Source organism: Stegodyphus dumicola, chromosome 4 (genome assembly GCF_044657685.1).
Source record: "Stegodyphus dumicola isolate Sdum_Otavi_A_Nest chromosome 4, ASM4465768v1".
NCBI classification, from domain to species: domain Eukaryota; kingdom Metazoa; phylum Arthropoda; class Arachnida; order Araneae; family Eresidae; genus Stegodyphus; species Stegodyphus dumicola.
The window spans coordinates 26,532,905-26,604,993 of NC_140771.1; positions in this window are offsets into that span (position 1 = coordinate 26,532,905).

A 72,089-nucleotide genomic window follows, 5' to 3' on the forward strand; every position below is an offset into this window, starting at 1 on the left:
AGTTAATCTAAATCCTCGTCCTTAAAATACCAGTTAAATTATTTAAATCATCGTCGTTTAAATCATGATTTTTTAGTGTTTCGTTAGTGTGCCGTCAAAAAGAGCCAGTTTCATTCAGGTACAGGCAGAAGGATATCACCGGAAGTTCACTATCGTTGGTACAGGTGTAGTAACCAACCGCTCTCAGTAGATGCCAGAGGCTTGGATACGTAGCCGAAACCTATGCCATCTTAGATAACGTGACACTCGGAAGTGACGTAAGAGTTTGAATAACGTAATGTTTCAAAAAGTTTGGTTTTTGAGACAACGAAAATATTTTTTAAAGTTTCATTTCTTCCGGAAACGACGAATTGTTTTCTTTTTTTTAGGCAACGGCCTCTAAAACCTCTTGAAATCTTGTTTGTAATGACATTAAAAATTTCCCTATCATTAAATCTGTATTTGTTTTTAATTGAGCATCTCATTATTTACTGTTTGTTCATTTTGCATAATTTTAATATAATAATAATAAGCCAAATGCAAAATGTTAATCGTTAAAGAAAAATGCGACCAGAGATATAAAATTAAAAATTAAAAGGCAAAGAATTAAATTTAGATATCAAGTTTTATCAGAATAGAAAAAAAGAGAAAGGACTTTAAAGAATAGAATAGTTGAAGGGGTGTTTAAAGCGAAAACATTTCATAAAATGAGGATTTCTGATATTTGCATTTTCAAATTCTCTACAATTTTAGATTTCTTAAAACACCATTCTTTAATCTATGAAAATTAGGACTGTACAAAATCTAGCTTTAATTTGTTATTGAATGCTTTGATAATTGAGAATTTTTACATAAAATCGCGTTTTTCCCCGAACGTGATTTTTTGTACTCGATGTAGTACCTGTTCTCAAGAACTACTGCTCACAGGTATCTGAAATTTTTATACCTTATTTACTACGTTTCCAAATATTTGCCGAAATGAGCTTTTGATTATAATCAGTGCTAAATTTTACTACGCGTAACAAAATATTCCGTAAAATACTCTAAAATTTAAAATGATAAAAAAGGTCGCTTCAGGATATTCAGCTAGGTATTGTGATGTTCCTTCCCTTAGCGAAAGACGTTTCCAGAACATTTTATCCGCGAGGGGCGAAAGACGGTTAAAGGAAGGGACGTAGTTACGCCGGACAACAGAGTGGAGGCAAGCTGGTGGGAAGAATACGAGACTTGTGACTTTTGCGGTTGGACCGGCAGTCATGCCGTGTGAGATAACTTAAGCTAAATGTATAGTAGTGGTATTTGTTTTATTGTGTATTGTGTAATAATTTAGTGAATAAAATTTCAAAGCTGATGGAGATTATTTTCATATTATGGCGAGTGCATGAGAAATAGACGAACCCGCCTCGCAGTGGAAACGGCGCGATGTGCAAATCGGCGCAGTCGATAGAATAAGATTGTGAAAAAGGAAATCACTAAATAGTGAAAATAATAAATATATATGGCCGTAAAAAGTTACTGAAATTTATAAAATGAAATTCGGTGATAGTTCTTCACGAATGGATCTACGATGTGATTCACGAATGTGAGAAGATTTTTATGACGAAAGGAAATGGCGCGTTTAAGGCCATGTGTGCGAATAAGTTCATCAGATTTGTGAAAGCGTGATTTGCTAAAAAGTTAACAGCCAGTGAGTGGTAAAATGTGATCATCAGTGTTCATCATCCTAGTGAAATCGTGGAAAGTTAAATCAGGGGTAACATGAATTACCGTGTTGTAATCATGTCAAGTTACGTGCCAATGCAGTGTGCTCATGATTAAAGTTTACAGCGTCAAGTTGTGCTCTTCGTTCGACATTTTCACTATCGGGATCAAAGGTAAGTCCTTCTTAATTTATATATTAACCATATTAATTTAGAAAATTAAAATTGTTTTTATGTCTGTTAATAACATGATTCGAATGTCAGGCGTTAAAGCCAGTAGACACCGAGAAAGTATATTTTATATGCAAATGAGAAATTAAGGTTCTTATTTTTATTAAGATATAGGAGATTCTTAGAGATTCTTAGAGCAAGGGAAACGATTATTGAAACATTTGAAAATAATGAAAGGAGTTATGATTGACCCACCATCGAAAGCTGAAAAATGGCCGTTCTTTTTACATCATGCTGAAGTGATTCTTAATCTCTATAAAATTTCTGAAGAAGGGAAAATTATTTTGCAGAGTTTAAAAACAAAAGTTAAAAGTTTGATCGCGACTTTCGATGAAATGGATTGAAATAACAATATTATGATTAAAGACACCGTATTAAAAGAATTCGAGATTCCTCGGAAAAACCGATCGAAGCAGGCTGGTGGGGTGAATACGAGACTTGGTACTATAGCGCTTGGACCGGCAGCCATGCCGTGTGGAAAGAGATTACTTAAAACATGTTTTGCGCGCCTTATATTATGCATATAGTTGAGATTACTTAAAACATGTTTTGCACGCCTTATATTATGTATATAATTAAATGTATACTATACTAGTGATATTTGTTTTATTGTGTATTGTGTACCGTTATGTGGAATAAATTAGAGGATAAAATTTCAAAGATAGAGATTATTTTCCTACTATGGCGAGTGCATAGACGAACCTGACTATTGGTTGAAAGGGCGCGAGGTGATAGATGTACTTTAATTACGGAAAAACATTCAAGCCTGTAAGAACAGTAGATTTTCAGAAAAGGAAATCCAAAAATGGCCAAATTAACATTGTTGCTATAGGGTTTCCAACACCCCTTACTAAAAAGGAGTAAAATATTTTTAAAAAATGGCATTTATAGAAATACGAAAAAGAAATATGTTTAGCTTATAAGAGTATATATTATTTCTGTAAAATAAATAAAGCGAGCACTTAAAAGCAATTTTTTAAAATAAAGAACCAAAAGGAAATATTTATAGTTTTTAAAATCAGTATTACTTTTGTAAAATGAAAGAACTTAAAATCTTTTTAAAGTAAAAATAGCGAAAAGAAAAATTTAAATTAAAGTTTCACGTTATTAAAGTTAAATATTGAAGAGAAAAACATTTTTGACACGAGAAAGGGAAAATAAAAGAATTTTAAAGTCAAAATTACATTTGCACAAGTTTAACTTTGATAGAGATTCGCGTTCCTTTAAGCCTCGGGCATCTCCCTATGACGGTCGGTTACTATTAAGCTTGTTATTGTAAACTGGCTATTCAAATTACAGTCGGTATGCGCAAAGGGGGCCTGAATCTTCATCCTGAAAAATAAACAAAATTATTGTTACACATCACATAAAAATATCAGTTAAAATAATAATTCAATTCTGAGTCACAAGCATGAGAATATTTGAGAAGGTTATATGGCATACGCAAATAACCAAAATGAAAGGTACTCGAAACGCATGTCTGTGCACTGTCTGCAAAAGTTCAGACCGGATCTTGGTCGTTTGTGGTAGGCATTGACTTGCAAGTACAAATGTGTTTTGAAAAACGTAAATGTTTGCGCTTTGGTACTTTTAAATTTAAAGTCATTTGTTTTGTAAAAATTACGAAGCCTAGCTCTTCATATGTTTCTCCGACACTCATAATTTTATGAGGAAAGAGTTTGCACTCGTTATGAAATAATTTTGAACATATGTATCTCCGTCTGATTTCGATTGACATCAGTCAATTGTTTTGTGATTTCTTTCTTATAATCCGAAATGAAGTCTAGGTATTGGAGGAAAGAATAATTAGTAAAATGTAGAAAACTGATACTTTTATTTTCAGCTTTTTTGAAATGAACTCATTATGCAGCGTGCCAAAAAAATTAAAGAGACTTCTCTCAAAATTTAATTTTCAACGTTCTATTTTGGAAATGAAAATACCAATTAACAATAGACAGAACTCGTCCTTGACGTTGTAAATTATTCTAGAAATCCTTGACTTCCTATAGCTGGTAATAACCTGAAATCTCTTACTAAATTTGTCATGGAATATGCCAGTAAATTTCAAACGTAAAAATGTGCGCCATTTGTTTTTACATAAAATTTTCTCATATAAATAATTCTTGGATTAGACTTTTTTTCAAAAGTATCTTGACCCAAAACGTTTAAACTGTTTTCTTAAAACATTCGTTTGCTATTGAAAATTTTATAAATATAACTAGACTGAGTTTTGAATAAATGAAATTACAACGTATAAGCACATTGTTGGAACATTTTGTACAAGAAAACGTAATCGCATATAAATCAAGTTCTTATATCGCTTAATTACAATGCATCAGATCTTTAGTAAATAAAGAAAGGAATAAAATACACATGGTGGTTTGGCAATACCAAAAACATCATATCCCGCAACAGCTCTTCTTGATTATTTCATACCTTAGGAAACACGAGCAAATATGTCAATTGCGGAAACATTGCAGTTTGGCAAGCGATAAGGTGGTGCGCAGGAGAATTGATTATCGGGGAAAATATTTCTGCAAGGTAGAAGGTGATTTGTATTCATTCTGGATGTAGAAGAGAATGTTATTCTAGGACTTCGAGAAATAAGGAACATAATTTGGATAAGAGTGCAGTTTCGACCAAAGTGAATTTGCGGAATTAGGAGTCATGTTTCTTCTTTCTGTAGTCATTTGAAGCCGTGGTTCTGATGTCAACATCAAAGACTTAACGATATCACATTTGTTTTTAGTGAAGTGTAGTTCATCCAGTGCTTTCTTCAGCAGTAGTTATGGCTTTCGCCGAACGAAACAAACACAATGCAAGTTTGAAATGTTAAGTCATTCAGTTTGCGAAAGAAAATAGAAATCATGCAGTTTGGTTTTCGTGAATGCTTCGTACACGAGTGGAAGAGGCATGAAATTTTACAATGATTATTGCGCCAAGAATAAATGTGTATTGCATAAAGAAGTAATGAAATAGCTTACCGTCGGCGAAAGTGTTGGAAACTGCATTGTAGAAAATCCCCATCATCACTAGAATGGATTAATTGTAACAAGAAACAGCGTACGTGTCTTTGCCTTAAATATAGAAAAAAGGAGTGCAAATGGAAGTGAAAACTCTAAAGCAAACTTAGGTTGTGTATTCGATTTACCTCACGGAATAATTCAGTTCTCCGAGAAAAAGAGATAAAATTTTTTCAAAGGCTTCGAAAACATAGAGATAAAACTTTGATGAGTTTTTAAAAATATGTAAAAATTTATTTACTATCACGTGTTGCAAATATGGGTGTCATTCCTGTAGTTTTGGTATAGTAGGAGATAAAGAAACAATGATATGAAAGAAAAATAACGGTTAACATAAAATCAATAGGCCAACGAGAAATCTCACCTCACCGTACTGATCTCCTGCTTAGCCGACCGTACGAAATTAAAAGCTCATCGATATCTTGAAAAGAAAGACTGTGCTGAAGTGCAGTTTCCCGAAAGTGTTTTCATCCGTATTCACGAGAAATGATCGGCGGAGAAAAATGTTGTGAAACTGTGGATAAGAAATATTTGGCAAAAGCTTCCTTTTGCCTCAGATAATCAAGAAAGTCTAATACTTTGGGACATGCTCAGCCTCCATCTAACGGATAACACAAATATGTTGTTGAAAGAGTGTTATACAGATATGACAGTTTATCCAGGCGGATTATTGCCATTAGTTCAGATATTAGACATATATGTCAATAAATCATCGATAGAATATTTTAAACGTTAGTGGAATAGTCGAACAAAAGTGAAGGTGAAAAAAACATATACAAATGGAGACCAAATACGTCATGCCAGTCCATAAATAGTGTGTCAGTAGATAATAAAATTAAACCCGTTTAATTTATGTGGTATATCTGACGGTCTAGATGCAACGAAAGATGATTATTTATGTGTGGATCAGAGTAAAAGTAACGGCAAAACTGAAACAGAATTCGATGATGTGCTTGAAGTTATAGCTTGAGACGTATATGAGGAACTTGGACCTGTCTATGCAAGTATGGATCAGAGGTGAAGGTGAAAATGAAACAGAATCCGATAACGAAAATTTTTAAGTACATAAACTATGTTATTTCTCTTAAATAAAAAGCATTTAATTACACGCAGAAATCTAATTTTCGTATACTCACTTTTTCCATAATTCTAAAGATAACATTTTTATAGCTGGCGTACAGCGCGTACCCTTAAATTTCCATCTTGCATTTTCTTTTAAAAGTGCGCCTTATACGCCTGAATATACTATAACAAACATAGCTGAAACTTAAGTGATAGAGATATTTACATGCTTGCTGAAGCATTATTTTCTGTTTTTTTCCCTTCTATTAGTGTATAAATGTTTTCAAAATTTCGATGTTACGTTTTTCAATCTTTGTGTTTAGAAAAGGGATAAAGAATTCAAACTTTTATCTCCGAAAACAAAATTCTAAATCAGATTTCTAATGAGGAAGTGAAATTCTCTATAGCTTTACTTTCCGGACTAATTAAAATTGAGAAAAAGAAGAGAGGAATAAAATAACTGATTTGGGTAAGCAGAATATTTAGCCATTCAGTATCTATTGATGGGAATGTATATAACTCTAATGAATAGTACAGAAATAAGATAAAGTTACGTTTCTATTTGTAGGCCTTACATTTCAAAATGGTTTTAATACAGCTTAAAGCGCATAGCCAAAGATTATGCTCTCAACCGCTTTTTCAGTAATAACGTCAGAGAATAATTCTTACAGTTACAATGTTTTCAAATAATCCATTCCTTCAAAAGTAATCTATTGTACTAAGATAATGTGTTTTCGAGGGCAGAAAATGAAACAGAACGGCGAGATCCATCAGAGTATGATCCTGTAATGCTTTAACAAATCTTTCGCAGTCTTAAGTAATAGAGAAATGTGGTAGAGCTTCATCTTACACTATATTCTTGTATTCATATTATTTGTATTATGTGACTATGTGTCTCTATTCGATGTGTGGGAAAAAAACGTCTCCAACAGGTTTATATATACGATACCTTTCAGATAAACGCAAAGGAAACCAACATTTCCATCTAATAATATTCATTTTATTTTAATTATACCATTTTCTAGTTAGATAACCAATTTGTGAGCAAGAATTTGCATCGTAACAGTGAATCATATTGCTGCCAAATTTCAAATATAAAAAACTAAAGCTCACGAATCACAAACCGAGAGTTTCTGTGAGATTTGTGAGGTGCGAAGGAATCTCTATTTTGAAAGAAATCGAAATTGATATAAATTCGCTTTATAACATATTCTTCAGTTTATTTATCTAATTATATTATGATTCTGATGTAATGTATACACACATTTTAAAAGTTATTTCTTTCGCTCATTTCAATTTGTAATCTTGAATTTTTACACTGAAAATTCCTGAGGAGAGACGGAAACTGTGGTATGTCAAACTGAATTTAAACAAGGTGAAAGCAAATGAAAAGCTAATGTACATACTACAACAGCTTTTAATTTGTTTAGAATTACAATCTTAGTAATGCAAATCATGCTGATTAACACATAATTAAAAGTGGATAAACATTCCTTTTTGAACGTTTCTTTGAACCTTGATATAAAGTTCTATGAATATCTGCATTTGGATAAGACAGCTCAGGGTCAAACAAATTTTAAAATGAAATTTGTATAAATTAATTTCATGAGTTCAATTATGAAAGATATGCCGTGCAATATTTATTTGCACAATTTAAAGCCAGTAGCACAACATAAATTTATTGTTGAAAAATATTGTCATGTGTAAAGCTATGTGTTAAAAAAGTCAATAAACTGTGACTTTCCAGGTAAAACCGGAAGACCTCGCAGCCATGAAAGGCACTGAAAACATAGATCTGAACTACGAAAGAGTGTACTTAGTTGCTGCTAAAATAATACTGGTATCTTAAAGTTAGCATGACTAATTACTAGCTAATAATATATCAGTAGTTACACTTACCGAGCAAAATATTATCAAATGCCGTCCATATACTAAGAATACCATAAAGTTCTTGATAATAAAAATGTTGATGATAATAAATTTTGGTAAAATGAAGCAGGTATATGATTTATTTGTTCTATTTTTCTTTTCCGAGTCTTGCTTCGTTTGGTCATTAAATCAATCGTTCTACAGTCGGTATCCAGTTCTGGCTCTTTTCGCAGTTCAACCGGTTTCCTTTTCGGGTTTGACAGTTCTTTTCCGGTTCCAGCTTGTCTTTCAGATTTGGAATCTTTTCCGTTTTTTGCTTCTTTTCCAGGTATTGCGTCTTTTCAGACTCCTCTATATTTTCCATTTCTGGCATCTTTTCCGGCTCTTGCTTCTTTTCCAGGTTTGCATTTTTTCCAGTTTCTTCTTCATTTTCAGGTCTCTCTTTTTTGGTTTTTGCAATTTTTCCCTCAACTTTTGCCTTTCCAGTTCATTTTTGTGTGCTTGTTTTAGCATCTCTTTAATATGTTTCTCCATTTTCAGTTCTTTCTTTTCTAGTTTTTGTATTCCTTCCCGTATTTTCTTCTTTTTCAGTTCTTCTTTCTTTTCTAGTTTTTGAATCCATTCCAGTAATTGCTTCTTTTTCAGTTCTTTCTTCTTTTCTAGTTTCTGTTGCTTTTCCAGTTTTTGTTTGTTTTTCAGTTCTTCCTTCTTTTCCAGTTTTTGCTTCTTTTTCTGCTCTTGTTTCATTTTCAGTTCTTGCTTCTTTTCCAATTTTTGCTTCTTTTTCAGTTCTTGCTTCTGTTCTAATTCTTGTATCTTTTCCTGTTCTTGCTTCTTTTCTAGTTTTTGTATCTTTTCCAGCTTTTGTTTCTTTTTCAGTTCTTGCTTCTTTTCTAGTTTTTGTGTCAATTCCAGTTTTCTCTTGTTTTTGAGTTCTTGCTTCTTTTCCAGTTTCTCCTTCTTTTCCTGTTCTTCCTTTTTATTCAGTTTTTGATTCTTTTCCAGTTTTTGCATCTTTTCCGGTTCTCGCTTCTTTTCCAGTTCCTTCTCGTTTTCCACTTCTTTCTCGTTTTCCAGTTTTTGCTCCTTTTCATGATCACAAGGAGGATTTTCCAATCTACAAAAAAATCGGTATATCTTTATTTCAGTAGTAAAATCGTGAAGGTAATGCAATGACGATCACGTTTAACATGTACAACACTTCCATATTTAGATACTATATAACACATTTGGCTCAGTTTCATAGGGAAAAAACTCCCCGTAGATTATTGCCTGGCAGAATTGTTTTCTACAAAGGGTGAATTTGTTGTTTTCGTTGTTCTGACCTAAAGCCAAGCAGATAAGTTAAAGTATTTTGCGTTATTTGTATGCAATAAGCGGCCTCCATGAATCTCACGTAGAGCGTAATAATTTGCAAAGTTTCAGTGCCTTACTTTTCCTTACTTAATTTTTACATAAGTTGCAATAATAATAACAGAAATAATAAACAGGTGGCTTAAAAACAGAGGGAAACAATGACGAAAATTGCAAAATAGGAGGAAAAAAGGAAACTGAAATGAAAAGGGAAACAACTACAAACAAAGGATGGAAAAAGCATTTTAGGAGATATACACGTAACATTCTTTCTGAATCAGCAAAACCTGTATTTTAACGAGTCTCTTTGCATCGCTGGCTGCACAGATTTCAAATTTTCTCTCGTTATTCCAAATTCGGATCATATTGCTGGTCTTTTTCGTCGTCCAGCAGAGCCGCACTAGGATTTTTGCCACCATTTGTTTTCAATTGAAACTTTTATTCTCATTCTTCAGTTGCATTCTTAAAGTTTATTTATTTATACAGGGAGAAAGAAAGAAAGAAATCAAATCAAAGTAAATTAGGAAAAGATATACCTGTTTTCTCCTATATTTATTGTTCCCTGTAATTTCTTTTGCCTGTTCCATTAAATTTATTGAAGGAAAATTTACAAAATCTTTCAAAATGTATTTCCTAAATCCTTATGCGAATTTAGCCCTTCTGATCATTTCGGCCACACTTTAATGGATTTTACAATTTGATGTTTGAATATTGACAGCTGCCTATACTGAAACATGTTCTCCATTGTCCTCGAAAAAAGAAAAATTAAAGTTCCAGGAAATTTTGCAATGAAGGACACATATATCTTATTTGAAGAGCAAGAGGAAAAGAAAAAGATATTTTCGGATGGGAATATGTAGCATTTTAAACACCGTGTTTGTAAATGTCATCATATAGTAGCAACACTTGAGTCATAAGTAATTATACACATATATGAGAGAGACTACGATGACGAAAAATTAAATGGCAAAACATGGCCGAAAACACTTTCCTGGCCGGTGCAAACAACACAAAACACACGAAAGATCGGACACCAGTATTCTTAGCACAAGATAAATTAAAAAGTAGGAACAAAATTAGATACTTATGGACCTCAAAAAAGGTGTTCGAAATTACGACCTGCACCCTGTTACAGGTATCCCATCTCTCGCACATCCAAAATGAGATGTTCTGGAAAATACCGTGCATCCCCAGGACTTTCCCAGCATCTGCCACAATATGTGCCACAAGTTCCTGTTGGACTTCTAACTGGGGTTTCGTGCACTTATGTGTTGAAGTACCCCGAGACGAACTGATAATGCAAGTTAGGTCTCGTGATCTTGCTGAACAATGCACTGGACTATCCCTACCAAACCCATGTTTAGGATACGTTCCGAAGGAACTCTTGAATACTTTCTTTGATGGCGATCCCCTGCTTTTGTTCTTATTTCTTGGTTTCCGCTGCGCTAAGGAAAATAAACAAATATCTTTACAATGTTCGTACCCTATTTTTCTTGTGTTGTCTCTCGTCACTATGGGCCAGGAAAGCGTTTCCGACAATGCATTGCAATAAACGATTATACTATATATATATATAAACAATATATATAAACGATATATATATAAACAATATATACGGTAACATATGTTAATAAGATTATATATATATATAATCTTATTAACATATGTTACCGTGAAAGACCGAAATTGGAGAATGTCGACTTTCGGTAGATTGAAAACAGAAGAGTATATGTACACACTGTTATTGCAAAAGGAAGTGTTCCACAAATAAATGCAATTGTAAATGCAAGGCCTATTGCGCAATTGAAAGTGTTATATATATATAATCGTATAAAAATAAAAATATGTTACCTTGAAAGACCGAAATTAAAGAATGTCGACTTTCACCAGAGAATGTTAACATTCACCAAATACGTCGGTGAAAGATCGAATATTGCATTACATTCTTCTACATTCGGACCCTCACCGGTGTATGTCGACAATCACAGATATGCTCTGGTGTAGATTGAAAAGAGCGGAGTATATGTACACACTGTTATTGCAAAAGGAAATGTTCCACAAATAAATGCAGTTGTAAAAGCAAGGGCCTCTTGTGCAATTGAAAGTGTCATAACAGTTTAAGTTGTTGCAATAAATAAGATTTGAATCACTTAATTTAGTAAACATAGCTTGAGTAAGCTCCCTGTTCCGAGTCAGGATAGTTCATGTTTCCAAAGCAAGTAAAGAGGAATACAAGTCCTGATAGTGGCGCCCTACGAAGAAGAATAACCATGGCCGAGTTTCAAGAAGAACCTGTGGTGCCTGCAGAAGCGGCTCAGAATCCAGAAATGCCAGCTGCCGCCCTGGAAGGATTTGGGTACATCGTACAGACCATGCGCGCATCGATGAAACCAGAAGCAACATTTAATGGAAACTCACCGGTAACTAGTTTTTTGGAAAAATTGGATGACCACTTCATGCTGTATCCAGTCCATGAGTTCCATAAAGTCACATTAGCTACCAGGGCTTTGATGGGCCAAGCGCTTAATTGGTTCAAATGTATAGGCAGAAGCCTCTTGGGTCAAGCGGGAAGTCCCACCTATACTGACGAAAATTTTAAGACTGCCTTAGTAAAAGCCTTCCCTGTCGTAAGAGATCGTGCAAGTTTAGAAACGGAACTCTTCAGCATATACCAGCAACGAAGTGAAAATCTTTCCACCTTTATTTTAAGAAAAATTCACGTCTTTAAACTCTTGTATCGAAACCGTCCGGATCCTAAGATAATCCAAGTGATTTTGCCGAGTTTAGTTCCCCAAGTACAAGACTTTATTTAATTAAGGAATCCGACTACACTGGAAAAGTTATTTGAGCTAACAATCCAGTTTGAAAGTAGAAGAACGGCGGACATCGAATGAAGACGCCAGTATGAGCAACGAAGCCAATTTGGTGCGCCAAGACCACAGCAAAGGCAAGAACACGGCTACGGAAGCAAATCGAATCAGAGGGCAAGGAAACCTGAGTATCCAAAAACAACCGGCGAACGTCCACAGTTCAATAGTAAGCAAGAAAAAAAGTCTGAAGGCCAGCGGAAAAACAAGGAAGGCATGGAAAGGAAGAAAGAAAATTTTAACTAAAACGGATTTCTGCTGACGGGAGGGTGCGGAAATCCGAAGGCCAAGAAAAGCCCTCTTTCTTCAAGTTAAATACAGTTATTGTGAAAAATTTGACTCTTCCAAAGATTGAAGTTAGAGTTTTATAAAAGATTTTGCAGCTATTGTTGAACCATTGTTAAAATTAAAAAGGAAAAAGGTAAGATTCTCGTGGACGGCCGAAGCCAATAGTGCTTTCGAAAAATTAGAGCAAGCATAACGCAAGCCCCAGTTTTGAAATTTCCTGAAAACGATGAGAATTTAGAAATATCAGTGGATGCTTCGGATTATGCGCTAGGAGCGGTAATTTCGCAAAATCAGCCGCCCGTGGCATTTTTAGTAGAACTTTAAATCAAACACAAAGAAATTATTCCGAGACTGAGAGAGAGCCACTTGCAGTTCTGTTAACAGTGCAAAAGTTCCGAGTCTATTTTGGAAAGGTCCAATAACAGTGTATTCTGATCATGCGGCGGGAACTAGATTGTACTCAGGGAAAAACTTATCCCCAAGGTTAATAAAAAGGGCACTAAAGTTACAAGAGTATAATCTGGTAATTAAGCACACGCCCCGGAAAGGAATATATCGTAGCACATGCCCTATCCAGAATAATAATAGCTGAAGAAGGTAATACTGTAAAGGTGGCAATCCTCACAGCATGTAAGTTGCATTCCCGAGAAACTGTGATAACCGAACTAGGTAGGGATCCTGAATTTAAAAATATTTATGATTATTTAAAGGATCCTGAAAATTTTAGCCACCAAGATATTGTGGCGATAAGAAATAGGGCGGCCCATTACGAACTAATAGATGGTCTATTATTTTATACAAAAACTACGAATTCCAACAACGAATTTCGACCAGCTGGTCTTAGATTAAATATACTGCAGGAGTTACACGACTCTCCTTTAGCTTCTCATGCTGGTATTCGAAAAACCATCCAACGCGTACGCGAAGCAGTTTATTTTCCTGAGCTGCAAAAGTTAACAAGGGCGTATGTCCAGTCCTGCCCAACATGTCAAGCAGTTAATTATATTAATTTCCGCCCGGCCGGGTTTCTAAATAGTATTAAATCGTAATTTCCAAATGAAATAATTGGCATCGATTTATTGGGCCCTTTCCCAAAAAGTCAGTTAAATAAATGTCCCTATCTTCTTGTTATGGTTGATCATTTTAGTAAGTGGATCCAAATTGTTCCCTTAAAACGAGCCTCCGCGAAATTAGTTACTGATTCTATTTTAAATAAATATATTTTAAAATACGGGGCGCCCCTAAATGTAATATCGGATAATGGTCCTCAATTTGTAAGTAATATATTTGAAGACATGTGCCAAAAACTGGGCATACGTCATTTAAAAATGGTCCCGTATCAGCCAAATCAAGGCAATCAAATATTACGGAACAATAAAAGGCAATCAAATATTACAGAACGGGTCAATAGAAATATAATGAAAATTGTCTGTAGTTATGTTAAAAATTTTCATAAAAGCTGGGTTAACTATGTGAATGAATTAGGTTTCGCCCTTAGGACCGCAAAACATGATAGGACGGGCAAAACTCCTGCTGAGTTATTTTCAGGCAGAAAGATTATAACGCCGTTAGATAAATTATTTTATGTTCAACAAAGAGCCCCAGAATTTAAAATGGGCAATATAGTAAAATAAATTAAAGAAGCAAAAAAGAACACTGAAGTATCACAGAGGAAACAGAAGCTTTATTATGATATGAAACGACGGGGAGTAACTTATAAAGTAGGAGATGAAGTGTTAAAAATTAAGCATTAACTTTCTTCAGCACCAGAAGATAAAACTGCCAAATTTTATCCACGATTTGAAGGACCATATGTCATAGAAAAAGTAACTCAGGCTTAGTGGTGTTAAAAGCCAGGAATGGTGAAACCTGCACCGCAAACGTAGACCAGATAAAACCATTTTATAATCGAAATAAAATGACAATATTTCAAGATCTTTTGCAGGATCCGGCACGACAGGCACAAGCTCCAGAGGTGGAACAACGACAATCCCAAGGGCAAGCCATTTGTAGACAGGAGCAATTGAAAAGAAAGTTCCCCCGTTGGAAAACTGAAGGTAACAAGAAAAAGAAGTCGTTCCACCGACCAGAAAAGAGAGGGCACGACCACCCCCAGAATGAAGAAGGGAGAAGTACGACTAATGCAAAGAAAGCCAGGAGAAATGACAGCAACTATAACACGGCTCCAAAACAGAAGATCTACCCATCGGATAGGAGTCTACGCAGCAAATGTCGACGAATGGATGAAGGAAGAACAGCTGCAGATGCAAAGACGCAAGAAAAATTCGAACAGCCAGTAACGAGATCCAGGCAACAACGAGAGACAGTTGTCCCGGTTCCGCAGAGACCAGCTGCCATCAAACGGCCGAGACCACAGGCAGATACTAAAAAAAAGGTCTTCAAGGGTGACCGAACTGGAAGAAAAGGAAAGCTCATGGAGGAAGGAACCGAAGGGCGAACCCGCACAAAAAGGAAGATCAACCAGACCGTAGTCTTCGCTACCTTCCAGGACTGGGCAGAAAAAAGGATGTCTGAATATCACAAAGATAAGTAAAACTTTATGTTACTTTGAAACCATAAGTTAATTTTTCAATCTTACTGAAAGTGGCAGAATTCAAGAATTTTTACCTTATGTGAGGCCTACCTTTATCGTCAAAAAGGCGAGAAAGGAGTTGTTACCTACGAGTATTTTGGTATTGTTTTTCAATTACTCGCGAGTAAAACTAAAATTAATGTATAATAGGAATGTGTAAATACTGGAATATTAAAAAAGCATTGATAATCTTTCAGAAAGGTACCTTAAGAAAATTGTAAAAATTATTGTATAAAATTTTATTTAAAAGATTCTGGCAAGAAAGAAGTTTTAATCTGAAAGACTTTTGAAATGTACGAGTAGAATTTCAATGCAGAAGAATTGGCACTTGCTTGGAAAAGAATAGAAGTTAACAATGTACTACTAAAGTATGTTTTAAAATGCGTAAAATTAACGGCATGTTAATATGTCCTTATATACAATATGAACTGTTATCTTAAAAGTTAAGAAATATTGTGATATGTTAAAAGTAAAAATATTAGAGTAATGCCAAAAATTTTAACTTTTTCGTGTGACTGTAAAAAGAGCAAATTATTGTGAATATGTGATAAAGGTTGAATAAATGTAGTTAGGCTCTCTGACGCTACACTTCAGAGTTAGCCACTTTTCAGAATAGTACCTCAGGGTTTAGAGATGAATATAAGGTGTGTTTTGGTCTTGTTATGTTGAATTTTAACACGTTAGTGTTTTGATTGCAAGCGGTAGTGTTGAACACTTGTACATAGACACGCTCGTGTTTGGTGTTTTTCTTTACAACACAAGTCAGAGAGCACGGGGAGATAATTAAATAACGTCATGAATGAAATAAGAATTTTAAAGGAGAAATATAAATATTCATGTTACTTGCCATTTGATTCTGTAACATTTCATTAAACTAGTTTTCCTTCCATAAGGAACCAGATTTCAACTAAGAAACTCCTGTTTATAGATGCAGTACAGATGAAAATATTTGTCCATAGAGATGATAATGTAAAAACGACTTTTTAATATCTAGTTTCTAGAGAGAAATGTTTGTAAAAAATTGGCCTCGCGTTAGATTCTAGAGCTAAAATTTTCAACAAGGTCGTTTTAGACCTCAGTTTCAAAGTAATTAACTCTGGCGGGTAGTATGTAAGGATCCTAAGTTGTACTAACGTTTTTGATGTCATTTAAAACGCTTAATTACAGGGCCGTAGAACAATACAATTTAAATATGTTCAAACGTTCATAATATTCATTACTTACAAACGCTTCTTCATCCATCGAAGCATAGCCAAGCCATTCTCAATTCAGTGCTGGTGCACGTCAATAAAATAAGGATAAATCCAAATTTTTACAAAAAATCAATCGCTTTGACTCGTTTCTCAAAAAACGTATATCTACAAATGCAGTATTAATATATCACATCAATATAATTCGGGATCATAAAATCACCAAACAACGCATTAAACGCAAAAAATCGCATTAAGGCAGAATGAAGAATTTTCACTCTTACAATGACTTTTACAACAATATATAATAGAATCGAATTTCTAAACTAAGTGTTCATTGTTACACCATATTTCATTCTTGGGGAACCTTTCATGGTTGTTCAGTAATTCTAACTGTTAACTGGTATAAAAAGAATTATGATTTCATATATATGCACAGACTTATATATGTATTATATTAACACGTATCTGTAGTAACATACATCATCTTATATTATATGTATTCGCATAATTCTAAATTAATTATACTAGTCAACATAATTTGTATATTGATAGCAGCACAGTTTTAAAATTATTTATTACTATCTGCTTGCTAACGATTATATAATTAAGTACAGTGGTACCTCGACATACGAGTTTAATGTTTCGTAACCTTGCTCGTATCTCAAAGCAATTTTCCGCATTGAAAGTAATCGAAATGCCATTAATCCGTTCCAGCTCCCAAAACACGACCTCAGCTGTTTTTTTAAGTGTTTTTGAATAAGAAAAATGTAGTTTCTTAAACTAATTTTCAAAACTTATTAATTAAACTTCAAAACTAATTTTTCGTTTAACCACCGTATGCTGCTGAAAATGCAGATCGTGTAACTCCTCGGTTGTCAGCTCCTGAGACTGTTCCTCTACGAGTTCGTTCACATCTCTCTCCTCCACCTCCAGACTCATGGATTTTCCCAGAGAAACAAGCTCCTCTACCACTGACACTTTGGGTTCCAATCTTTCGAATTCTCTTTCAGCTACAGCCTCAGGCCACAGCTTCTTCCATGCAGACGTTGTAACACCCAGCCAGGCCTGAACAATAATTCTTAGGCACATCACGATGTTAAAGTGGTTTTTCCAGAACTCTCGAATGGTAAGGTTTGTGTTCTCTGTCACCTCGAAGCAGCGGCGAAAAATGTGCTTGGTGTACAAATTCTTAAAATTAGAAATCTCCTGCTGATCCATGTGCTGCAGGATAGGAGTGGTGTTGGGTGGTAGGTAGGGAAATTTTATACACTTGAACTCTTCGAGTAAATCATCTTCGAGATTTGATGGGTGAGTAGGGGCATTGTCGAGGCCAACACCAGAACAGAACACCAGAATTATCCACTCCACAAAGAAGTTCATTCTGTCCCACGCCTTCGGATTTGCCCTCCACATATCTTCTTAAAATTATAACTGGCAGGTTTTCTTTTAAAATATTATATGACTTAAAGCCTCTGGGGTTTTCCGAATGGTATGCTAGCGGAGGCTTGATTTTACAGTCGCCACTCGCATTGACGCAAATTGCTAGATTTAATCTATCCTTAATGGGTTTGTGACCTGGCATCTTCTCCTCTGCCGTTATGTAAGTTCTATTCGGCATCCTTTTCCAGAAAAGCCCTGTCTCGTCACAGTTGAGGACTTGCTGGGGGGGGGATCTATCCTTTGGCTACTATCTGTTCGGAAAACATTTTGATGTAAACATCAGCTGCCTTTACATCCGGATTTGCTGCCTCACCATGCCTGACGACGGAGTGAAGGTCGGTCCTTTCCCTAAAGTTGTCAAACCAGCCCCGACTAGCTTTAAACGGGTCTTCCGATTCCACGTTTGTAGAAGTGTGTGGGATCTTCTTTAGAAAGTAACCGTAAATCGCTCGTAAATAACTCGTAATAGTGCCTTCTCACATATGATGCTTTGTGTTAAGGTTCCTCCTTGAAGCTGCTTCTCTCTCACTCACACCATCAGTAGTTTCTCCATGTCTTGACGGAGAGAGGTCGGAGCTTAAAAATTATTGTAACGCCCTTAGTTGGCGTTATACTTTATCAAATCCTTTTGTTCAAGCACAGTAAATATCATTGATGTGTTACGCCCGTACATCCTCCCCAAGTCAATTACTCGCACACCTTGCTCACGGTTTTCTATTATTTAACGCTTTAATTCAATAGACATCATCATCTTCTTTGGACCCAGGGTTATAAAAATAAATATGATAATGTTTTCTAAATGTACAAAAAGCAAAAAACGCGAACCCAACTTATCAAAATGCTTCCAAAACGAGGGAAACAAGCACTCAGACTGAGGACTAGTCTGAGGTGGGAGAAACTGTTAGACGCTGCACACGACACCTACATGCGCGCGCATGTTGCGGTCGTGTACAGCGGTGTAGTGTGCGATTCCTCGTATCTCAAATCTTGCTCTCGTCTCAAAGCAAAAACATCGCTCCCTCGGTAGCTCCTGTCTCAAAACAGTCGTATGTTGGGGCACTCGTATATCGAGGTACCACTGTATATACAGTTTATAGTTTTTTTAATGTGACAATCATTATAAGCCATGTAGATTTTTCCTTGTGGCTTCATTTGTTTTCTCTTCCAAAATTTCGAACGTCCAACAGTTTTGTCAGTTTCGGGCGTTTGGTATGGAGAGTGAGAAATTGAGATAAGACCAGAATGAATTTCAGTTCTGAACTTTGCAGTTCAGCATAGAGTAAGGAGTATTGACAGATTTATGTTCGCTCTTTACGTGCGCTTTTCATCGTATTTTCTTCATCATTCTCAGCACTTTAAAGTGATAACTACTAGCAGTGTTCCTTTATATTTCGTATATTTTTGGAATTATATTTTTTTACTCGTACTTTTCGAAAAACTCCAGAATTGTTTAGTGTATTTTCGGGACAAATAAATTCTAACAAGCTACCAGCTCTTCCGCATGCTTTACGAACTTTTATGCCAGGAACAATTTTGGGTGTTAGAAGTAGGACAGAATGCTAGTGACAAGAACAATTGAGGAGCATCTGAGGCAGCTTGTGACAGTCTTTGCTGCGTTCCAGGAAGATATAAAAGGAGAGGTTGATTCCTTTACAGAAGAGATAAATGCGTCCAACAAAAGAGGGAAAGGGGAAATAATACCAGTTCAAGGAAAGATGGAATCTATCCAAAATTGATACTTAAGCCTGTGAAGAAGAAATAAAAGACAACAGTAGAAGATTTTCGAGGATTTTGAAAGCAGAAATAACATGGTCGAAAGGAGAGTTAGAGAAACTGGAGAACGTGTTTCTGTTGTCAAACAGCAAATCAAAGAAAGAGTTAATGCTGTCAAAATACAAATCAAAGGAATAGTTTCTGATGTCGAACAACAAATCTATGACAGATTTTCTGCTGTTGTCGCCAAAGAATCTGACAGCTTGAACACATTCATAATGACAACTGGAGACGATTCTGATACCTTTAAATTGGTACCTATGTTTTCCGACCCATTTCTCATGCTTTCTACGTGTGATGAAAAAACATTTGGCATATGTACAAGGCTCAGTTCTGTATAGCTCCAAATGGAAATGGGTAGGATGCCGAAGACAAACCTGTAATTTCGCAGCTTCTCTGAGAATAGAAGAAGACGATATCGGTCCCACTCTTCTAGAAAACCAGAGGCTAGATTTTGATGCTGTACCCGGTACGCGAAAGCTCTACTAAGAAGTGTTTAAAAGGCTATAGAAGGCTGCAGTTAATATCTCGATAGCAGAAGCTCACCAAAATAATCGAGAAGCTCGCCACTGATATCGAAATGCTCTCCCATCTCTCCTTTTTTGACTGCTCAACAGAAATACGTGAAGTACAATCCATGAAATACTTCCTCGGTGGCATACGGGAACCTGAGGTATAGAAACAACTGCGAATAGTGGATCTCAAGGATTTAAAAAATGCCTAGAGTGTACGCCATGAAAAACGTGGCAGTCCTTTCAGAAACTTGCACACACCATTGCCCAATCGGAACTACTCCAACCCAGAAGCTAGTGGACAAGTGACAGCTCGTCCAGGCAGTCTACCCACTTAAGAAAGTGCCTTGAGGCGGAACAGACGTCAGACGAAAGCGACCTTAGTATGCTAGAACTGCAGTGGTGATGAACACTTACGAAAGAACTGCAGAACATATTAGGACACAGAAGATAATGCTGCTAATCAGCAAGAAGTCACGAAAACAAATCGTGGATGTTGAGCGGAATTTGCCAGAGATTGCCAGATATTGAGAAGTCCCACATAAAATCCTTTCACATTTCGGTTATGGTTGGTGGCAATAATGGACTTTTCAATCATGAGGCATACAAATAGAGTTCCCTTAGTATAACAATCGATACATGAGTAATTTACCATCATCCAAAACCTCAAGTCGAGATGATAGAACCAGCATGAACAGAACCTTTCCCTCCAGGATTATAGCTGAAAACAGAAATTTCCGGTAAGGCATTATGAAATATGCTAAGAACGTTAAGAGCACGAAATGAGTACTAATAATATGTTCTTTCGTTGAATTATTAAGGCCGTCATTCCGGTGACGGTTGAAACGTAAGTGCCAAAGCTAAAGTCATTGGGGAATGCTAAGTGGTTGCATCACGTTCTCCATGGAACTACGTTAAGGGGTCTCGTACACCTCAAAACCCTCAAAACCTCTGAATATGATCCTGTTGTAAGAATTGGGATAACATATTTATTTTTAAAGCTATTACTTCCAGTTTATTACAGCTGACTACATAGCACAGCTGAATTAGTAAGCAAATAGTTTGTGTTGCCACAAATGTTTTTATAATTTAATCTTCTTTGTGAGGTAATTTTTTATCTGTTCACGTAATACTCCCACTTTGCGTGCACAATTTAAAACATTCTGTTATATATTTTAACTTCATAGTTAATATACAGCTTGTATAGCATCTAAAGACTACTGTGAACCAAAAATCTTAAGAATTTCATGTTAAATTCTCATTTTATTTAGAACTAAATTTATACAATGCATTTTAATAAAAAATTTTTAATATTTCCATGCGTAAAATTTTTGACTATTAAAATATTCAATATATTTTTGGTTCAGTTAGATGATAATACTCATATAAAGAAGTCCATTAAATTTAAACTGTGTACCAAGAACCGTTTTTAAAATATCATGCGCGCAACAGTGAAAATTTATGTTTTGAGATAATCAAGTTTTAATGTAAATATTTTTTTAAATACTTCTCTTGTTATAAAATATATAAAATGCTTATTTTCTGAGAGATATTGTAATATTATACAATTTCCAATAGTTGGTATAAGCAAAATTAATGTAAAATAAGCTGCCATCATCAAAGTGTAACATATCGACAAAAATTATTTGAAACTTCTACGCTATCAATGATACAACTAAAATTTTTCTTACAAATTGGAACTTACTTATAGGCAAATGTTTCAGGTAAAGTTCTCTGTAATGTATTATTGTATATCAAACATATAAATCATTTAATAGTTCTTCCACAGGGTAACTTTAGCATACTCTAAATGCTATGTATACAACTGGGAAAAAATGCATTTTAAGAAAATCGAGTTTTGATGCAAATATTTCAGTATACAACTTTCTAATAATAAAGTGCATAGTATATTTATTTTCAAAATTATATATTTAAAAAGTATAAATCCTAATAAATTGCATAAGCTTTTGTCAATATGAAACATATTAAAATTACCATACTATATAAAATACCATGACAGAATGATAGCCGTGTATTAAAATACGTGTAGCATATTTGAACAAATAATTTATTTTTACATAACCACATCATTTAAGTACTTTCAAGCATTTAAGCATATGATATGTATCATATTATGCAATATTATTTAAACATAGGTGGGAAAAAACCTTTACGACTTATTTGAAATTGTATGCTAAACTGCTACATTCATCGAAGTATAACATATCGACTAAGAATGATAAAACTAAAACTTCCTTACAAATAAGAATTTACTTATAGCCAAATGTCTTAGCTAGAGTTCTCTGTAATATATTACTGTATATCAAACATATAAAACATTTAATAGTTCTTCCACAATGTAACTTTAGCATACTTTAAATGCTATGTATACAACTGCGAAAAACCGTATTTTAAGAAATTTGAGTTTTAATGCCAATACTTCAGTATATAACTTTCTAATAATAAAGTGCATAGTATATTTATTTTCAAAATATATTTAAAAAGTATAAATCCTAATAAATTGCAGAAGCTTTTGTTAGTATGAAACACGTTAAATTTACCTTGCTATATGCATTACCATGACAGAATGATAGCCGTATATTAAAATACATGTGGCATATTTGCACAAAAATTTATTTTTACATAACCACTTTAGTTAAATAAACTCAAGCATTTAAGCATATGATATGTATTATATTGTATAATATACATATTATTTAACATGGGTGAAAAAATCTTTTACGACTTACTTCAAATTGTATGCTAAACTGCTAAAATTTTATTTACAAATTCAAACGCACCAGCACAATAAACATCCCCATCATTTTTATGGAGGCCTGCACTTCTGACATTTTTTGCTGCCTTTCAAGGTTACGCAGTTGTTTTGTTTCTGACAAGCCTTTCTTTTATGCGTTATCTATTCTCTTGTTATCAATTTGTAAAAATCCTTCAATAGAAAACTTACTTCTAAAAAGCTGTAGCTCATTCATTACAGAATGTCTACCAACAGACCTTTCGTTAAAAGCAATTACTGCTTCATTTCCAGCAATTTGAACTATCCTACTACCAGCACGACATGTCTTTGGACAAAATTTCCAAATTAAGGAATTAAATGATTCATTATTATTTTGTGTTTTGCCGCCAAGGCAACGTCTCAATAACGAAGGTTGTGACAAATCTTTAAAAACTGGCTTTATTGCCTCCATTACAGCGACTGGTTCAGAATTTATATGCTTATAATCAGCTTTATTTTGCTTAGCTTTATTGTATTTGCACCATGTGGTTTCATTTGTAGGACAAACGTCATGAATCGGCTTTTCATCACTTGATATTTTGTGGTAGTAAATTTCCCAAATGGCTTTTCTCATATCACTAACAGACTCATTATATTCTCTAATCGCATTACCATAATACGAAGTTATTTCATTTATTAACTTATCTGTTAGTCTCCCTTTCCCAGACAGATTTTACCGTCATTTAATTTTACTTTTTTTCTTTCAAGTTTTAATTTGCGTAGCCATATTCGTAGCCATGAGGGGCCAAGCGCTTAATTCGTTCAAATGTATAGGCAGAAGTCTCTTGCATCAAGCAGGAGGTCCCACCTATACTTACGAGAATTTCAAGACTGCCCTAGTAAAAGCCTTCCCTGTCGTAAGGGATCGTGCGAAATTAGAAACGGAACTTTTCAGCATATATCAGCAAAGAATCGAAAGTCTCTCAAGCTGTATTTTAAGAAAAATTCACGTCTTCAAAATCTTGTATGGAAACCGTCCGGATCCTGAGATTATTCAAGTGATTTTGCCGAGGTTACTGCCCCAAGTGCAAGACTTTATTGAATTAAGAAATCCGACTAAACTGGAAATGTTATTTGAGCTAGCAATCCAGTTTGAAAGTAGAAGAACGGCGGACATTGAAAGAAGACGCGAATATCAACAGCGAAACCAATTTGGTGCGCCAAGACTACAGCAAACTCAAGCACACGGCTACGGAAGCAAAGCGAATCAGTGGGCAAGGAAACCCGAGCATTCAAAAACCGCCGGCGAACGTCGACAGTTCAATAGCAATCCAGGAAAAAAGTCTCAAGGCCAGTGGGAAAAGAAGGAAAGCACGGAAATGAAAAATAATTTAAACTAAAACGGATTTCTGCTGACGGGAGGGTGCGGAAATCCGAAGGCCACGAAAACCCCTCTTCCTTCAAGTTAAATTCAGTAATGGTGAAAAATTTGACTCTTCCGAAGATTGAAGTGTTGGTTAATAATATCCCAGCCACCGCCCTCCTGGATACAGGCGCGCAGTGTTCCTGTGTGGCAGAAGAGTTTTTAGGAAGTATTTTCGTAAATATCGTATGTATAATTATAATACGGCATACGACATAATACGACAGTGTTAGCTGCGCAAGGAGAAAGATGTAAGTGTTTAGGTTGTAACGTTGCGCGCCTCCAACTTGCACGCAACCAAGAGGTGACTGTGAAAACTGGATAAAAGACAGACTGCGCCAACTCAGCAGTGAAATAAAAATAATAACCTGAAAAGAAACTAAAGACAAGACTCTAACTGCGAGGCTCTCTAAAAATAACTAACTCACCGCGTTTTACAATACCGCTGCTAATTCAGCAAACTGAAGCTCACTTGAACGATTAACACTACTTCCCGGCAAGCACATAGGCCGACACGCGGGGTTCTTCAATTTCTCGCTAACTACCTCCGCGCTCGTGAAGTAAGAACATCACACACCGAACTCGTTTCCTTTCTATTTAAATCAGAATACTTCCGCTGATAATTTGAATCCTTGCGCGTTCTACTAAAATTTACATACTCTGGCATTGGCAGTTCCAGGGGAAAGTAAGGCTTGACAGGAAAGATAGTTTAAACTTAAAATAAATGTTAGTTAAAATAAATATAAACCCTACATTTGCCGCTGCCAGAATTTGGAAAACTTGGCAGCAGGTCCTACAAACGACCTGTTGTAAGTTTCTCTAATTCTGAACTAACTGTCGAGAACCTCGTTTACACACAAAAAAAAATCTTATGTAACAAATTGTATACTAAAATTCTGTTGTCGTTATAACTCTCTCTTCATACAGCACCTTTTCCTGGACTTCATCAATCAATCTTGGTCTTTCCTTCCAGCATCTGGAAGGAATAAGTATCAGTATCTTTCTAAATACATTATAATTTACACTTTCTTGACACAATAAATTTTTGTTTTTAAACGATCCGTTTTTCTTAGTTATTGCTTACTTCACATTCATTCAATTTTTCAAGCATTAATTTAACTTTAACCTGGCTCTCCACCGTGTGTGGTGTCAAACGGGAATATTCGTGTTTTAGTCTTACAACACTTCCCCTAACCACCATGATTTGTTAGAATTCAAAGACCAAATAGACACACCTTACTCGACATTCTACAACTCAATGAGCTACTTTAATATTCTTAAAAATTCAAATGTAGGTGGAGAACTCTACAAAACACATTCATTCTAACTTCCCCCTCATTCATCTTTAAACATGCAGGCTTTCGCTCTAAAGCATGACTTTATCTACAATTTAATACTTAAATTTGGACTTCATTGCTTTTAAGCATTCACTTTTAGCATCTACAATTTTATGCTTCTAGACTAAATTCTACTTTTACATAACATTCAAGTATTTACGTACATTTACAAAATTTTAATACATATGATTTTTACAATTTACCATAAAATGAATAAGAGAAAATAAATTTTTACTTTACTCATTCTTCGCCAAGCTGGCGGCACTGAAACTACAATTCTTATTAATACAAGAATACGAAGTTATTTTTATCTTCGGCCAAATTTTGGCTTTAACATAACAGAATTAGTCTTTCGACCAACAGAAAATGCTTGTTTTTAGCTTTTACACTTAAAGAAAATAATACTTTTGCCTTAGCTAAATAAAGTGACACAAAATTAAGTCTCAACCGAGACATATTGACTTTCGTCAAAACATAGAACTTCGTACTTATGCATAACATTTCGGAACAAAAGAGAAAAAAAAAAATATAGAAGGTTTTAACTTATCTTTGAGTTTACGATGCTTGAAACTCCGTCATTCGTTTTTGGCAATATTGGTCCCGAGTTAGAGGTTTCATGGATGTTAATCTTCTCCTTACTGCCCTCCGAGTATCGTCCACATTACTTTTTCTTTTGCGTCCTCTACATGCTGGCCTCTTGGCGGAGTAATCGTCTGGTGGTTGGCATTTCCGTGTTTCCCTGGGACGGCTGGTCTTGACGTCCTCCGGTCTGGAGTTCTTCTTGAATTTCTTCTGTTCGTCGTATTTTTGTGCCTCCTGTTGCCGTTTCAGTTTCCGGAACGGCGGCCTTGCTGGCACCTGACTCTGTGGCCGTGTGCGCGTTTTCCTTGATGTATAATTTCTCCTGCGATCCTTTGTAGGTGGTGTTTTTCTCTTTACCACGGTTTCTTTACCCGGTTCATCTGTATTTTTGTTTTTCTTAAACGCTGGAGTTTGAAAGTTATTTTTTCTTTTTGATACCGACGTCCGGGTTGTAGAAGGGCTAGGTCTCTCTTCAGTTCTCTGTTTCTTGGGTGGTGGAATAGTTGTTGTTATCTCTGGACCTTCTACTTCGTTTAGACTTGAGTCCTGCAAGAAACTTTTAAGGATTTCAAAATCATTTGGATTAAAGTATTTTTTCACCTGGTCGGGACTTGCTTTACAGATTTCCCCTCTCTCGTTCTTAAGATATAATACTACTCCTTTGATTTCCTGAATTACATAGGGGACTTCAAACTTTGGAGCTAGCTTTGCCGTAAAATTGTCTGGGGCACTTGATAAAGAAAATTTCCGCTTCAATAATTTATCCCCAACTTTAAAATCTGCTTCACGGCGTTTTCTATCATAATATATTTTCTGCCTATTTCTTGCCGTATCCGAGCTTTTAAGCGCCTGATCAATCAGCTTTTGCACATCTTTTTGTTTAAACTCCTGCTCTCTTTGTTGCACAAAGAATAATTTATCTAAAGGCGTAATTAACTTTCTGCCTAAAAATAATTCTGCTGGAGTTTTTCCCGTAGTATCATGATTTGCCGTTCTTAAAGCATAAGCTAATTCATTTATGTAGCCATCCCAGCGCTTGTGATCTGTGCTCACGTAACTGCGAATTATTTTTACTATGTTTTTATTAACTCTTTCTGCTATGTTAGCCTGTGGTCTATACGGAACCATTTTGATATGGCGTATGCCAAGTCCATTGCATATATTTTCAAATATTTGACTAATGAATTGTTTTCCGTTATCGCTAATGACTTTTATCGGTGCACCGTATATTAAAATGTATCTGTGTAAGAATGCATCTGCGACTGTTTTGGCTGACGCGCGTTTAAGTGGAACAATTTCTGTCCATTTTGAAAAATGATCTACTATTACTAAAAGAAAACGATTTTTATTTAACTCGCTCTGGGGGAAGGGACCAAGAATATCTATGCCTAAAATTTCATTCGGAAATGTAGGGCGAATGCTATTTAAGTACCCGGCCGGGCTGCAATTAATATCATTTATTAACTGACATTGATTGCAGGACCTGGCATACGCCGTTACTATTTTGTATAATTGCGGGAAATATACCGCCTCGCGTACCCTTTTTAAAGTCTTTCTGACCCCTAAATGACCCGCTGTTTTCGCGTCGTGTAATTCCTTCAAAATGCTTAATCGAAGCGAGGCTGGGATGACTGGTTTATACTCAAGATTTTCGTTTGTTGTTTTCGTATAAAATATTAAATTATCTATTATTTCATAGTTTTTTGCTCTATTTCTTATCGCATCGATATCTGTGTGCTCGAAGCTTTCGGGGTCTTTCAAATAAGCATAGATATTTCCAAATTCAGGATCAGCTTTCAGTTCAGTAATAATCGTATCTCTGGAATCAAAAATTTTTGAAGTCAACACAGCGCATTTAAGTTCATTTCCTTCATCGTCCAGTTTTATACGAGAAAGTGCGTCAGCTACATTTTTTTCCTTACCCAGTTTATATTTTATTGTGATATTATATTCTTGGAGTTTTAAAGCCCATCTTATTAACCTGGGCGTTAGGTTTTTCCCCGAGTAAAGTCTACCAACAGCCGCATGATCCGAAAAGACTGTTACTGGCGATTTGCCGAAATAAACTCGAAATTTGTGTACAGCCATTAATACGGCTAATGTTTCTCTTTCTGTAGCTGTATAATTCCTTTGTGTCTGATTCAATGTTTTACTAAAAAATGCCAGAGGATGGTTTTTTTGCATAAGAACCGCACCCACCGCATAGTCTGACGCATCTGCTGCAATTTCCAGGTTTTCGTCCCCCTCCGGGAATTTTAAAACAGGGGCATTAATTAGCGCTTCTTTTAATCTTTCAAATGCTGTGTTAGCTTCCGCTGTCCACGTAAATTTACCCCTTTTTCTTTTGATTACTAAGAGTGGTTCAACAATATTAGCGAAATCTTTTATGAAAGATCGATAGTAAGAACATAACCCAAGGAAAGAAGAAAGTTTCTTGGCGGTGTTGGGCGGTGGGAAATTCTTAATAGCTTTTATTTTTGAATCTTGCGTTTCTATACCCTTTTGCGAAATTTTATAACCGAGATATTTAAGTTCTTTAGTTGCGAACTTGCATTTTGAGACGTTAATTGTAAGACCGGCCTCTTTTAATAATTTAAAAACTTGTTCTAGATCATTAATGTGTTGTTCCAACGTACTACTCGTTATAATTATATCATCTAGATAAATTAAAGTTGATTTTCCTAGGACAGGTTTTAGAACAATGTCCATAGCTCTCTGGAATGTTGATGGGGACCCACACAACCCAAAAGGTATGCGTAAAAATGCATAAGTGCCCGATTTTGTTATAAACGCGGTTTTATGTATATCTTCGGGTCTCATAGCTATTTGATAGTAGCCAGACGTTAAGTCCAAAGTAGACATATATCTTGTCGATTTGATCTGTCCAATGATCTCGTCTATAACCGGCAAAGGGTAAACTGGAAATTTGGTAATACTATTTAGTTTTCTGTAATCATTAGCAAACCTCCAAGCCCTTTTATCCGAAGGAGGAAATTTGTTCTTTTTCCTACATAGTACGACTTTACTCGCGTACTCACTATTTATGGGCGTTATTATTTTATTCTTTAACATCTCCTGAATATGTTCTTCGATGATTACGTCTTTTTGTTTGTCATACCGATAAGGTTTAGTCCTACAAGGTTTTTCGGCATTTAATTGAATCTTTTGCGTGACTGTTTGACAGTTTCGTGGTTTTTCTGAAAATAAATGAGAAAAATTACTCACCACTTGCTATATTGCTTTCCTTTCATGGTCATTCAGATGGCTAAGGTCCAATTGCGGTGTCTCCACAGGTTTCACCACCCTCTGGTCCATCTCCAACACCACGGAACTATCTTGAAAATTTAATTTGGCCCTCGCGGCCCTTAAAAACTCCATACCTAAAATAAGAGAATTTTGCAGATTTTTCACTACAAAAATTAATACTTTGAGACTTTCCTCTTTTACCTGTAAGTTTAATGATAATTTCCCGATGCAGTGACATGTTTTTCCTTGCGCCGCTATAATTTCCGTACTTTTGGTTTTAAATAATCGTACCCTATAAAAATTCTTTTTGAAGAAATTTTCACTCATAAAATTTCCTTCTGCTCCTGTATCGATGAGGGCTTCTACTGGTATATCGCCAACCAGGACTTGTATAATTGGTAGCTGTGAGTTTTTTACGATGACCGTATTTAAATGTCTATTTGAGGGTTTTTTTTTAAACTTCCGGGGTCTGGACCCTCCCTTTCACAGGCCCCTCTACTCGTTTAAAGCTTTCCTTTCAATCTGTGCCTTCTGGGTACGCGGATGTTTATTTTCAAATTTTCTTTTTGGGCCTTGACCTTCGAGTTTCGATGAGTTAGCTTGATAGCTCTTTCCCCCATAAGAGCGATTTCCATTTCTTTTTTCCTCATTTGAAGATTTTCTTCGGGTACTTTGAGAATACGTTGCCCCTCTCGCTTTTTCCGCTATTCTGCGATTTTGAAACTTCACCGCCAATTCGAAGAGTTCCTGCAATGTGCTTGGGTTTCTAATTTCAAAGTAGTCTTGAACAGCGGGTAACAATCTTGGCAAGATTATTTCAATAATCTCCGCATCGGGTTTCTTTCCATACAGCATATCCGTTAGCTTAATTTTTCGTAGAATAAAGTCCGTCAATTGTGCTATATCCCGTTGATAGAAACTATATAGTTCACCTTCCAGCCGTGCGCGATCTTTCACTATGGGGAAGGACTTTACTAACGATTTTTTGAAATTTTCAAATGTATATGTCTGGCTTCCAAATTCCCCTAATAAAAATTTGCCTATGTTTTTCCACCATAGCGCGGCCTGTCCTCTTAGTGCTGATGTGGTGATGGCAACTTTTTGTCTTTCAGGAACAGGGTAGAGCTGAGAGTGGTTTTCTATACCTTCTAGAAATACCGCCACCGAATTTTTTCCGTCGAAATGGACGTTTGGCTTGATTGACTCTCTCAAAGTCTGGACCAGGTATCCATATCCTTCCAGTTGGCTTGTCATTTCTTGAAGTTGTCCAGCGGTTTCCATCCAATTTTCGGCCATTTCAGTTCGATAAGTGTTCGGGCGCCAATGTAACGTTGCGCGCCTCCAACTTGCACGCAACCAAGAGGTGACTGTGAAAACTGGATAAAAGACAGAGTCTTGTGAAGGGTTTAAGTCCCTTTTTATTCAACGTAAAAATTTACAATTGCGTGCTCTTGACGCTCACAGACTGCACCAACTCGGCGGTCAAATAAAAATAATAACCTGAAAAGAAACTAAAGACAAGACTCTAACTACGAGGCTCTCTAAAAATAACTAACTCGCCGCGTTTTACAATACCGCTGCTAATTCAGCAAACTGAAGCTCACTTGAACGATTAACACTACTTCCCGGCAAGCACATAGGCCGACACGCGGGGTTCTTCAATTTCTCGCTAACTACATCCGCGCTCGTGAAGTAAGAACATCACACACCGAACTCGTTTCCTTTCTATTTAAATCAGAATACTTCCGCTGATAATTTGAAACCTTGCGCGTTCTACTAAAATTTACACACTCTGGCATTGGCAGTTCCAGGGGAAAGTAAGGCTTGACAGGAAAGATAGTTTAAACTTAAAATAAATGTTAGTTAAAATAAATATAAACCCTACAAGGTAAATTACCGCTGTATGTCCGTATCAAGGACGAACAAGTAAAGGTTTCATAGTAAAGAATCTGCAAGCACATATTATCTTAGGAATAGATTTTCTTTCAGAGGCACAAGCAACGCTAGATTTTAATGAAGCGTCCCTTAAGCTGACAATGAAACCAGTTCGTGAAGAAAAGGCTGAACCGCCGATGTTAAACATTGACCACCTGCCTAATGAAGAGCAACGAAGAATCCGACAAGTGGTAAGTCAATTTGCTTCGTTATTTAGTGATATTCCAGGATTTACTCAGGTTACTAACCATAGTATTGACCCCGGAGATTCAATGCTAGTTCGCCACAAAGCATACCGGTATGTTAAGAATAAGGAAAAAATTATAGAATGGCATATCACCGATATGCTACGTAAAAAGATCATAACGCCAATCTCAAGTAGTTATGCTAGCCCGGTGGTTTTATGTAAGAAAAATAATGACTATCCATTGACACATCCAAAAAGGTGGAGATTCGCAATTGACTACCGTAAATTAAACTCCATAACTAAATATCCGGTATATCCGTTACCTATTATTGAAGAAATTCTAAGGAACATAACATCCACCAAATATATGACGACTTTAGACTTAACGACTGGCTATTTTCAAATAGGGGTTAGGCCTGAGGACGTGCCTAAGACTGCTTTTATAACCAAGTCTGGGACTTATGCCTTTCTGCGTATGCCGTTTGGCCTTTCAGGGGCACCGGCAACATTTCAGCGATGTATGGACATTGTGTTAAGGCCTGTTCATGGAAAGTCCACATTTATCTATTTAGAGGATATCATTATTACTAGTGATAATTTCGACCAACATGTACAGGATTTAAGACAGGTGTTTTCTTTATTAAATGAGGCCGGTCAAAAAGTTAATGTCGAAAAGTGCAAATTTGCAGCCCCTCAATAAAAATATTTAGGTTACAAAATATCTCAGAAAGGAATAGAGACAGACGAATCAAAAATAATCGCTGTACAAAAGTATCCGACTCCATACACGGCGAAGAAGCTCTCTTCTTTTCTAGGACTTTGTTCATATTATAGGTCCTTTATAAAAGAATTTGCAACTATTGCTGAACCATTGTTAAAATTAAAAAGGAAAAAGGCAAGATTCTAGCGGACGGCCGAAGCCAATAGTGCTTTCGAAAAATTAAAACAAGCATTAACGCAAGCCCCTGTGTTGAAATTTCCTGAAAAGGATGAGAATTTAGAAATTTCAGCGGATGCTTCGGATTATGCGGTAGGAGCGTTACTTTCGCAAAATCAGCAGCCCGTGGCATTTTTCAGCCGAACTTTAAATCAAACACAAAGAAACTATTCCGCGACCGAGAGAGAGGCACTTGCAGTTCTGTTAGTAGTGCAAAAGTTCCGAGTCTATTTTGGAAAGGCGCCAATAACAGTGTACTCTGATCATGCGGCGGTAACTAGATTGTACTCAGGGAAAAACGTATCCCCAAGGTTAATAAGATGGGCACTCAAGCTACAAGAGTATAATCTGGTAATCAAGCATACCCCCGGAAAGGAAAATATCGTAGCAGATATCCTTTCCAGAATTAAAATAGATGAAGAAGATAATACTGTAAAGGTGGCAATGCTCACAGCATGTACAATAAATTCCCGAGAAACTGTAATAACCGAACTGGGTAAGGATCCTGAGTTTGGAAGCATTTACGAGTATTTAAAGGATCCTGAAAATTTTAGCCACCAAGATATAGTGGCGATAAGAAATAGGTCGGCCCATTACGAACTAATATATGGTCTATTATTTTATACAAAAACTACGAATTCCAACAACGAATTTCGACCTGTTATCCCAGCTAGTCTTAGATTAAATATCCTGCAGGAGCTCCATGACAGCCCTTTAGCTTCTCATGCTGGTATTCGAAAACCTATCCAACGCGTACGCGAGGCAGTCTATTTTCCTGAACTGCAAAAGTTAACAAGGGCGTATGTCCAGTCCTGCCCAACATGTCAAGCAGTTAATTATATTAATTTCCGCCCGGCCGGGTTTCTAAATAGTATTAAATCCGAATTTCCAAATGAAATAATTGGCATCGATTTATTAGGCCCTTTCCCAAAAAGTCAGTTAAATAAAAGTCGCTATCTCCTTGTTATGGTTCATCATTTTAGTAAGTGGATCGAAATTGTTCCCTTAAAACGAGCATCCGCGAATTTAGTTACTGATTGTATTTTAAATAAATATATTTTAAAATACGGGGCGCCCCTAAAAGTAATATCGGATAATGGTCCTCAATTTGTAAGTAATATATTTGAAGACATGTGCCAAAACCTGGGCATACGTCATTTAAAAATGGTCCCGTATCGGCCGCAATCAAATATAGCGGAACGGGTGAATAGAAATATAGTGAAAATTATCCGTAGTTATGTTAACAATTTTCATAAAAGCTGGGATAACTATGTCAATAAATTTGCTTTCACCCTTAGGACCGCAAAACATGATACAACGGACAAAACTCCTGCTGAGTTATTTTTAGGCAGAAAGATTATAACGCCGTTAGATAAATTATTTTATGTGCAACAAAGAGCCCCAGAATTTAAAATGGGTGATAAAGAAAAACTAATTAAAGAAGCAAAAAAGAATACTGAAGTAGCACAGAGAAAACAAAAGCTGTATTATGACTTGAAACGACGGGGAGTAACTTATAAAGTAGGGGATGAAGTGTTAAAAATTAAGCATTCACTTTCTTCAGCACCAGAAGATAAAACTGCCAAATTTTTTCCACGATTTGAAGGACCATATATCATAGAAAAAATAACTCACGCTGTAGTAGTGTTAAAAGCCAGGAATGGTGAAACCTGCTCCGCAAACATTGATCAAATCAAACCCTACTTTGATCGTAATAAAATGCAAATATTTACAGATCTTTTGCAGGATCCGGCACGGCAGACACGGCGGGCACAAGCTCCAGAGGTGGAACAACGACAAGTACAAGGGCAACCCATTAAGAGGCAGGAGCAAGTGAAAAGAAAGTTTTACCGCGGGAAAATTAAAGGTAACAAGAAAAAGAAGCCGTTCCACCGTCCAGAAAATAGAGCTCACGAACACCCCGAGAATGAAGAAGGGAGAAGGACGACGTATGCAAAGAGAGCCAGGAGAAATGACGGCAATTATAATCCGGCTCTAAAACGGAAGATATACTCATCCGACAGGACTCTCCGCAGTAAATGTCGCTGAACTGCGGAAGGGCTACCAGCGGCGGAGGAAAAGTTACAAGGAAAATTTGAACGGCCAGCAACGAGGTCCAAGCAGGAACGCGAAAGAAGTCTCCCGGATCCGCGAAGACCAGCTGCCATCAAACGGCCAAGACCACAGGCAGAGGCGAAAAAGAAGGTATTCAAGGGTGACCGAACTGGAGAAAAAAGAAAGCTTCTAGAGGAAGGCACTGAAGGGCGAGCCCGCACAAGAAGGAGGATAAATCAAACGAGAATCTGCGCTACCTTCCAGGACTGGGCTCAGAAAAGAATGTCCGAATATAACAAAGATAAATAAAATATTATGTTACTTTGCAAACTTAAGTTAATCTTTCATTCTTACTGCAGGTGGCAGATTTCAAGAAGTTTTACGTCATGCGAGGTCTACCTTTATCGCCAAAAAGGCGAGAAATGAGTTGTTACCGATTTTGGTATTATGTTTTTCAATTACTCGCGCGTAAAACTAAAGTTGATGTATAATAGGAATATGTAAAGACTTAAATATTGTAAAAGTTATTGTATAAATTTTATTTAAAACATTCTGGCAAGAAAGAAGTTTTAGTTTGAAAGACTTTTTGAAATGTAGTATTTCAATGTAGAAGAATTGGCACTTGATTTGAAAAGAATAGAAGTTAACAATGTACTACTAATGTATGTTTTCAAATGCGTAAATTTAACGGCATGTTAATATGTTCTTATATACAATGTGAACTGTTATTTTAAATGTTAAGAAATACCGTGATATGGTAAAAGTGAAAGTAATGTTAAAATTTTTTTTTATTCGTGTGACTGTAAAATGACCAAATCATGGTGAATATGTGTTAAAGGTTGAATGATTGTAGTTAGGCTCTCTGACGCTACACTTCAGAGTTAGCCACTTTCAGAATAGTACCTCAGGGTTTAGAGTTGAAGTTAGGGTGTGTTACGAGGTCTTGGTATGTTGAATTTTTAACACGTTAGTGTTTTGATTGTAGGAGGAAGTGTTGAACACGTATACATAAACACATTCGTGTTTGGTTTTCTTTTACAACACATGTCAGAGAGCACGGGGAGAGATAATTAAAATAGTCATGAATGAAATAAGAATGTTAAGAGAAATATAAATATGCATGTTACTTGCCATTTCATTGTGTAACATTTCATTAAACTAGTTTTCCTTCCAGATCTCTGGAAGGAACCAGATTTGAATAAAAGCTCCTGTTTAGATGCAGTACAGATGAAAAATTGCGTGTCCTTGGAGCTGCTATTGTAAAAACAAATTTCTTTTTTTTTTTTTTAATTTCTAGTTTCTAGTGAGAAATGTTTGTAAAAGATTGGCCTCGCGTTAGATTCTAGAGCTAAAAGTTTTCAACAAGGTCGTTTTAGACCTCAGTTTCAAACTAATTAACTCTGGCGGGAAGTATGTAAGGATCTTAAAATTTACTAACGTTTATTTTATTTTAAATCTTTACTATCACTTCTTATTTTCTACTTCCGGCCAGAATTAAAAGCGTTAACTTATTTATGCAAAATTTATCTGGCGAACGCCAAGTACTAAAGTTGTGGCTTTTTGCCAAGCGAGAGAGAGGATGGAGTTAGTCGAAGCAGGCCGCTTACCTTAGAAGTTTTACTCAGTTGCTGGTTGTCTTCCAGGCCAGAGGTTTAATCCTCGTGATAATTTTTAAACGTATTGTAGTGTTAACAGTTCTCTGTACTACATACGGCTTCCTGTTAATATAAGTCCAATCTTCCACGTTTATTATTCCAAAGTTAAGTTAGAGTTTAGTTAAATATTTTTATATTCTTACGTTTAGACCACAAGTAGTGGGTCTTTGTATTCCGAAGTACGGAAATTATTGTAAAGAGAGAATAACCTTCTTGTGTATCCTGTCTACTTCCCACAGTTATTGAACATAGCTTTAGTATGCTCTCTGTTCCGAGTCAGGTCCTTGCATGTTCCCGAAGAAAGTAAGACAGAACATTGAACCTGATACCGTCACCAGTATATTTTACACCTCTTTTTTCCATGGAACATGAAAAATTTTTTATCTTTCCATTCATTTCCATTTTTCCTGAAGAACCACCATGATTCTCCAAACAGGCCTTGTGTTCACTTACGCCATTTCCTAGAAATGACTCGCAACCTTTGCAATATAAAGACAGTATTTCTGTATCGATTACTGTGTTGCTTTCTGACCCTATTACGGAACAGACTCCAACCAAAGACGTATGTCCTCGAGTCTTCCACGTACCGTCTCCACTTACAGTCACATTTAACGACGAATTTGAAAGAACGATGTGCAATCACAGGAGGGAGATCCATAACGCAGCAGAATTTCTGCATAGCAGCTTTCCCTTGACCAAGAGTTCGCATTGCATACGTAAATCTTCTGTTTAGCTCTGATATATGTTTTCGGACACCCATCATATTAGAGTTTCTGAAAGTTCTTTTGCATGAACACTTTGAGCATAGTAACTCAAATTTTGAGCTTAAACCATGATGAAATAGTTCACTTAAATGAACATTACAAATTTTACAACATAAATTATTTTCAATAAATTGAAATAGGATATCCATATCAAATAGTCTATAACCACTAAAATTAGGCTCTAAAGTTATCTTTATCTCTTGGTGGCAAAACAGTGTCACTATTTAATTTTTTAAACGAAGAACTGACTGATTTCCCTGGAACTTTCTTTTCTTTGGTCGATGAATATAAGATCTTTTATTTTTTACATCTTCCTCACAATTTTCCATAATTACCAGGTGATAAAAATACTAAACAAAAACTGCAATGTTATAATAAAAACACCTTCAAAAAAGTCAAAAGAAATTTAGAAATCGCAAAAGACCTTGTAAACAATCACGTTTCACGCTAATCCAAAGCTGGAGTTCAACACATGCCTATGTTAGATGCCTATGTTAGAATAGTGCTATGTATAAATCTAATATATTCCTAAGTCGCGCTTTCGAGACATGAAAAACGCAGTTTGAATTTTGTCAATCGGCCCAGTAGAACGGGAGATATAGCACAGTCCTCCCTTTTTTTTTTAGCTTGATAACACATCAGCACTGTTTTTCCACTATCTCAAAATAAATTATGAAGATTTGTGCTTTTGCAACTAGTTGAATTTGAACAGAAATACACGTTCATATGAAAACGTTGAAGCTCTTTTAAAGGACCGGTTTTATACCTTTATGCAAATGTAATTCTACCGCATATAGCAGTACTTCCCTGTTAGCTGAATTACTTTCACACTGAGTCTTCCGATGAGAATTTTCCTAATTAAATACCAAAGGATGAATGATTATAAATTTCAAAGCACCTACTATCTTAACGATCGTTTCACTCAAAATCAAATATTCGAAAAGTGAGCAGAAAGGCAAAATAGACAATAGCTAAACATGGGAACATTGAATGTGAATAGCACTTTATTGTTGGTCTGCTGCCTTTTACCAGCTAAGATAGTACTTGCCAGAAACCGAAGATTATCCAATTATGGGCATTGTGGTAAGAAGTCCTTTACTGAGTTCTCCAGCCGAGTAAACGTAAATGCGATTAACCTCTCGAAGCCGGCTGGTACAGCAGCTATACAAGGAGAATGACTTTCTCAGACGCCGGCATTGGTACAACTGTCGTACAATCCATGCCCTCCCCATTTTAGAGAATCGCCTATCTGTAGATCTTTGGGTGGTCCATTGTCGCTGCTCAGAGTAGCCGCTGGCTACGCATTATTTCCCTCTTCTTATCAGTTTAGCTACATTTTGGCAAAAACCGCAGGTTTCGTCTCGCGCCAATATACTTGAAAATTAAATAGAGGCCATCTCTTTCTCAATCTGTCTCATAATTTTAATGCTATTCTTCTTAGTACTGACTTTTGCTATGATTAAAACGTCAGCGATTTTGCACGCTCGTTAAGCGTGCAAATTAATGTTGTAATTTGCACATTAATGCTTTAAGCGTGTAGTGTAATGCTTTAAGCGTGTTTATTTTTTGTTATAAAATTTTTGCCAGTTTTATTTGCTGAAATTCTTATACTCTTCAAGAGATAGAGAGAATTCAGACAAGTTGATAAAAAAATATCTTAAAAAAGTTGTTATTTTGTCTGTAATAAGGTGTATGTCAACTTACTACTAAATGTATGAAAATTAGGATTGGATTACGGAAAAGCACGCGAACGCTATCTGCTTAAGGGAATGGATACTTTCGTGTAAACCTTTTTAAGAGAAAATTGCTCTCATTTACATTCCTGGTGGAAAACTCCACATGTAATCAACCCGTTCTTCGGTATTGATTGGATTAATTTGTTCGCTTACTGAATTACATCAAAGCACCCAACGATTACCTGTATAAGGGGAGTTATGTCTTCGCGGAGGACTTTCTAAGAGAAGCTGGCTTGCATTTACGTTACACAAAAACCATGAATCCAACTATTTATCCGGGATTCAAATTCAAGCGAGCTATAAGTGTTCAGCCACCTTTACCGCTTTACTGAAGAGCAGGTAAAAATATTGATAAAGGAAAAGTATTGAATTAACCGGTTTAATTTACTAACCTATATTTCTCAATCGGCAGTACCTAAATTACGCATATGAGGGGGATTATTTGTGAATAAATAAACTGTATTGCACTTTTATCCACTATGTCATATTACAATGGAATTATTGCATTTCAAAGTTATTTCTCATGAATTAATTTTGCTCTTCATGATTTTTGATATTTTCAAAGAGAAAATTCCACACTTTAAATAAAAATATACACGAGAAGATACTTTATGCAAAATTTGGCGTAAACGGTTTTCTTAATTTTGCTTTGAAAATATTGCAGGGTAATCGTTTTCATTACTGGAAGAAATATAAAAAACAAATTTACTACATGGTATCAACACCCAATATTTCCTTATTCTTTTGAAAACGTGAAAGATTACTCTTTCTAAAATAAATTAGAAAATATATTATGTGCAAATAGAATATTCGTTGAAAATGAAATAGACTTCAACTTTTGGATATAACGATAGTTTTAGACGAAATTTCTACCTATGGAAAGAAATTGACGTATAATTAATTCTTCATGAACATTTAAAACTGTTCTCAAAATTCTTTTGATGATTGCATGTATAAGTCACGAATTTTTTTCTCGGCTAACATAAACAAAAGCCAATTTTACAAAGAAAAATTCTCGTTAAAGATATACCTTCTTTGCCTGATAGTCCAATGTAATATTTGTTAAAATTAATTATTAAACGCAACCAATGTATCTCGGATTTTGATTTCTATATTATAATAACAAAATTATCGAAAAAAGCAGATTTAAATCTCTGTTATTGTTATGTAAAGCTTTATTATTGCTGTAAGTTCATCTCAAAATCTAATTGTATTGAATCTCATTCTAATCATCTAATGGTAATAATTATTATTATTATTATTTCATTAAATTAGTCATTACCATTATTTTATTAATGAAAATATGTTATTAAAAATCGCATTCCGGCCTGCAGACTTACAGATCTAGTCTGTATTTACTATATTTTGTTAAATTTTGTTCTCGCTTTCTAATTTCTAATACGAAAATACGCGAATATAAATGAAGAGTGAAAACAAAGTTAAAAAATTCACAAATTATTTACGAGATTGATTAGAAATAATGAATGAAATATAAACATTGCATACATTTTGTTCTAAATAAAGTGTGCACTGGATATGCATCCAGTACTGCACATTTATTTATGCACTATTTATTTACAATTTTGCTTTCATTTAAATATGAAAGCAAAATAATCATCGAAAAAATTGCAAATCTAGCAACTCCTCTACTATGGGACGTAGGCGTTCGACAAACATGTAAATTTTACTTCATCCATGGAGGGGAACTAACGACTTTTCTCATTAGGAAAATGTCAAAGAGGTGGCAAAACTGTTTCGGATCGCGCTGGTCTGAAAGCTATAATATGAGAATTTCGGCCCGGTTTTAGAAGGTTAAGAGGGTAATGCTTGAGAACCTATTGTAATAATTTTGTGGAAACATTTATTTGGAAGAACGTTTATAAAAGTATAAAGAAACATTACAATGAGAGAGAAAATATAAATTATTATCAGGTTTTAGTCAAATTATCTGTATATGAAACGTCGAAATGGTAATATGAGAAGTATTTTATTCATTTGTGTAAGCATTTTATTTACTTGCATACCAACGAGTTCTGACGAAAAGTCTGCATAGATTTATTACCTAATTATTGGCACTTCTTGCAGACGCAAATGAGATCTAATCAGAAAATAATCAAGCATCTGAATCAGTCAATCATCAACACGCACAGTCTAAATCAGATTTCTGAATTACTTTCTTGAAGCGTTTACGGTCCAAATAAAACTGAAGAAACATTTTAAACACAAAACAAAGCAGCAGAAGTGTGAGAAGTATATATTACTATAAAGCCAACACTCTGTCAGTTAAAGACAAAGTAGTTTGATTAAATAAACAAGGTGAACAGAGACACAGTTGTAGCCGTTTGTAATTTTAAAGTACATAAAGCGCAGGAGTATATGAGAAAACTAGTGAGTAGCACATTGGTTACAATTTTTATTATAAACATGCTGAAACTGTGAATATAATTTCAAGCATCGGTGGCATCATCGAATGGAGACATGCTTCAGTGTCAGATGTATTTCATTAAAAGATATGAAATATTTTTAAACGTTTAAGAACACAGTTTCTGAAGTACTTGACAGCTCACCCTGGATAAGCTTCATTCCTTTGTTTAAAAGTCGGTAAAGAATTATCACAGATTTTCTTAAAAATTATCGGTGATCAATCATAACGACAATAACATACATTGTTATGGAAAGAGAGAAAGTACTTGTGAAGCTTTCTGAAAGACCGAGTCTCAGTTTTAATATTTTAATATTAATCTCTACAAGTCTGACCTAACTGACACTACTGAAATAGTTACGAAAAATTGATTTCCACTGTTAAAAAATTGATCTGCATTTCTTTTTCGTAAATTTTATTTTTTTAAACAACATATCTGTAATCAATGTGCGCACCGCTTTGATGCTGGAAAAACACTAAAATTTGAATCATCGTTGTACAAGCTTAAAAAAAAAAAAAAAAAAAAAAAAAAAAAAAAAAAATATTTAATTGTGAGAATATAATATTCTAACGACTATAATGATAAGTCAAGAATAAAATCAAATCTGTAACTGCAAGCCTTTTTAGCGTTATGGTGGTTAGGGAAAACTGAGTGCGATACCGAAGGGCTCGGGTTCGAATCCCGGAGAAGGCATGGATGTAAAATTGTCTGTCCCTTCATAGGAGACAATGATGTCCCGCCTACTAGGCGCCTCCATGATAAAGAGACTATCGATCTGGCCTTAGGGCAGGACGATGCCGACATAGGCAAGTGCCAACCATATGAAAAAAAAAAATCTGATTGTAATCTTATTCAAAAATTCCTAATTATAAGACGCAAATTTTTAGACACCTTTCTCATGTTCGTTTTTAATGGTAATCAAACTAATATGAAAGTGGACTGAAAAGTCATTTTTAAATGAACCCCATAATCTTATACGTTTCTGTACATTTGTATTAATCCATAATGGGCCAGGCATTATTTTGTCGAAGGACAAGAGTCTAAATGGAACGATTACTTCGCTTGCTTGCGAGTGAATTCTAGGAGGTCCGACGAAGACATCGCGGACGAAAACGTAGCGGAGAAAACAACGTAAGACGGAAACTTCGTTGTAGAAAACATGTGGGAGAAAAGAAGGCAGGAAAACATATCGTAAGTCTAAAACATCATCGAAGAAAACAATCGTGGTACAAAACATCGACGAAGAACAGAAAGCGGTTCCAAAACTTCGCAGTTTAAAAATATCGTCGTGGAAAATATATTCCTATAAAAGAGAGTAAATAAAATAATCGCATGACGATTATTCTGCAGATATATCTTTTCTACTTTTAAAAGGTGCTGGTGCGTATTCGAGTAATGAATTCTAGGTGCGAGTAAGAATGAGGAATATTTTTACCTCTATATTTCATATATTTCCTTTCATTAATAATTTTTTGCTAAAAATCCAAGAAGGAACTCTTGCATTGAAAAGTTGAAAGGAAGTAGAAAATTAATGATACATATGGGAGTACTACGCAATTTTTTTATTTTTTATTTTAAGAGAATTTTAAATTTATTTACTTAACTATTAAACGTTATTATTTAATTAAGTCATTTCATAAAGTTGTATTGGCAGTTCTTCATGAACAATATATTTTTAAAAAATTAAAAAAGGGAAAAGGAGCATTTACTTTAGATTAAATGTATTTAAAAGTTTTATGCATGTCTGAAATTTCTAATATTATGTTCTTTGAATAAAATTAAGACTTCAAAGTAATCCTTTTATATAAGTATCCTTTGCATGTTGCGATTCGTTAGTTGTGATGACACAAGTCAGGATAAACTACGTAATATTTCAGTACCGTATTTATATTTATTGGATTATTGGAAGAGCACGTTAGGGCTCTTTTCCTAAGGGGAGGGAAGCGTTTGGGGAGGACTTTCTCAGGAAAAGTTTCGTACGCACATTACACATTAGAAAAACCACAAAATTCTCAAGCAGCGTGTTTTTGTGCTGGGTCTAGCTACCAGCGTTCAACGACTTTACCTCTGGACCACTGCAGCCAGATAGAGTTATTAACGGAATAGATTATTAACGGAAATGCATTCATTTTCACACTATTTTTTTGAGAAAGATCAAATTTAAATTTAGATCTAGAAAATGTAAACGCAGAATTTTACAAAAAGAAAATATAGGTACAATAAATTCTCTTGTCGATTACCATCCTAAGATGACCGATGTTTCTGAGAAAATAAGTAAATATAGGTTTTTCACAATGTCTCTCTAAGATGCAACGGAAGACTAAAGAGATATGGAATCGCCAACGATCGCTTTGAAACGAATATTTTATATTTAACTTTACATTTATATATTTTTATAAATGATTCTAAAATACGGTTAAGCTTTTGTGTCTCAGTGTGCCACTACATGTAACACCCAAATTGAATCGCTTCGAAAGCCTTTAAATTCAACCGTAAATAGATAAAAATGCTTTTATAATATACTTTGAACTCTTCTTTTTAAACCGTAGATAGCAGCATATCACAAGGAGACACATAACTTTAATTTATTATGTGTTATTAAAATCCATTTTTTTCAAGTAATTTTCTCTATTTTTTTAATGATATAAAAATTTTATTTGCATTATTAGGATTTGGGTACATTATTAGGATTTGAGTACATCGTCCAGACCATGCGCGCTTCGATGAAACCAGAAGCAACGTTTAATGGAAACTCACAGGTAACCAGTTTTTTGGAAAAATTGGATGACCACTTCATGCTCTACCCCGTGCACGAGTTTCAAAAAGTTACCTTAGCTACCAGCGCTTTGAGGGGCCAAGCGCTTAACTGGTTCAAATGTATCGGCAGAAGTCTGTTGGGTCAAGCAGGAAGTCCCACCTATACTTACGAAAATTTCAAGACTGCCCTACTAAAAGCCTTCCCTGTTGTAAGGGATCGTGCGAAATTAGAAACAGAACTTTTCAGTATATATCAACAAAGAATGGAACACCTCTCGAGCTTTATTTTAAGAAAAATTCACGTTTTCAAGCTCTTGTATGGAAACCGTCCGGATCCTGAAATAATTCAAGTGATTTTGCCGAGGTTACTACCCCAAGTGCAAGACTTTATTGAATTCCGAAATCCGACTACACTGGAAAAGTTATTTGAGCTAGCAATCCAGTTTGAAAGTAGAAGAACGGCGGACGTCGAAAGAAGACGCCAATATCAACAGCGAAACCAATTTGGTACGCCAAGACTACAGCAAACTCAAGCACATGGCTACGGAGAAAAAGCGAATCAGTGGGCAAGGAAATCCGAGCATTCAAAAACAGCCGGCGAACGTCGACAGTTCAATAGCAACCCAGGAAAAAAGTCTCAAGGCCAGTGGAGAAAGAAGGAAAGCACCGAAAGGAAAAATAATTTAAACTAAAACGGATTTCTGCTGACGAGAGGGTGCGGAAATCCGAAGGCCACGAAAACCCCTCTTCCTACAAGTTAAATACAGTAATGGTGAAAAATTTAACTCTTCCGAAGATTGAAGTCTTGGTAAATAATATCCCGGCCACCGCACTCCTGGATACCGGCGCGCAGTGTTCCTGTGTGGCAGAAGTTTTTTTTAGAAAGTATTTTCGCAAATACCGCATATATAATGCGGATAATACAACAGTATTAGCGGCGCAAGGAGAACAATGTAAGTGCGTAGGTAAAGTACCTTTGTACATCCGTATCAAGGACGAACAAGTAAAGGTGATGTTTTTTATAGTAAAGAATTTGCAAGCACACTTAATCCTAGGAATAGACTTTCTTTCAGACGCACAAGCTACACTGGATTTTAATGAAGCGTCTCTTAAGCTGACGATGAAACCAGTGCGTGTAGAAAAGGTTGAACCGCCAAGGTTAAATCTCGACCACCTGCCTAATGACGAGCAAGATAGAATCCGACAAGTGGTAAGTGAATTTGCTTCCTTATTTAGTGATATTCCAGGATTTACCCAGGTTACTAACCATAGTATTGACACCGGAGATGCATTGCCGGTTCGTCAAAAACCATATCGGTATGATAAGAATAAGGAAAAAATTATAGAATGGCATATTACCGATATGCTACGTAAAAAGATCATAACGCCTATCTCAAGTAGTTATGCTAGTCCGGTGGTTTTATGTAAGAAAAATAATCATTATCCTTTGGAGCATCCAAAAATGTGGAGATTCGCTATTGATTACCGTAAATTAAATTCCATAACGAAATATCCGGTATATCCGTTACCGATTATAGAAGAAATTTTAAGGAACATAAAATCAACCAAATTTATGACGACTTTAGACTTAACGAATGGTTATTTTCAAATAGGGATCAGGCCTAAGGACGTGCCTAAGACTGCTTTTATAACCAAGTCTGGCACTTATGCATTTTTGCGAATGCCGTTTGGCCTTTCAGGCGCCCCAGCAACATTTCAGCGATGCATGGACATTGTGTTAAGACCTGTTCTCGGAAAGTCCACATTTATCTATTTAGACGATATCATTATTACTAGTGATAATCTAGACCAACATGTACAGGATTTAAGACAGGTGTTTTTTTTATTAAATGAGGCCGGTCTAAAAGTTAATGTCGAAAAATGCAAATTTGCAGCCCCTGAATTAAAATATTTAGGTTACAAAATATCGCAAAAAGGGATCGAGACAGATGAATCAAAAATAATCGCTGTACAAAAGTATCCGACTCCAAACACGGCAAAGAAGCTCTCTTCTTTTCTAGGACTTTGTTCATATTATAGGTCCTTTATAAAAGATTTTGCGGCTATCGATGAGCCATTGTTAAAATTAAAAAGGAAAAAGGCAAGATTCTCGTGGACGGCCGAAGCCAATAGTGCTTTCGAAAAATTAAAACAAGCATTAACGCAAGCCCCTGTGTTGAAATTTCCTGAAAAGGATGAAAATTTAGAAATTTCAGCGGATGCTTCGGATTATGCGGTAGGAGCGGTACTTTCGCAAAATCAGCAGCCAGTGGCATTTTTTAGCCGAACTTTAAATCAAACACAAAGAAACTATTCCGCGACCGAGAGAGAGGCACTTGCAGTTCTGCTAGCAGTGCAAAAGTTCCGAGTCTATTTTGGAAAGGCGCCGATAACAGTATATTCTGATCATGCGGCGGTAACTAGATTGTACTCTGGGAAAAATTTATCCCCAAGGTTAATAAGATGGGCACTCAAGCTGCAAGAATATAATCTGGTAATCAAGCATACCCCCGGAAAGGAAAATATCGTAGCAGATGCCCTATCACGAATTAAATTAGACGAACAGGGTAATACCGTAAAAGTTGCAATGCTGACAGCGTGTACAATAAATTCCCGAGAAACTGTAATAACCGAACTGGGTAAGGATCCTGAGTTTGGAAGTATTTATGAGTATTTGAAGGATTCTGAAAATTTTAGCCACCAAGATATTGTGGCGATAAGAAATAGGGCGGCCCATAAGAACTAATAGATGGTCTATTAATTTATACAAAAACTACGAATTCAGACAACGAATTTCGACCTGTTATCCCAGCTAGTCTTAGATTAAATATCCTGCAAGAGCTCCATGACAGCCCTTTAGCTTCTCATGCTGGTATTCGAAAAACTACTCAACGCGTACGCGAGGCAGTCTACTTTCCTGAACTGCAAAAGTTAACAAGGGCGTATGTCCAGTCCTGCCCAACATGTCAAGCCGTTAATTATATTAATTTCCGCCCGGCCGGGTTTCTAAATAGTATTAAATCCGAATTTCCAAATGAAATAATCGGCATCGATTTATTGGGCCCTTTCCCAAAAAGTCAGTTAAACAAAAGTGGCTATCTCCTTGTTATGGTTGATCATTTTAGTAAGTTGTTCCCTTAAAACGAGCCTCCTCGAAATTAGTTACTGATTCTATTTTAAATAAATATATTTTAAAATACGAGGCGCCCCTAAAAGTAATATCGGATAATGGTCCTCAATTTGTAATTAATATTTTGTAATTAATATTTGTAATTAATATTTGAAGACATGTGCCAAAAACTGGGCATACGTCATTTAAAAATGGTCCCGTATCGGCCGCAATCAAATATAGCGGAACGGGTCAAAAGAAATATAATGAAAATTGTCCGTAGTTATGTTAAAAATTTTCATAAAAGCTGGGTTAACTATGTCAATGAATTAGGTTTCGCCCTTAGGACCGCAAAACATGATACGACGGGCAAAACTCCTGCTGAGTTATTTTTAGGCAGAAAGATTATAACGCCGTTAGATAAATTATTTTATGTTCAACAAAGAGCCCCAGAATTTAAAATGGGCAATATAGAAAAATAAATTAAAGAAGCAAAAAAGAACACTGAAGTAGCACAGAGAAAACAGAAGCTTTATTATGATATGAAACGACGGGGAGTAACTTATAAAGTAGGAGATGAAGTGTTAAAAATTAAGCATTAACTTTCTTCAGCACCAGAAGATAAAACTGCCAAATTTTTTCCACGCTTTGAAGGACCATATGTTATAGAAAAAATAACTCACGCTGTTGTAGTGTTAAAGGCAAGAAATGGTGAAACCTGTTCCGCAAACATTGATCAAATCAAGCCCTACTTCGATCGTAATAAAATGCAAATCTTTTCAGATCTTTTGCAGGATCCGGTACGGCAGACACCGCAGGTACAAGTTCCAGAGGTGGGAAAACGACAAGTACAAGGGCAAGCCAATGAGAGACAGAAGCAAGTGAAAAGAAAATTGCCCCGCGGAAAAATTGAAGGTACAAAGAAAAAGAAGCCGTTCCACCGTCCAGAAAACAGAGTTCACGAACACCCCCAGAATGAAGAAGGGAGAAGGACGACGTATGTGGAAAGGACCGGGAGAAAGGACGGCAACTATAACCCGGCTGTGAAACGGAAGATTGACTCATCCGACAGATCTCTCCGCAGCAAAAGTCGCCGAACTGCGGAAGGGCCATCAGCGGCGGAGGAAAAAGTACAAGAAAAATTTGAACGGCCAACAACGAGGTCCAAGCAGGATCACGACAGAAGTTTCCCGGTTCCACCAAGACCAGCTGCCTTCAAACGGCCAAGACCACAAGCAGAGCACAAAAGGAAGATGTTCAAGGGTGGCCGTAGTGGTGAAAAACGGAAGCTTCCAGAGGAAAGCACTGAAGGGCGAGCCCGTACAAGAAGGAGGATCAACCAAGCTACGGTCTGCAGCACCTTTAAAGACTGGGCCCAGAAAAGGATGTCTGAATATTACAAAGATAAGTAAAATTTTATGTTACTTTACAAACTTAAGTTAATCTTTCATTCTTACTGCAAGTGGCAGATTTCAAGAAGTTTTACCTCATGCGAGGTCTACCTTTATCGCCAAAAGGGCGAGAAATGAGTTGTGACCGATTTTCTTATTATGTTTTTCAATTACTCGCGCGTAAAACTAAAGTTGATGTATAATAGCGTTGTATAAAGACTTAAATATTTTAAAAGTTATTGTATAAATTTTATTTAAAACATTCTGGCAAGAAAGAAGTTTTAGTCTGAAAGACTTTTTGAAATGTAGTATTTCAATGTAGAAGAATTAGCACTTGATTTGAAAAGAATAGAAGTTAACAATGTACTACTAATGTATGTTTTCAAATGCGTAAAATTAACGGCATGTTAATATGTTCTTATATACAATGTGAACTGTTATTTTAAATGTTAAGAACACCGTGATATGGTAAAAGTGAAAGTAATGTTAAAACTTTTTTTTATTCGTGTGACTGTAAAAAGACCAAATCATGGTGAATATGTGTTAAAGGTTGAATGAATGTTGTTAGGCTCTCTGACGCTACACTTCAGAGTTAGCCACTTTCAGAATAGTACCTCAGGGTTTAGAGTTGAAGTTAGGGTGTGTTACGAGGTCTTGGTATGTTGAATTTTTAACACGTTAGTGTTTTGATTGTAGGAGGAAGTGTTGAACACGTATACATAAACACATTCGTGTTTGGTGTTCTTTTACAACACATGTCAGAGAGCACGGGGAGAGATAATTAAAATAGTCATGAATGAAATAAGAATGTTAAGAGAAGTATATTCTATATGTTATTTGCAATGTCATTGTGTAACATTTCATTAAACTAGTTTTCCTTCCAGATCTCTGAAAGGAACCAGAATTGAATAAGAGCTCCTGTTTAGATGCAGTACAGATGAAAAAAAGATTGTTGTATATCCTGGGAGCTGCTATTGTAACAAATTTCTTTCTTTTAAAATTTTCTAGTTTCTAGCTAAGTTATGATTGTAAAAGGTTGGCCTCGCGTTAGTTTCTAGAGCTAAAAGTTTTCAACAAGGTCGTTTTAGACCTCAGTTTCAAACTAAGTAACTCTGGCGGGAAGTATGTAAGGATCTTAAGTTTTACTAACGTTTATTTTATTTTAAATCTTTACTATCACTTCTTATTTTCTACTTCCGGCCAGAATTATAAGCGTGAAGGAGTTTATGCAAAGTTGTCTGGCGAACGCCAAGTATTTAAGTGTGGCCTTTTTGCCAAGCAGAAGAGAGGAAGCCGTGAGTTCGAAGCAGGCCGCTTACCTTAGAAGTTACGCAGTTGCTACTTTGCCTTCCAGGCCAGAGGTTTTAATCCTCTTGATAAATTAAACGTATTGTAGTGTTCACAGTCTCTGTGCTACATACGCTTCCTGTTATTATAAGGCCAATCTTATTCTAAAGTTAAATTAGAGTTTAGTTTTATTTTGATATCTTTTAAGTTAGACCCCGAGTGGAGGGTCATTGTATTCCGAAGTACGGAAGTCATTGTATATAAAGAAAAAAATAAAGGGTTTTGTATACCCTTCGTCTGTATCCTGTCTACTTACTACAATTAGTGAACATAGCTTTAGTAAGCTCTCTGTTCTAGTCAGGTCATTGTATGTTTCCGAAGAAGGTTAGAAGAAACATTGAACCTGATAATCTCTTAAACAAACTCTACGATTTGAAAGTGAGAAGGGCCAACATTTTTCCAAGTAAAGCATTTTTATGTCCAGTGCGCTAGACTTCGGCCACTTGGAAAAATAAATACGAAAAATTACCGTTTTCCGAAATTTTATATAATACCTCGAGTGATAGTCGTAGGAAGATAACAATAGTCGGAAAGTTTTACCAAGAAGTTTTGAAATCCGGGGGTACCTCCTTCCAAACTCAAACTCCCCGTTTCGGAGATATGATGTTACGAAGAAAAAAACAAGGAGGCAAAAATCCACAGATATTTATATTGTTGATTCCTGTGTACAATATTCAATTTCCTTCAAAACATTAAGCTTCATTTAAATAAAAGGAAATTAAATTCAGGCATTTTTATTACCTTTCAAGCTTTTATTGTATTTTTAAATATTCTTTTTGTCACATTTGCGCAAGTTTTCCTCGGCGTCATTAGGAGCCGTAGGTCGAAGACATTTAAGAATCATTGCTGTAAATAATGATCATATGATAAATTGCAATACATATTCGATTGTTTTGATGAGAATTTGAGTACAATTCTTTATACATCAGCTACTATGCCCCTTTATGTAACGACAAATATTATTTTCGATGATTATCCGATGAGAATGATTCTTTACAATGATTATTTACAACGAATATTAAAAGCTGATGACTATGATTACTTAAATAGAATATGCATGTCATTCGATGACAGCGATTATTTCCAAAGAATCTTCGATCACGTCACTATTGTATATCGCTATACCCGTGGGGTTGGGGCCGGTTGTGAATTGTACTACGGCCCTGTAATTAAGCGTTTTAAATGACGTCAAACAGTCACTGATCCAGATATTTTTCTAGTAACTGCCGCGTATTGTGATCAAAACCGTTATTTAAATCTTCTTAATAAAATTTGGGATAATTCCTTTTACATTAGAGAATAAAGCAATTTGTAACACGAATTTCAACAAAACTGCATGCATCGAATAACAAGAATTATATAAACGGTAGTATCAGTACAACAAATCGCTCATTGCAGCTCCGCTTGTGTCCGACACTTGTTTTTCAGCTATCGTATCTACCCATTTGAAGATACCATGTGAAGAATACTTTTTTTAAGTGTGTAAATTAATTACATGTATGTTATGTATATATATGGAGATATTTTTTGAATTAAGAAAGCACCAACTTCTTTTAACGAAAACGACCGAGACATTACCTCCAGTCCAATTTAATTTTTCATCTAAATCATTTCTTAATTACAAAAGTTAATATTAATTTTCTTTGCAAAGGAGACTAGGTGTTGCTGGAAACAAATGAAATACCAAACATCATAAATTTATTGAAGTCAACAGCAGAAAACTGTTAAACAATTAATAGATCACTTCAATGAAATGTAATTGCATTTAAACGTATTAAATTGTTTTCAGCAGATGTAATAATCAGGAACATAGGAAGATCCGAAGAGATATTTTGCGTTTAAATACTTCTTTTGTTTTCGCTAATTTTTTTATACATTTCAGTTAACGTGTAAATCTGTGTTTCGAACGCATGTCCCGTTAAGTGAAGAAGTCTGTAGGAAGGCAATTTTTACTCCTGTGCGGAAATTGTCCAAATGATTGATCAGTCATCGACTCAGCATACGCAGCCATCAGGTTGAGATCCCAAACATTGATTAATTGCGCTCGACTGGAAATTTGATCAGCATGGTCAACGGAAGCCACCGTTTAAAAAATTTTCTTGTTCTTAAATATACGCTTATTCACTTTTGTAATATGACTAGATACTTATAATCACGGTTCCTTCACTTTCAATAATATATTTCATAAATTGTTGAAGTGCAGACACACACTTCATATTGTAGAAAAACGTTTCTCTGGAATTTTTGATGCAAATCCTGGTTATTTTTTCTAAGAAGTGAAAGTAAGGAAGTGTGCCATTTATAAAGCTTAAATTTTGCTAGATTTGCAGGTTTTTCGAGCTCGCATTTTACGTGCTTCTTAAGAATCTCTAGAAATAAAATGGGAACTTTCCATGACTTGTTGCCAATCTAATTGGAGAAAACATTTATTCTTTATAGGGATACTTGCGGGAGGTAACCGTCGAGCAATCTTCTTGTATCTGCCTCGTCCCATCCTGTTTGTTATTTTATTAAAAGGTGTTTGGAAATTATTTCCCTCATTGCAAGGTTTGATTTGAGATGATAGATGTCAATCAGACCTTTTAATATGGCATCTTGAGCTGCTGGTGCCAGCAACTTTATTTCCTATTATACCTGTATATCCTCATAATGGAATTTAGGCTAATAAGACGAATATTCGTTTCTATATTTATTGTTTTTTAAAGATTTTGAATAAGTAAAGATATTTTACAACATAGAGCGTTTAGAAATCTTTGACAATCTGTAAAAATGTTCGCAAACTGTAACTTACTACTTTTGACCAAAAACGTATAAGTAATCATTTATTAAATTAATTAATTCAAACATATGAACATATATATTTAATGAAATAAAAATATTTCAGCGCAAATAATTATCGACGTGTATTTGAAGAAGAAGAAGGAGAAGCAGAAATATACTACAGCGAACAATTACTAGAAGAATTGGATCCCCAGTGTTTAAGATTGCAATACGTGTCGGAGACGTAAGTCTTTTCGGAAAAAATAATAAAACAAAACATAATGTTTCAGGTCCAGTTTAACTATACATTTAATAATTTTTTGACAAAAACGCTGGTCTGGAAAATAATACGTTTTCAGATTTATAATGCTTAAAGTTTTTTTCATTCCTTCATTACAAAAATAGATTATAAATATTTAAAATGGAAAATTACATTGTGAAGAATTCATATTTATTTGATTATAAGGAAACTTTATTGCATTAACTAATGAAATATCTAAACAGGAAGCTAATATACAAAATACACGTGTTTATACGGCCAGTTTGTAAAATTTGTGAATGAGAAGTAAATGTCAGATAGTTGATATAATTAGAGTAACAAAGACAAAAAGACTTTATGTTTATAATATGCATATATATATATATATATATGTGTAAAACAAATTAAGTAAACACTGAAATCCATCCCATACTCTATTCGGAACAAATCTAATATAAATTGTTCTCCTCACCTCTTTCTGTTAGACTATATATTTCTAGATTTACAGAGATTTATGATATTATTTAGCTCGAGTTTTGACAATGTACTCATCAAACATAATAAAAATTTCGAGATTCTAACTTTTCATTGCAATTATTGTTTTTAATATGTAATATTAAATGATTTTGAATTAATAGCAAATTAAAAAATAAAAATTAATTAATTAAAATATATATTTATGTAGATATATATATCCCCATCACATGATTTTTACATAAAGATGATGACTTAGCTAAGTGGGAATATAAAATTTCCTGAATCAAATATTTCTCTTACTAAACCACAATATTGTCGAACTATGCACATTTTTTCTATCTCTGTCACCGCTGACACGGCGTCGTACTACTTTATTCCTATTCGAACAATATGAGAAATATAAATATTCTAGAAATAGGTAAGTTTGGAATTTCAAATGAACTGGGGCCGCAAATGTGAAATGAAATAAATCTGAATATTTTATCTTATTCATCTGCCAAATTTGCTCTGTATTATAGATCAACATGTGCGATCAGAATTCCTAACATTAATTCACACACACACACACACACATATATATATATATATATATATATATATATATATATATACGTTTATCGTATATATGTTACGGTGAAACACCGAAATCTGGAGAATGTCGACTTTCACCGGTGAATGTCAACATTCACATAGTCGCTTGTTGTATGTCCGAAATATTTTCAAATACTCTTATTTCTGACTTACACCGGTAAATGTCGACATTCACCATCTACTAATGCTATATATATATACATATTATCGTTTATTGCAATGCATTGTCGGAAACGCTTTCCTGGCGCCATAGTGACGAGAGACAACACAAGAAAAATAGGGTACGAACAGTGTAAAGATATTTGTTTGTTATTCTTAGCGCGGCGGAAACTAAGAAATAAGAACAAAAACATTGGATCGTCATCAAAAAAAGTATTCGAAAGTTCCTTCGGGAAGTATCCTAGACATGGGTTTGGTAGGGGTAGTCCAGTGCATTGTTCAGCAAGATCACGAGCCCTCACTTGCATTATCACTTCCTCTAGGGTACGTCAAAAGATTAGTGCACGAAACCCCCGTTAGAACTCCAACAGGAACTTGTGGCACATATCGTGTCAGCTGCTGGGAAAGTCCTGGGGGTGCACGGTATTTTCCAGAACATCTTATGTTCGATGTGCGAGAGATGTGATACCTGCATCAGGGTTCAGGTCGTAATTTCGAAGAATTTCATTGAGGTCCATAAGTGTCTAATTTTGTTCCTATTTTTTAATTTCTCTTGTGCTAAGCATAACTGGTGTCCGTTCTTTCTTGTGTTTCGTGTTGTTTGTACCGACCAGGAAAGTGTTTTCGGTCATGTTTTGCCATTTCATTTTTCGTCGTCGTCGTCTCTCTCATATATGTGCATAATTACCTATGACTCAAGTGTTACTACTATATCATGAAATTTACAAACATAGTGTTTAAAATGCTACATATCCCCATCCGAAAATATCTTTTTTTTTTCTCTTGCCCTTCAAATAAGAAATGTGTGTCCTTCATTGTATAACCTCCTGGAACTTTAATTCTTCTTTTTTCGAGGACTATGGAGAAAATATTTCAGTATAGGCAGCTGTCAATATTCTAACATTACATTTTAAAAGCCATTAAAGTGTATCCGAAACGCTCATTAAGGCTTAATTCGCTTAGGATTTAGGAAATACATTTTGTAAGACTTCGCAAATTTTCCTTCAATAAATTTAATGGAACAGACAACAGAAATTACAGGGAACAATAAATATAGGAGAAAACAGATATACCTTTTCGTAATTTATTCTGCTTTGTTTGATTTCTTTCATTCTTCCTGTATTAATAATTAAAACTTTAAGAATGCAACTGAAGAATGAGAATAAAATTTTCAATTGAAAACGAATGGTGGCAAAAATCCTAGTGCTCCTCTGCTGTACCACGAAATAGACCAGCAATATATTCCGAATTTGGAATAACGAGAAAAAATTTGAAACCTTTGCAGCCAGCGATGCAAAGAGATTGATCTGACAGGAAGATGACTTAAATGAGGAAACTCGGAGATAATTTAAGGAGGTGTCAGGTTACCTCTACTGGGATAATAATAAGAAAAGGTTAAAATACAAAATACGTAAGTAAATTATACAAAAATTGAAGAAATGTAATATATCTGGCATGCGTAAGAAATAGTAATTGATTCAAAAATGTAAATGAATCCAAAGCTTTCAAACTTATACTCGTTTAAATACAGATTTTGCTGATTCAGAAAGTACGTTACTTGTATATCTTCTAAAATGCTTTTTCCATCCTTTGTTTGTAGTTGTTTCATTTTTCATTTCAGTTTCATTTTTTCCTCCTATTTTGCAATTTTCGCCATTCTTTCCCTCTGCTTTTAAGCCACCTGTTTATAAGTAATATTATTTATATTACAACTTATGTAAAAATTAAGTAAGGAAAAGTAAGGCACTAAAACTTTGCAACTTATTACGTTCTACGTGAGATTCATGGTGGTCGCTTATTGCATACAAATCATGCCAAATGCTTTAACTCTTTCGCATCGAGGGACGACCAAATCTGTTTTCAATAAACATCGAAAACGCCCGTGTTTACGAATTTGTCTTGGAATAGTTTTGCTTTCCCCCTCCGGTTTCATCCATTGTGTGCAGTTTCACCTTAGGGCCGGTTTGCACCTGCGAACGTGAATAGCTTTCCGTTTTTCTCCTTTATTTGCTTCAAAAGAATGATTGACATGTCTTTTAACAACTCGCGAAACCAATGAGCCATACATACTAACGTGGAGGGGAAAGAACTAGGTAGAAAATAAACGAGGCGTTGCGGCGGTTTGCTGTTGCCTGAATGGACGGGCGTTTCGGGCGACTTCGATGCGAAAGAGTTAATTTCTCTGCTTGGCTTTAGGTCCTAACAACGAAAACTAAAAATTCGCCCTTTGTAGAAAAACATTCTGTCAGGCAATGAATCTACGGTTAGATTTTTCCCTATGAAACTGAGACAAAAGTGTTATATAGTATCTAAATATGGAAGTGTTGTACATGTTAAACGTGATCTTCGTTGCATTACTTTCACTCTTTTACTACTGAAATAAAGAGATACTGATTATTTTGTAGATTGGAAAACCCTCCTTGTGATCATGAAAAGGAGCAAAAACTGGAAAACGAGAAAGAACTAGAAAAGAAGCGAGAACAGGAAAAGATGCAAGAGCTGAAAAAGAATCAAGAGCTAGAAAAGAAGCGAGAACAGGAAAAGATGCAAGAGCTGAAAAAGAATCAAGAGCTGAATAAAAAGGAAGAACAGGAAAAGAAGGAGAAACTGGAAAAGAAGCAAGAACTGAAAAACAAGAAAAAACTGGAATTGACACAAAAACGAGAAAAGAAGCAAGAACTGAAAAAGAAGCAAAAGCTGGAAAAGATACAAAAACGAGAAAAGAAGCAAGAACCGGAAAAGATACAAGAATTGGAAAACATACAAGAATTGGAAAATAAGCAAGAACTGAATAAGAAGCAAGAGCAGGAAAAGAAGCAAAAACTTGAAAAGAAGCAAGAACTGAAAATGAAACAAGAGCAGAAAAAGAAGCAAAAATTGGAAAAGAAGGAAGAACTGAAAAACAAACAAAAACTGGAAAAGCAACAGAAACTAGAAAAGAAGCAGGAACTGAAGAAGAAGCAAACTCTGGAATGGATTCAAAAACTAGAAAAGAAAGAAGAACTAAAAATTCAGAAACAACTGGAAGAGATACAAAAACAAGTAAACAAAGAAGAACTGAAAAGGCAGAAAAAACTGGAAAAAAATGCAAAAACTAAAAAACAAAGAAGAACTGAAAAAGAAGAAGAAACTGGAAAAAATGCAAATACAGGAAACGAAGCAAGAGCCGGAAAAGATGCCAGAACTGGAAAATATAGACGAGTCAGAAAAGGCGCAATACTTGGAAAAGAAACTAAAAACGGAAAAGAATACAAATCTGAAAAACAAGCTGGAACCGGAAAAGAACTGTCAAACCCGAAAAGGAAACCGGATGAACTGCGAAAAGAGCCAGAACTGGATAACGACTGTGGAACGATTGATTTAATGACCAAACGAAGCAAGAACCGGAAAAGAAAAATAGAACAAATAAATCATATACCACTGCAAATAATAGCACTGCAAACATTAAATATCAACGTCAAAAAAGTAAACACCCTTCTTCAAGGGGGCCTTGCAATACACTGTCATAATCCAGAAGATATAGAAAAAAATCAGTTATAACCTAATTGCCAAAACAGTTGCAAAAGATATAGTTAACATAAAATTTCCTGAAGCCAGAATACCAAAATGCACAATTCATAATATTCCAAAAAATTTCAACTCTGATGAACTGATTCAAATTATCGCCCAAGAAACATAATATTTCCGAGCTAAGACCTTTATTTAAACTGAATGATCAAATAATAAATGGATCATAAAATGTCACGGTAAAACTTTCCAAAATTTTATGAGTAAAAAACAAATATATATTGGATGGCGCACCAATAAAATAACCGAGTTTACCGGTGTACGCAGATGTCAAATCTGCCAGGATTTCTCCCATAAGACAAACAAACCAAAATGCTCATTCTTCATCGGAAATTCTCATGTTTCTTGCGTTCTTCCCAAACTCCGTACTGCATAAACTGCTGGATTAACAATGAAATGTATGAAGCAAACTTTGAGTGTAAACATCCAGCTTTAGCTATTTTCTGGTTCACATATCAAACAGAAGTTAGACGAGTAAAATCCAATACATATTATCAACAATAATACAAGATCTTTCAGACTATATATAGACCATTTCCATCAATAAAAAGAATAATAATGTCATCCGCTTTCTCAAAATAAATCTTCAAAGAGAGAAGACCGCCACCGACCAACTAAGTCAGTATCAAGTAGATTATCTGGCAGATTTTATTATAACACAAGAATCTTATTGCATCCCTGGCAAAGTAGGAAGAATTCCAAATAACTGGACAATTATTCAACGTCATGCTTCAACCGGTGTTTTATCTCCTCGTACAGCTATATTCATTCCAAACAATAAATGGAATTCTACAATAAGGATTAATACTCGAGATATAATCACGATTTCAATCAATACTAATGCATCTCAGCTTCTTATTACTAGTATCTATATATCTCCGTCAAAAATCCAAGTCAAACCTTATCCATACTAAATGAAATCTTACAACAATAATAATAGTCCGCATATTATTAGTGGAGACTTTAACTCCCATAGTACTTAATGGGGATACTTACAAACCGATCACAGAGGAGAAATACTTGAAGAATTTTTAAATGCAAACAATCTCATTCTACATAATCATTTTACTGACCGACCTACCTTTGATAATACCTACAATAAATATTGGACTGATCTTCTTATTTCTACAACACATCTTGATAATAAAATTAACAAGAGAACAATACTAGATGAACACTGAATCTGATCACAAATATATCTCTTTTGATATAACTGAATATACGTCCTTTACTGCACTTACAAGATATAAAATCAATAATAACAAAGAAAAGAAATTTCAACAAATGTTCAATTCAATTTCAAATGACATTCTAAATTCTATTATTCTGTGTACAACAAAAACAGAACTTAATAATATTACCAAGGAACTTATCAGAAAGTTTCAAGATACCTAAGAACGTACCTTCTTCAAAAGGTCATCAATTCTCATTATAAAAATCAACTGGTGACGAAAGAACTCCGCAAAGAAACACACAAAACACGAGCATTACGAAGAAAACTCAAATCATCGCAAACTGATGAAGAACGACTCAACCTACTTCAAAAATACAAAAAACGAAAAGCCTCATATAAAAAGCAAATAATATCTGAAAAACGTTAAGCATGGTGCAACTATTGTTCAAACAACCAGGATACGTATGGCTCATTGTACAAAATTGAAACCAACAAAATCTTCCACCCAACGCAACTTACAGTCACTAATACGGGAAATAATGATGAAAATGTTACGAAGATCACTTTAGAAAACATCCTAGATGTTATTCAACCAAACGAAAGCATATATGATGATTCAACTGAACAAAGATTAATTCGTTTTAATCTACTTCCACGAAAATGATATCCCATTTACATCCATGAAACTCAATCGAATTATTGAAAAACTCAATAACAAAAATGCTCCTGGACCAGATAGAATCTGCATTCAAATTATACATAAAAGCTCTTGGAGAAATTCTTGAACGTTGTATTATAGGAAGACTTGAATACCAATTTCAACATCAAAATTACATCAAGGAAAATCAGTATGGATTTAGGCAGCAAAAATCTACCATTCATGCAACCAGTGCAGTCCTAAATCAAATCGATGTTAATAAAATCAATAACCTACACTCCGCAATAATCAGCTTAGATCTTGAATCAGCCTTTGATTCATTATGGCGGCCTTCAATTAAAGAAGCACTTAGAAATATTGAATGTAATTATAATATCTATCAAATAATCAATAATTTCCTTGATAATCGCCATAATCTCATTTTATATAATAATACTTTAATCAGAAGAAAACAAGTTCGTGGATGTTCACAAGGCGCATGTATGAGCGCAGAATTATGGAATATTACATTTAATAAAATTATAAAAAGTGCCTGGCTTCCTTTTCCTAAAAAATCCGAAATCTTTTTAGAATTTTAGCTTCCAAGCTTGTGAACATTCAATTATTCGACATGTTTTATTGGGCAGTATTTTAAGAAAGATCATTATTTATTTTGTTACACAATTTTTTTACTATTTACTTATCTATTTTATTTAGTTTTAGTAAACCAATTTATTTTGGGAAATTAAATTTTAATCCATTCTTTTACCGACTCAGTTTTCATCACATTATAAGTCCATACATATTTACGATGAGAGTACAATATTTATCAGAAATTTTTGGAAAATTTCGCATATGCATTTATATTTTAGCGTTGAATTTTTTTCACAAGTTGTTCGTTTACTGTCGAGCTCATCTTCGTCTTTTCAGCGTGGAATTGGCAAGCATAATCTTCCTAATATTTTTCGGGATTTTATAGCAATTTCTAGAATTTTGGCGGTTTTCTACAAATATTTTGGTAAGTTTAGCTATTATACAGTTGCTACTATTGTAGAATTTAAAGCCAAAAATGTATTACTTCGTTGATTTGAGAGATCGCATTTCGAATTTAAACGGAAGTTTAAATGAATTTGATACAATCTTACCACAGACTAGAAAGAATTATTTCTCTGTGTTGGATGGATTTTTCTCACTTTTCTGCATTTGATACATTAAATGCATAAAGCAGACACTCACAAATAGAATTTAAATAACTTTATTTAAATAAATTTCTATTTTCATTTAAAATTTGTCATTATTAGCACCTCCCGCACTTTTATGCAATCATAGAATTTTCCGAATTCTATTAGGTCGTTAACATAATTTCAAGGCCTAATAGAAAAGTGATAATATGGAAAGACTATGTCTTGAGTACCAATAGCCAAGTATTTGTAATTAAATAAAATAATATTGAATACCAGCCGCTTTTTTATTTATTTTTAGTCATATAACAAAAGATAAACAACAATACTATTACATCTAAGAATTATTTAGTAAATTATTTTGCTAATGTTTTATGAATGAGGAAACACGGTAAAAATGTTTTAATGATTGAATTCACCGTTAAAAATCAAACAAACCCCAAAATTCCTTTTTCCCATAACTTCGTAAAATGTTTTGATTAAATATGATTTGAATGAGTTTTCCAATTCTGTTTTGAGTGATATAAATATTATTAAATTAGGATATAAATATTAGGATATAAATTATTATTAGTAATAATTTTTGTATTATAACTTAGCAGAATATCGTTTATCGTTAAAAATTATATCTAAAAGAATTAAATTTTGAAAAAGAATAAAAAATATAATTAACTGTTCCATTTTCTCCTCTATGCATCTATTTATATAAAAAAGGAATCTGGCTAGGGAATTTACGACTTGTATATGAACTAAAAATTGGTATCTTGACAAAACTTGTCAGAGCATAAAAAGCTTACATTCTGTGATATTAGAGTATTAATCATACTTCTGTATCCGTAAATGCAGTTTATAATTACCAGCATAAGTATCATAATGGATTTTATTAAAACGACGAAAACTGAATGCACGATCCTAGCATTATCAAAGTACGGCTTTTTATCCCGTTAAGAATTGCTTGGTTCGTAACCAACACGAGTTTTATTTTTGAAATGCTATTCCAAATAAAACAGGAAGCGTTAAACTATATGCATTTTAAACAGTTTTACTTTTTTTTTTGGAAGGGAACCTGACCTTCGCAGGCTAACTGACACTAAGGTCTCGAAAGACTATTTCTAGTCAATAGAGTTTTTTCATTCTAGAAATACTCATTATCTAGAGCTATCTTTTTTTCTAGCCATTGTAAACTACAGATATAGTTGGAAAAAATTCTCATTTTACATAATTTTCGGATAATTACATTTTACGTTAAATAATTTTAGATTTTGATTAACGCAATCGATGAATATGGCAGAATAATAGTTTGTTGTAAACATTGTAAATTTCAAAGTTTTTTAAGTAAAGTTTTCAAGTAAACCAAACCAAAGATTATTAAATTAGTCTTATAATGTTTACTGTTTGGTTTTCAGTGTTCTGAATTTGCATTTTAAAAAACATAATTTAAATAATCTTTCTTTGCGCTAGTCGCTTTTAAAATGTTTACCTATGTAAACACTTACTAATGTTTAATGTAGCAACTTTGTATGTACTTAACGAAAGACTTAGAGGAATTTATAAAGAAAACTAGTTCACATGGAAAAAACCACGAAATCTTCCCTACAGCCAACGTATTGACCAGAAACCAAAACCAGGTCAAAATACTTATGATCATCTCTTTTATCCACATAGCCATTGGTAAACTTTTCAAACTTATACTTGTTCTTATTGCAGTTATAAACAGAAATGTGAACACTCAGATACTGCCGCTTGCTAAAGTTAGTACAGTCTGCGGCTGATTCTATATCTGCCGAGGTGTTTTCGAAAAAAACTTGAAAGATAATAAATTATGTTACCTGCTGAGTCATCGAAATATTATATATTTGTTTATTGAAACTGAAAATTTTATAATTTTCTATAAAACTGCAATGGAATTATTGCATTGAGTAATCTTCAGTGTGATGTAATTAGTGTCCTAAATATAAAAGTATGCAAAAATCAAATTGGAAATTACAGCAAATCAGTCCCTAGAAATATGCTATGCCTGTATTAATCTAGTAGCAATCAATTATTCATGAACATTATAGTATGCATGCCATATAACAATTTGTCAGTAGTACAGGAAACAATTTCGATATGCGTGCCTTTTCTTTTAACATAGTTTTTCTCTCGTTACTTTTAAGATAAACATATAACTTGAAATAGTTTTTCTTCCTCCAGCTTTCACTTATTTATTTCTTAAAATATCTCCACTAAAATCAGAGTGATATTATTAACGATTTTTCTTTATTATATAAATATAAAATTTATCCTTTATTATATAAATAATTGAAATGCTTAAATTTGACATTCTAATAAATATTTTATAGTAACTCTCTGAAAAATTTAACTTCTTTTAAAATGTATGAAAATGAATTAAATCGTGTATTTTTTCCAGTCTTAATGATAATAGAATTTTAGAATCATCAGTTATATATCCGTATTGATTATGAGAAATTATCTCATTCTTCTTTGAGCTGGAAATTGCTCAATGGAGCTTCTTCCAGCTAGAATTTGAACTCGGGGTGTAAGTGATAGTAGATCGGACTATCATTCGGAATGCCTGTGGTTCGTATTCCGCTGATAGGATAACGGTTTTTTCGTGTTTTTTTTTTTTTTTTTTTTTTTTTTTTTTCCATCATAAAAACGCTATGTCTCTTCAATGGCACCCCAACGAAAACATGTCAGACGCTAATTCGTTAACACATGAATTATTCCGACAGTGCCTCGTGCTTCTTCTCTCTCGCCCTTTAAATGAAAACAAATAATATGGAATTATACCATTCTCACTATCTTGTTACAAATGGAAGTCCTTCCAGCTAGAATTTGAAAGACCTCCTTATTAGAAGCACAAAAAGGGCACTGCTGAATTTTCGCATTTCTTGCTTCGAAAAAAATCCAATGTATCTGCATGGTATCTTTCTATTTGTGCAGCATTCGAAATTATTCCGCTTTCGCAAATTTTTCAAATTTACTTTTTCTTGTATCGTTATTCCATTTGTCGTATATTGATAGGTGGACAATGCAGATTTCTGTCTATTTTCTTAAGTTTTCGTATCGGCAGGAAAATATACTGTCGCACTTAAAATTGGTTTTAATGCTGAAAATGATTTGATTGTTTGGTTCTATTTTTCCTTTTTCTTCCTTTAAAGATTTATTTTTCTTCCATATACTTATTTATTTATTACATTTTAATCTAATAGTCTCCCAAAAACTAAAGCTATAAAAAAGTTCTTTGATTCCAAGATAAAAGAAACTTTCATTATGCTTTGAATTTCTTCAGCAATCTTTCACCAGTAGGATTTATTTTCTTCTTTCGCCTACTGATACTATGTGATTCTATATATGTAATATATCTGATTATGTATGTGTGTGAGTGTGTCTAAAGGTTTAATTGATATATATATGTCATTAATGATATATATATATATATATATATATATATAATCAATGATATATATATATGCATTCATATTTTAGCATATGTATATATTATAATGCATATATATATAGATTGCATTTTATAATTTCATTACACAAAAATTTTATACCTTAGGGAGTATATCTTTTATAGTAGATTTTGGGAATGCTTGAATTTTGAGTGAAAAGGAAAGTCAAGATTTCTACTACTTTACCCCGTTCAGTGCTTTCTCTTTTACTGAGGAATTAACATCATAGGAGGGCTGTTTTTGCCCAAAGGTTCGGTCTTTGTGGGAACGGTTAGGGGAAACCGGAAAATCAAGAAATAATTTTTCATTCATGAATTGACATCTTCAAGAAGCATTGACTCTCAGTGAGTAAAAGACAAACATCTGGAAAGATGTATTTAAGTATAAAATGGTTTTCGATTCCAAATAACATTAATTTAGAGAAGTTTTTGTGGATGCAATATATAATATTGAGATAAAAGTATAAAAGTAAGTAAAAGAGGGCGATGTAGGGTGATTTCATTGTTCGACTGTTCGATACACTATTCGACTATGTTAGAGAAAGGCCTCAAACATAGTACTGTCGGCCCTGTGTTTAGATTTGCTAAATTTACTAAAGCACACGATATCTATCTACCAAGATAAAGGTATTCTACATCCGACGAGCTTTCTAAGAAACACTTACACGCATTTAGTTTACATGTTGAGAAAAATCATAAAAATTGCATGCAGTTGATCTATTTCGTCGCTGAAAATAGAAGCCAAGAAGAATCGATAGTGTTCTCTGGCTTCAGGCACCTAGATTTCTCACTTTGAATTTGGAACTAGAAATATAATTACAAATGTCTCTACTAGGGAAGATCAAATTCATTATTTTTCCACACATGTAAAATCTGGATAAATACGTTTTCTCGTTTATAAATTACAGAAGATTTTTCAATAATTCCTGATATTTTAAAGGAAACTTTTGATGTATTTGTTTCCTGTAACAGGTCTAAATAATCATTCATTAAAGCCACACTAATTTTAACGATCTAAAAATTAACAAATGAGTTGAACTCTTTCATAATTATAATAAAAACTTAATTTGGGTTTAAGATTACCTCAGAAGTGATTTTTTTTTATTTCTTAATTTATGCCTTACAATCCAACAGTTATTTCCCCTATTCAACTACGGTCATATTAGTGGCCGGTAAATACTGGTAGTTCGATTTACACCCTGACGAACGAATACGATGGCTGAAAGGTATTTTTCCATGTTTTTCCCTATATATAACATGAATATGAGACTTTTCTCGTTAAAAAGTCCTCTACGAAGGCAGCTCTTTCCTTAAAAGCAGATAGTCCTCGTGTGTTTTGCTGTATTCAAGTAATCCTTACCTTCAAATTACGGCACCTGTCACACTAAATCAAGATTAAAGGTTTCTAAACAAGATTTTTAATCGGCCTGCGGTGGCCAAGCGCTAAAACCGCTGAGTACTGGTAATCCTACATAAGTTCAAATCCTGTTGAACACGCTTGTTCGGTGAAAGTTTTCTACGTTCAATGTGAAGGAAATCTAGTTTTCCTTAGAAAGTTCTCCCTGATAGTTTCCGTCCTCTTGCGCAGATGCCAATTCCATTAAATTTTCTGCATTAAACACAATTGTAATTCTTTCTTTTTAAAGAAATCTCAGGGGAAATAATTGTAAACATCAGATTCAGTGCGGTTATGAATTATTATTTTAAAGTAGTTAACATTTTGAGTGGGAAAAGCATTTTTAATACGCTCATAAACAACTCCTCCTCTAAACTGGCATCAAACTGTGTCGATTTCTAAAACAATCTATATAAATACGTTTCCAAAAAATTCTGCTAAAATATTAAAAGTTGTATTTGTAGAGCATTTATTAGTTAGATTTGTGACTACCTACTGAACTTTTGGTTTTCGTAACCTATAAGGTATTTTCTCCCGCCTTCTTAGCATACCTTCGTGGTGTAATGGTCAGCACGCACGGCGTGTATTCGAGAGGTTGGTGGTTCGAGTGCCGGCGAAGGCATTGCTCCTATTTCACATGTCCTGCTTCGAAATAACCTAATGTTTCTATAGTGGCACCCAAACCAAAAAAAGGTGGTGGATGATGATTCTCCGCCGCAAGGATTTGGCGATTCGGTCCCCTAATCCCCAGTCGCCCTTTAAAAGGGGGAGTATATACGGTATTTTCTCCCGCCCTTTTAGCATACATTCGTGGTCTCAGTACGCTCGGCACGCATTCGAGAAGTCCGTGGTTCGCGTCCCGGGTAAGGCATTGCTCATTTTTCATGTCTCTTGCTGTTAAAAAAAAATGTAATGTCTCTAAAAACCTTCCATTCATCAGAATAGTAATAAAGTCATGAAGCATAGGGGTAGGGGGTAAAAAGGAATTTTAAAGAAAAGATTATTTTTACAAAATGACTCAAAATTTCTTGAGACAGTATAAGTAGTTATATAACTCAAATAATTAAATATTTGACCTCTTAATTTTACCAGTATTTCTGTATAGAAATAAAACATTATTAAATATCTTTAATGAGTATCATAGATAGTGGAGCACATCGAGTGAGCTTCACAATATTTTCAAAAGCAGCCACTTTGACAAATGAACAGAACTGTCGGGAATCGCTTATGAATGTCACTTACACGTTTCATAATGCCAAGAATGTTATAAAAGTAACGGTTATGCTATATCAACAACTTACCGATCTTTCCAAAGTGCTTAAAAATAGAGCTGTTCCAAAAATTGTATTCGGTTCATTCACAATGTTTAATCAAAAGCTCGTCGTCGATTTTTGAACTGCTTATCGATAAGCTATTGAATTCAGATTTTGTACAATTACGTTTACGGATGATAATAATTCGATTTAGAGTTTTTAAAATTTAATGTCGAAGAAATTTTTTGCGCATATTTCCATTTATGAATAAACTAAAAATCTTAAATTTTTAAGTTTGCATCATTTTACAGAGCGTAAAATAGCTTTTGAAATAAAATTTGCATGAAATTTGTAACCTAATTTCTGATTTGGTAGCGAATTTTGTTTTAAATTTATATATTTTTTTCGATTATTTGAGGTAAAAGGATACTTGGAAGTAAATAAAGACTGAACCAAAAGTAATAATAATAATAATAATAATTTATCGCATAGATTAATGGTAATAAGAGATTACTTAATAGCATCTTTGCTAAATTCCTGTACAGTTTTATAAGAAGAATCATAGGCTCTTAAACTACGAAATCAAATAATTGAATCGCATTGTCAGATGAATAATATTTATAAATTTATCAAGACAGCCTCACGTTTTTATTATTCGTGATATAAATTAGTAGAAGAATTTTTTAAAGAGAATTATTTAATCTCGTATTCCCATTAAATTACACAATACATTATTTTTAAAACAAAGGGCGTTAGCCGAGAAGGTCTATTAACTTCATTTTTTCATTTTCCGTTGAAAACTATGTCAGTTCACTTTTCAAACTGTTGCTACCACATATTACAGCCCTGTATTATATTTAAAGAAATTAAATAAAGGTTTTGGTTTATTAGATTACGGCAGAGCACTCGAGGGCTATCTGCCTTGAAATTAAATAATGAATAATCTGCATAAATATATATATATGTTTCTCGCATTGTGATAAAACAACGGCACCTAGACCCATCCAATTTTGAATAACGTACATTTCCACCCGAATATGGGCATCTCAAAGCCGAGATTTGGAATTTGTTTTATTATATGTTTCCTATTTCGTAAAACTTCAATGAATTTTTTATTAAGAAACTCAACGATTTTAAAGCGAGCAAAGGCAACACTGTATGAAAATAATAATATAAAAAATTATCTTCAACGGGCGAGACTGTGTATCGGAAATTCTAAAGATATGCTCATTTAAAATTTATTTTGCGGTATTGATGTTTAACTGAAGTTTTATGGTTTAAGTGCAAAGAACATGATATTTAAAAATAAAGGTAACCCACAAACCGTTAAAAAACGCCCTCTGGGCGTAATGTAAAATCTGAAAGATTTGCATTCTCAGATTTTTATGTTTGCATTTATTACTTTTATTTTTCTCGTTTTAATTCATTAATGCTCTTATAGGTAAACGTTCATTTTGTAAAAAATTCTATTTTTTATTCAATAACTGCTCTAAAACGGAAATTTTTAAATCCCTTTATATATGCATCCACTTTGTAACTGGTAATAAATTTGTTTCTTTAGAGTCAGTGTAAGGCCTTTATCCCAAAACATCAAAGAGATTTCTCCCAACACTAATGACAGCCATTACCCATTGTCGTCAGCATTGCATGGACCCTTGTCCCCTTAGGCATTGGGGGTTGGAAGATATACAAAAATACGGGCTAGTCCTTTTTGGCGTGTTTTTTCGATAGTACAAAAACACGGGACTGTCCTTTTTCGAGAGTACATTTAAACTAACAATAATCCGTAACGAACCGTTAAGAGACCTGCATAAAAGAACGAGAAAATCCGGGTGAAACCGTTAATGGGTTAAAATTCGCACACATTCTATAAGTCAAAATCTTCGACATGTGCATGGCACAAACTGGGGTTTAAATCGCCATATCACCAAATTACTATATCGTACAGTAATAACCAAAATGATTACCTACGGCTCTGCCATCTGGGCATTCCCTATAACCACAAGAAAAAAAAATCTTACCTCAACACAACGACAATTTAATCTTAATATTTCCAGAGGCTTTCGAAATACCTCCAGTACTACTCTTAATATCTTAGCTGGAACTATTCCACTCCATGTCGAATCCATTCAGGAAGCAATTGATTCTACAATATATGAACTTCGCCATAATATTACTTATAACAAAACCATATACATCACAGAGGATTACGAAATGTGCCCTGCTCCTTACAATAGACATCTCTGCTGACACAAAAATAAAAACAGCAATAAACACTAAAACTAAAAACAATTCAATTGAAGTATTTAATTATAGAATCAAATATTAATACTGACCGTCAATCTGCCATCTATGCTATCTCTAACCCAGAAAATCAGACTTCTATTGTTTATGACATCAATAACCTCTCTAAAACAACAGATAATTTAAAAATTCATATATCATGGATAAGAGGCCATAGTAGAAATGCCGGTAACTTAACATTTGACAAACTTGCAAAGAAGCTGTTCCTAATCAAGAAAGCAATTTTCTATATACGAAATTTCCCAAATCTTATCTTCGACTGCCCATAAAAGAACAAATTACCCAAATATGCCAAGAACAATGGAATAACGCATCTACAGGTCGATGAAATTACTAGTTCTACCCCTATTGCAATACTGACACCAAGAGTACATAATCCTTTTTAACATGTAATATTACTGGCCATGGGCCATATCGTGCGTATTTTTATCAAAGAAACTTAATAGACACTGACTTCTGTATATGCTGCTAGAAAGGAGACAGTGATCACTATCTTTTCTCATCTCCTCTCAAGAAAACGTTTCATATTCGCGCACCCAGAAATATTGATATATAATTCAAAAGAACGATCAGCAAACTTCAACATCTTCATTCTAATATGAAACAAATTCACCAAAACTTAACACAATTGGATTAAATCTATGCAGAGTAACCCCATCTACAAAAGACGAAATATAACAAAATATTTAATTTTCACCTTTGTAGAATTTTAAGATAAATATCTATCTTTGTCACAACTACTTATTTGTACTGATCGTAATAAAAAAAGCCTTGCAAAATCCATAATAAACAGAATGAAATATAAAAATTGAGTCGTCAGAGTAAACTAGAACTGAAAAGTGAGTCATGATACTGATTTGCTGTGTCATGACAAAAATGAGCTATGAATATTGTATGAGTCATGTAAAATATATGAACTTAAACGAGAAACTTTTTATGATCTCTGTAATCATGAACACTTTAGTCACTTATGAACTCTGCCTAATGAATACTGAAAACTATTTGTGATCATGAACTCTAAAATACAATTTTATTCTCTTCTACATGTTATACTTCTATTTTATTAATTTTATTATATGATATATCATATATTATCCTATACTTTAGCATTTTATTCAAAATTATAATTTTATTATATGATACATTATGTACTATTCTATACTTTATGTATTAAGCTATATTTTATTTCCCATATTTTAAGTATTATTTAAGTATTTGTCATGATATATTCTGTTTTAGCATTTTATTCCAAATTTGGAAAATTCAAAATTTTGTTATAATGGCACATTATGTGTTATTGTATACTTGATGTATTATTCTACATATATTTTTCTTCTATTTTAAGAATTATTCCAAATTTGCCATATGATATCTCTACATATAATAAAAGAAAGAGTCTGTCTGTGTGTTGTGTGTGTTTCTTTCGTTCGCGCTGCGCGTAAGCTAATAGACACAGGGCTACAAAATTTGCTACATGAGGTGTATCTAGACTAGGGCCAGTGCACCTCGAAGCGATTTTTTCGAATTCGAATTTTTTTTTATTTTATGTTTTGTGACGAAACCGCGTCATTTTGAGACATAATGGGCTATAGGAAAGCGAGATTTTACTCTACACACTCCATTTTCAAATCGTCATGAAACGTAAGCACTTAGATATTTTACGAACTTAAAATAAATTTCTTGTTTCAATAAATCGATTAAATACGAATTTATTTAACAAATGGAGCTTAACACATTTTCAACGGGATATTTTCTAAAAAAGTTTATTTTTAAAAATGTATAGTTTATTTTTCTTTGATTTTTGGACACGTTAAACATTCATCCTTGCGACTGCTTTTACAAAAAAATTTTGGAAAACTGATAATATTTTGTACTTTTAAAAATATGTTTAAATGAAGCTTCCGAGTACACTTCGCACATCTCACATCTTTAAAAATGTGATTTTGGCAACAATTTTCCTGTCTTATTGTTGTTGATATATTTTTGATGAAATCGCATCATTTTGAATAGTTTCATTCTTTTAGAAATAAGGTTTGGCAACAATTTTTCATCGTATTTCTTATGTCACTGTTTTTAAGAAATCGGCATATTTCATTGTCATATATATATATATATATATATACATATATATATATGTATTATATATATATATATATATATATATATATATACATATATATATATAATACATTTTTATTGATTTTTTTGATAAAGTTTTTCTGTAGAGTAAAATTCTGCGCGGAATTTTATGTTTTTTGAGTTGTTTTCATGTTAATTTTTGCTTATTTCACTGTTTGTAAAACACTGAAAAGTTTTCCATATTTTTTTTTCTTCAACGGAAAGTTGGTTAATTTTTTATTATGATAATAATTATTTACATTAAGGGTGTAGGGATTATATTTATTTTAAGTTTAAACTATCTTTCCTGTCAAGCCTTACTTTCCCCTGGAATTGCCAATGCCAGAGTATGTAAATTTTAGTAGAACGCGCAAAGGATTCAAATTGTCAGCGGAAGTAATCTGAGTTAAATAGAAGGGAAACGAGTTCGAAGGTGTGCTTTCTTGCTTCACGAGCGTGGAGGTGGCTAGTTAGAAATTGAAGAACCAAGCGTTTCGGCCTGTGTGCTTGCCTCGCCAGATTGTTAATTTTTCAACGTAATATTCAGAAGTTTGCTGAATTATCAGCGGTATCTTAGAACGCGGTGAGGTTAGTTACGTTTAGAGAGCCTCGTAGTTAGTCACTTGTTATTATTCTTTTTTTAGTTTCTTATTTTTATTTTACCGCCGGTTCGGCGTAGTTTGTGAGCGTCAAGAGCACGCATTTGTAATTTCTAAAGTTGAATAAAAAGGGATTTAAAGCCTTCTCAAGACTTTGTCTACTTTCCAGTTCTTCGCAGTCACCACTATTGTTGCGTGCAGGTTGGAAGCGCGCAACATAACATTAGGGCCTTAACACTTGTCGAACTGAAATGGCCGAAAATTGGATGGAAGTTGCTGGAGAACAACAAGAAATGGCAAGCCAATTGGAAGGATTTGGATACCTGGTCCAGACGATGACAGCGTCAATCAAGCCAAACGTCAATTTCGAAGGAAAAAATTCGGTGGCGATATTTCTAGAATGCCTCGACAATCACTTCCAGCTCTACCCTGTGCCTGAAAGACAAAAAGTTGCCATCTCCACATCTGCACTAAGAGGACAGGCCGCGCTATGGTGGAAGAATATAGGCAAATTTTTATTAGGGGAATTCGGAGGCCAGATTCAAAAATAAAAGCAATCGAGATTTCCCACCTCCCAACACCGCCAAGAAAATTTCTTCTTTCCTTGGGTTATGTTCTTATTATCGGCCATTCATAAAAGATTTTGCTAATAT